This window comes from Trachemys scripta, chromosome 7 (assembly GCF_013100865.1).
Source record: "Trachemys scripta elegans isolate TJP31775 chromosome 7, CAS_Tse_1.0, whole genome shotgun sequence".
NCBI classification, from domain to species: domain Eukaryota; kingdom Metazoa; phylum Chordata; order Testudines; family Emydidae; genus Trachemys; species Trachemys scripta.
This window is the reverse complement of record NC_048304.1, coordinates 124198287-124268294: the sequence shown is the minus strand read 5'-3', so window position 1 is coordinate 124268294 and position 70008 is coordinate 124198287. Positions and strand designations below refer to the sequence as shown.

Below are 70008 nucleotides of genomic sequence, written 5' to 3'. Positions count from 1 at the left end.
GGGCTCCCCCTGCGGGTCAGATCCTCAGGACGGGGGTCTGGCTCTCTGGCCCAGCCCCGCCGGTCCTGCCCTGCGGGCGCAAGTGCCTTCTCCTTGGCTGGCTGTCGCAGACCCTCCGAGGCTGGAGCCCCCAGGAGTCACTGAGCGTGGTGGGAGCGAGTGGATATCCTCAGAGCCGCCCCCCCCCCCCCCGACCAGTGCTGCTCCCGGCTCTGGGGGGGTCGTGCGGCAGGAACTGGCGAGCCGTAGAAATGCCCGCGGGGAACTTGGTTAAATGAATGACCCATTGAAAAGCTGCGCATCCCACTTCCTGCAGCCTACGGCCAAGCTGGGGCCCGGGCTGGCTCCGGAGGGCAGAAAGGCGAGCACGGGGGCTGTTTGGAACTGGCCGGAGAGTTTTCTGTTCGTTGCGGTCGTGCCAGCAGAGATGAGGCGAGGCTCAGCTTAGCAGCGCTGGGGTTGCCCGGGTGCTCGGCGGCAGGGGATGGATCACACCCACCTGCGACTCATCAGTTGAATAATGAAGGACACAGAGTTGTGTGGGGAGCCCAGGGCTGGGCTAGCAGGGGGCTGCGGGTCGGGAGTGAGGGGCACCGGCAGAGCTGGGGGGGGGGAGCCCAGGGCTGGGCTAGCAGGGGGCTGTGGGTCGGGAGTGAGGGGCACCGGCAGAGCTGGAGGGAGCCCAGGGCTGGGCTAGCAGGGGCTGTGGGTCGGGAGTGAGGGGCACCGGCAGAGCTGGAGGGAGCCCTGGGCTGGGCTAGCAGGGGGCTGCGGGTCGGGATTGAGGGGCACCGGGTCAAGGGGGCAGATGGAGCAGCCAGGGAGAGCAAAGCAGGGGACCCCTTTCCCTGCCCTCGCACTCTAGGGTGGGGCTTGTCAGCGAGCAGCACGTCCCATGGGACTGCAGCCTCCCCATGCCAATGTGAAGCCAAGGGTCACCGCTCGGGGGAATGACGGGGGGAGAACAGGCCCCTGCCCTGCGGAGCGTCCCAGGGCCCTGATCCCAGGGCATTCGCTGAGCCGCCCACTAGGGTCTGCAGCAGAGACTTCCCAGCAGCTGCGTGCATCACGCAGGCTCCTGCCAGCCCCCTCCGCTGCCCTCCCACACCAGGCTGGAGCTGGCTCGTGGCCCTTAGACTTGCGCTCAGGCGTTGTAACTAATGGCAGGTCACTAGTGCTCCAGGGAACGTGAACTGGCTGGGGAGGGGAGGGGGCACTGCCCTCCCTGCTCACGTGCCCGGCTCTGGGGCCTGGCAGGTCTCGGAGACGCTGGATCAGGCGCCCTCGGGCTAGGAGACAAAAGTGTCTCTGGGCAGTTGTTCCTGGGGCTCCAGTGCTGGGTTCCAGGGGTCCCCCCACTTCCGTTCCCTCCCCGCTGCTGTCAGTGTCACACGCCCTGTTGGGGAGCTGGGTCAGTATCAGCCCCCTTAAGAGGGGGAAACTGAGTCACGGGGTGAGTTAGTGATTTGTGCAGGTCACAAAAGAAGTCTGGAATGGGACCCAGGAGTCCTGCCCCCCCCCCCCCCCCCCCGGCCCCCGCACCCTGACCAGTAGCACCTAGTGTGTGATTTGATTTATTGTTCTGCAGTATTCATAGCTGGGCGAGCCGGGTACCCCAGCTGAGGTGGGCGCCCCAGCCAGCTCCTGCCCCAAAGAGCTCACAGGCTGTCTAGACACGGGAGACGACGGGCGCAAAGCAGGACCATCCACCCCTGTCTACAGCTGGGCGGTCGGGGGGGTTAAAGTGACTGGCCCAAGGGCCCGCGGCGGGAGTGGCAGGGCAGGGGAATGAGCCCAGGAACTCTACCCGCGGGCACCTGGTGGGCCCGCGGACGGGAACCGCTGGGAGGCCGTTCAGTCTGGCCAGGCCAAGCACCTGCTGCTGTCCGTGCTGGGCCTGACGGCAGCTCAGCCTGCGTGCTGGGCAGTCTTGCTTCCAGTGCCCCGAGAGGGAGGCTGCTTCCCCGGGTCCTGCCCTCACTCTCACCATCCGGGGGTCTCCCCTGGTGTTCAGGCTGCAGCTCCCCTCCCTTAACTCCAGGCCGTTCCTCCAGGTCCCACGCCCGAGACCCGCAGGAGGCCGTCAGCCCAGCCACCCTGCGCCGTGACTCCCTCGGGCTCTTCTGACCATGCCCGGGAGTTCAAGGGGCAGCCACCGCAATGACTGGTGGATGTGAGACCCAACCCCCCAGCTAGTCCAGCCCTGCCCTGCCCCCCCCCAGGCTTGTCCCTCTGTGATTTCCGGTGGAGAACTCACTGTCTGGACAGAACACTATGGGCTAATTCCAATGGGGACCAGGCCTGCGTGGCCCGGATACGGCCCGCGTGAGCCTCATTTGGCCTTTCCCTCCCCTAACTTCCAAGCTTCCCTCTGCCCCATGTCGGGGGGGATCTGACCAAGTGGGAATTAAAGTCCAGCCCATGCGTTCTCCAGAAGCCCAAAGCCCTAGCCAGGAATTGCTTTGCTGAAATGCACCCAGCTCTGGGGTGGTACAGAGCAGCTCTCCTCCCAAAGCTCCATTCAGGAGACGTGGTTACACGCAGCCAGGTCAGGAAATGAGCCCATGGGAACGACTATGGACTCTGATAATGCCCGTGTTACGCCTCTGAGCGCGCTCTGTGCAACTTACCTGCCTCCCGGCGCCCGGGGGCACTCAGGCAGAGTCGCGCACCCGAATACTGGAACGTCCTTTGCCATCTCTCTAATGCGCCAGCCCCCCGAGCGCTTACGAACCGTTCGGAGGTGCGAGACATTCTATTCATCCAAAGATGGCACAGTTACCCCCAAGGAGGTCTGCTAGATTTGCAAGGGGAGCCCGTGGGAAATAAGTCGCTGCTTGCCCCCCAATTCCGTGATCCGGCCCTGGGGTACCCGCCTGACGTTAAGCAGCTGCCTAGATCTCCCTGAGGTCGCTGTAACGGGCGGCAGGGGGTGCCGTGCTTTGCTGGAGGGCTGGATATAAGCATGCACGTAATGGCTTGTTGGGATGGAGGCTGGAGGAACAGTTCGAGTATTGGCATTGCACGACGGGCTGCAGCGAAACCACTTTGCCAGGCAGCTGGCCCAGCACCACTGCACCCGTAAGAGCCTTTGACGTGGGAACTGGGCGAAGAGGATTCGGCCCAGGGTGTGGATCCATCCGAGCGGGGCTGTTACCCCAGACAAAGCTGTTATTTATAAGAGACGTCGGCACTGCCAGACTGGATCGGCCCGGATCCATCGAGTTGGTACCAACAGGTGCAGAGAAGGGGACGTGATGCCCTCTGTGATAAGCTAATCTGCACCTATGGGTAAGTTTCCTCCTGACCCCACGAGCCAGTGGTTGGTTCATGCCCTGAAGCAGGAGATTTTCTAGGCCTTCCAGTTTTGAGGGAGGGCTATTTGTGGCCGGTTGATCACAGTTTCCCAAGCCTGTCCCTCTAGAGCCCCTTGAAGACAGATCGGAAACGACACCCCGTACACAACAGAGCAGGCGTCCGATGTGCTGCGGTAGAAGATTCTGACGCTTGTGTTGGAAGCCAGAGCTGGAATCGCTTGCTTGAACGTCGGCTTCAACCTTCCCTGGCTAACCATCAGTGGCAGGGAGCGAGGAGCTGATGTGGCGTCTCTTGTCCCGTTTCTTCCGACAAGCCGTTGAAACTTCCGATGGGAGCTGAGTCCCGTTGTCACTTGTAATCTGCTCAGGAACTGCGGGCCTTGAAAACAGTCGTTTTGACACTTCAGCTTGTGTCTTTATCAGCTTCTTAATGAACCAATTGTAGGGATGCTGTAACCGTCTCGGGGTTGTCACCTGGAAAGAGATGAATCTGAAATTCTCCGGTATTGCCCTTGTGGGCAGGGAGCCGTTGTGCATTTTCTGGCCGTTTCTACAGAGTTTGTCCTTGAACCAACACTCATTTGCATTGAGAGGCAGTTTCCCACCATGGAAGCTCCCAGGCTTGGAGCGCTGGCCTGTCCGCATGACCCCGGGTTAGTCATTACACAGATGCCAGGATGCCGTTGCATTTCCCTGGCCTCTTTTTTAGCTGTCTACGTTGATACAGCAATTTACACGCCACATTCGAGGGCAAACTCCAGCGCGGGCGATAGCTGGTTTCCGGATTGCTTCGTTGCACCTACCATGTGCGAACCGGTCCCTTAATGCACCCATTAAGTGCGATCTTTCCGAATTGGCAACTCGCTGTTCATTGCCACAATCCAGCCACGTATTCGGAAATGGTTTCCTTTGGATTCCGTTTATGGAAGCGGACGCTGTCGGCACGCCCCAGTCTACAGTTTTTGCAGACATTCCACAGTCTCCGCAAAGATTTAGTTTAATAAGCAGCGTCAGGGCACGCAGCAGGTTGGAAGTTTTAGCCCCTATTACCGTGAGCAAAACCACCACCTTTTTCTCATCAGTGATGCCAGTAGCTATTCCGTAGCTTCCAGTCTTGCAACCGAGGTGGGCCAGTCCTCTACTGAGCTGTCAAACAAGTCCATTTGCCCCCAAACTGCCAGACCTTTAAAGCCCTTCCCCCAGCCCCGTGATGAGGTGTCCACCTCACCCAGGAGTGGAAGGGCTGGACCAATTAACCTAGCAGCTTGAAGGCTGGGAGGAAAGCCCTGACTAGGGAATGGGCTCACCTGCGCTGGAACAGGGGGGGCTGTATAAAGCCAGCTAGCTGGCTCCAGAGAGCGGGGCGGCTTAAGTCACTCCCTGAGCGGGGGGAGTTGGGGGCTGGCAAACCCAGACAGCAGGGAAGTCAGATAGGTAGGAAGAAGCCCAGGGATAGAGCAGCCGGGGTAGGACCTTGCAGAGACTTTGGCTGTTTGTTATAGGGTCCCTAGGCTGGAACCCCGTGTAGAGGGCAGGCCTGCGTTCCCCTGCCAGCCGCTGGGGAGTGGCACAAGGCGCTGGAGATGCCAGCGGGTCTGGAAAGGCTGTGAATTCCCCGGAAGAGGAGGATCTTAGCGACCTGGCCGGCGGGCCAAGCCACGAAGAGGAGGCTGCAGATCTGCGAGTGAGCGGGGCCACGGAGGGAGAGCGCCAGCTGGCAGAGCTGATTCCCAAGATGGCCAGCAGGAGGTGCCGCAAGCAGTGAGCGAACCCAGGAACACCCCCTGAAATGAGCCAGTCACTCGGTCTCGGCGGCTGCAGGGTCATTTTGAGGCCTGCGCGGTCCCTCTCCCTGGATTAGGATCCCACCCGTGTCACCGATTGCCACGTCTTCGGATCTTTACAGAATAATACCTAATGCACAGTGGGATCCTAAAGGCCCACAGTTATGTGCCAGGCCCAGTGACAGATACACACCGCTCCCCTGGCAGGGTTCTGGTGGCCTCTGACACATAGAGGCCAGCGAGAACATGAGAGGTCTCAGAAACTGTTTAAAGGGCTGTAATCTATTTCCGCTACGCTATATGCCCTTAACCCAAGCCATGGATAGTTGTTAGAGGTCATGTGGGTTCTAGAATCTCATTCTGCACTTACTCGATGTTGTATCACGTCAGCGACATAGAGCTAGAAAAGAAGGGAGTCACAACTGGAACAACAGGGTTGTTGATAGGCAAAACTCCTCTGCACTCGGGGTGGGAGAGACCTCCCAAGTCAGGACATCGCCCTGATTTGGTCCAAAATGCCACTTATGGAAGTGAGAAAAAATGGTTTTGTCACAGGTCCGCTGCACAATGTTCTTCGGAGTGGGGAAAGCAGTCACGCTGACCGCTTAGGTAGGTACAGAGAGTGCAAATCAACGTGCCCCATTTGGACAAATAGAGCTAAGCGATAGTGGCAGAGTCGTAGCCTTTAAACTGGATATGGGAGCACAACTCAGTGTTTTTCCCAGGCAAATCTACACTACGGGCAGTAGGCAGCCCGTGGAGAAATCAAACGCAAAGCTCGCGTCATGTTCAGGATGTAAACTAGCAATGAACTGGCTCGGAGGAAGGCTGGTTCAGTGGTTGGGGCCCTTGTGTAGGATGTGGGAGACCTGGGCTGAATTCCCAGAGTGACAGTCTATACCTTGGGGGAGCGTTCTGTACTCCCCGCATGCCTCATTTTCATATCATCGTGATCTTACGTATAAAGGGTGCCTTGTAAAGTATCAGGGGAAAGGTTCTGATCTGCTGAAAGTCATTTCTCTCTCCATAGATGTGTATCGTTCATGCATACGACGTTATGAGAATTGTGTGGTATGGTTGTCACTAAAACATGCTGTGAGCTGGGGAATCGGCCAGATATTCGCTCCCCAGAGGCAACAGCAAGGAAAGTAACTAACGCCCGGGCGGGGAGTCGAACAACCCATCAGCAGCCATTGTCCAGCAAGGGAGCTACAATGCCATGACTCCCCTGCACGAGGCCCCACCAGGGGAATTGCTCAGCCTCGCTTGGAGAGACTCAGCAATGCCCCCAGACATGCCTGGACTTGTGCTCCCCAAGCACATGGACTGAGGGTATAAAACAGGCAGTGTGGACACATACTGGGCCCTGCTCCTGCCCCCACCTCTGCTGCAAGCAACCAGGACACTGAGAAGAAGACAAGACTCCAACACAGGAGACTGGCCCAGGTTCAGGGGACAAACCTGTGTACTAAGGACTGCAACATCCAGTGGGGTGAGAAACTGCTACATCTACACCTCTACTCTGATCTAACACTGTCCTCAGGAGCCAAAAAATCTTACCGCATTATAGGTGAAACTGTGTTCTATCGAACTTGCTTTGATCCGCCGGAGTGCGCAGCCCCACCCCCCCGGAGCGCTGCTTTACCGCGTTATATCCGAATTCGTGTTATATCGAGTCGTATTATATCGGGGTAGAGGTGTACTTGCTGCCCAGTCTAATAGGATTGAGAGTTTAGGCTGCGTACTTATGTTTTATTTTCTTTTGGTACCACTCTGACTTGTTGTGTTTTGACTTGTAATCACTTAAAATCTATCTTTACAGTTAATAAATCTGTTGGTTTATTCTACTGAAGCAGTGCGTTTGGTTTGAAGCGTGTCAGACTCCCCTTGGGAGAACAAGCCTGGTACATATCAGTTTCTTTGTTAAATTGACGAACTCATACAAGCTTGCAGCATCCATGGGAATAACTGGACACTGCAAGACAGAGGTTCCTAGGGTTGTGTCCGGGACTGGAGATATCGGCTAGTGTCATTCGGTTGCAAGTAGCTGGGAGCAGCTTACACGCCAGAGGCTGTGTGAACAGCCCAGGGGTGGGGGTTCTCACAGCAGAGCAGGGTAAGGCTGGCTCCCAGAGTCAAGGGTCGGAGTGACCTAGCAGATCACCGGTCCAGATAACACCAGAGGGGAACGTCACACCCAGCTCTACCATGCAGTTCCTGTGTGAATCACTTAGCCTCTCTGTGACTCAGTTCCTCATCTGTAAAATGGGGATAATAATGCTTTGCTGCCTCTCAGCGGTGTTGTTAGGCTAAATACATTAAAGATTGTTGATCACTTTGAGATCTACTGAGGAAAAGTGCTACAGGCATTTTTTTTATTGATTCACTCATTGTTTATTGTTGCTACAAGGGCAAATAACTGTTTCAGTTTGCTTGAAAGAAACACAATCCATTAATAACTAAATGCATATATTGCATTTCCTCCTGCAGTAGGGATGAAAACCTGCCTCGCTATGGGCAGGTTAGTTGCAAAGATTGGTGTAAATGCCACAGAAAGTCAGGCATGGAGCATGGATGACACACTGAGAGAATTCTTGTCGTATGCCTGGAAGGTGAATGCTATAGATGGAGTAATAACGTCAGTGCTCCGTCCAGCAAGAAAAATGGCATTTGGCCTCACAGATAAAAATAAAAACTGGACTTGACATGCTGAGACTTACTGAAGAGGTAAAACAATCTACAGACTGGGCCAATTCTGTGATTATAGTCAAAAAGTCAAATAAAGTCAGGCTAACTTTCAATCAATGTCACTTAAATATAGTCATATGATGCAACCATTATCCAATGGAAACAATTGAAGGAGGTTCAGCTAAGCTCTCAGAAGCATAAGTAATCACTGTATTAGATGCAGGAGATGCAATTTGACAAATAAAGTTAGGTCAGTTAGGCTCCAAACTAATAACTTTTAATACACAATTTAAGTATTTTGAATGTCAATGACTGCCATTTGGGATTAATTCTGCTCCTGCGGTATTTCAAAGGGTTGTCAAATACATCTCTGCAAGGTTACACGGTGCAGAAGATAGACTGAATAAAAAGCTGAACTTTAAAAAAGACTTAGACAAGCTTTGTAGCATGAGAAAGAAAGACACAAACATAAGAACGGCCAGACTGGGTCAGACCAAAGGTCCATCTAGCCCAGTATCCTGTCTGCCGACAGTGGCCAATGCCAGGTGCCCCAGAGGGAATGAACAGGGAATTATCAAGTAGTAATGCTGAGCTTTAAAACATAAAGAACTGGTCTAGCAGCTAGTATCAGCATTGCACATAATTTGCAAAGAGATGGCTCAGTCACTGATCCAGATAAAGTCATTGCAATAACTCTGCAAAGCAGAATTACAGAGATTCTGGAGGATGATAATTTGGCAAAATTCATTCCAATCTAACTATGCCAAGCGAACCATTCAGAACAGGGCTGGTTTGATTGGCAGGTATTTTCCATGAAAAATATCAAATGAAACAATTTGTGGGGAATTTGAAGAAGCTTGGAAAATTTTATGGAATTTTTCTACAAACTGAACAGAAGCAAAAATGTTTCCTTCTTGTAAAAAGTGTTTCTTTAGTTTCAAATTTAAAATTCTCATTTCATTGCAACTGCTAGGAAAGGGCCTTGTGGGGCTTGGGGCGAGGGCGATAAGTGATGATCTTAAATCATGACGTTCTATCTCAGCCAGATGTATTGTTAGATGCCTGAGCAGACTCGGCCTGAGCCGAATACTCACGTGTTTAATAGAAGTGCGGGGCTGTGTCTCATGCCAGCTGACTCCTGGCTGCTTCTTGCACACTTGTGTGGGTGTGTTTGGGGAGGTGCAGGGTAGGCTCCTGCATGAAGTGAGTTGGTCCTTGTGTGAAGGTGATGGGCTGGGGGAGCAGCCATGCAGGAGCGCTGGGGCAATCGTCATTGCTATTTTCAGAGTGATTTTATTATCAGTGATTATTTATTTCTCTCCAGTGGGCTCATGTCCCTTGACACCTCTTGCAAGCCCTCATCCTAAGCCAGAAGGACTGGGGCAGCTGAAATGGGAATATGTAACCCTTTACACACAAGGTCTTTCCAGAGCCCACTCCCATGTACCGGCTTCACCACTCAGGAATGACAAGCTATTCCTGAAACTGGGGAACCGTCTCATGCTCCAGCGAGTGACCAGCTCCTAGCCAATACAGTCACAGGCAGAGCCAAAATGGATGGATGCAGAATTACCTTGATCCAGACCCCCCCATCTCTGGTTCTCACTAAAAGTGGCACTGATGGGCACCTATCTGCCTAGAGCACCCCAGCTGGTACAGGCACAGGGTGGGATGTAGGAGGCGCTGACACTTCAGAAAAGGCCAGACTCATTCAAAGACCAGAGGGGACCATTCATCAAGTGTGACGTCCTGCAGAGCACAGGCCAGAGACTGTCACCCGCCCAGCGCCGCCGGGAGGGAGCGAATCGTCCCTGCTACGGGAAAGGACATAAGGGAATGAAAAGAGCATGGACCAGCCGCTCCAATGCTCAGGCCACGGCTAGACCTAGTCTAAGCCTTCCCTCAGGCAGCCCCTGCTCTGCTGCGTCTCAGCCTTCTCCTCCTCCCACCCGCTCCCGTAGAGCGCACACCTTCCAGGGGCAACCCGAATCGTCCGCTCAGCGATGTGTCGATCTGCCCCTGACGTCCTGCTTGCCAAGAGCAGTGGGCTGCCGCTCCGCGGTCTCAGCTGGGAGAAAATGATGTTTTGAGCCCCTATGGTTGGGGTGAAAGCCCCTGTGTAATTCAACGCCCGATCCATAGCGGTTACAAGCCTCTTTCAGCCCCTGCTGGGGAGCTTTGGCACAAGCTGCAAAACGTGCTTCTGGCTCTGCCGGTCTCGCATTTAGTCCCTGGAGTGTTGGCCAATATGGCGGCCATCCGTGACCCACGTGCTTGGGTGAGCGTGTGTGTGTGTGTGTTTCTGTTGATGCCCCCTCAGCCCCCGCTGTTCCCTCGGCTCATGGCTCTCCCTGGGAGCGCGTTCCTGCCAGCTAATGCAAACAGGCCTGCTTTTCGTTGATGACTATTGCTCCTCTCACGACATCCTTAGTCAGCCTCCCCGGAGATGTCCCTTCCTTATTTGCTCGGCTTGGGCACCAAGACCTTGGGTTCTGCACGGCATGGCGGCAGGCTGAATGCCTGCCCATGCAGGGGCTTGTCCGTGGGCTTCTTTAAAAAGAAAACCTGGCTAAGTTCCTGGAAGTCAGGTCCATCAGTGGCTATTAGCCATGATGGTCTGGGTCCAATCCATGCTCCGGGTGTCTCTACACCTCTGACTGTCTCATTGCCCTAGGCTGTGTAATGCCCCTCAAGCTAGATGGCCCATGGGCTGCCCCAGCTATTACGTGGCTATTCTGGGGCGAGCATTATGCGCATCCCTGAGCCGTTCCATGCTGCCTTGGCGTCTCTGGGATGGGGCCTCCTGTGGGTTAACGTGAGTTACACACCCACCTGTTCGCCTGGTGCAGAGACGGCCCAGCCAGCCATTGTGTTTGTAATGCCTGGTGGCCCAGCGGTGCCCGGGCAGCTCGAGTGCCCGCGGTGGGAGTGGTAGAGGGATCACATACGACGTGCCTCAGGCAGGGCGGGGTGTGTGTGAGACACAGGCGGTCGGTGGACTATAAAGTTGTGATGGTGGGAAACTGATGTTGTAACCCACCCCCGCCCCCGTGCCATGGCCTCACCCACCCACCATGCCCTCAGGCAGGCCCCTGGCAGAGTCACTACCCAACTGGGCAGGGTCTGGGTGTCCTGTGATGTGTGTTCGCACCTGCCCCCTCCCCTCCGGGGCTGATACAGTGCAGGCATTGGCAGGGCTGACTTCAGTGTGACACTTAATGCAAATTAGCTAATGGGATAATTTGCATATGCAGTTATTAGTAATCGTCTTGCTTCAGTCAGGACCCTGGCATGTAGCGTGGGTAGGTATTGGGGGGGAGGGGACAGCTATAAATGGCTTCTGCAAACACACGGGGGATGAGTTCGGTGCTTGGGGCGGGGGGGGAGGGGAGCCAGGGCTGCTGCAGATGGGGCTGGTGCGGGACCCTGGGGCAGAGGGAAGGGTATCAGCCGCTGCTGGCTCCCATAGCAACGCATGGGCCTGAGCACCTTGCCCCAGCCCAACCCAGCTGGCCTGTGCCCCGCCGAAGCCTGGACCCCCCCCCCACCCTATCACTGCTGCCCCACGGGGCACTGACACACCCTAACCAATGGTCCCAGCCCAGGGGCCACTGATTGCCCCCCCATCATCTCCACCCGTAGGGCACTGCCCCGCCACTGGCTCCGCCCATGAGGCACTAATTCACCCCAATGCCTGGTCCAGATGGCGCTGACACCCTGGAGTACTGACCCCGCCCAACACACCCTCCTGCCTGTGGGGCACTGCCCCCCCCCCACAGGCCACATGGCCCTGACCCCACCATCAGTCCTCTACATGGGGCACTCCTCCCATCCACCTCACCCCATGGGGCAATGCCCCCCGATTCCCCCCTTGCTTTGCTACACCACAGGCAGCAGGGGCAGGCCAGCGGGGAGGGGTAGCACTCCCTGGTGCCAGCCAGGATTAATTTCACACCCATGCCTGCTGCACACGAATCAAGCGGCCGGTAGAGGTGACATTTGTCTGGGCGTGATGGCTCGTCATGCGGGTCATTCCCCCGCCCCCCCGCTCATCCCCCCCCCCCCCCGAGTGGTGCAGCTGTGAAGTCGTTTAAGCAGTTCACCTGGAAGAGCTGGAGCTGGGAGCAGCTGCGCAGGGGATTTTTTCCCCCCCTCTACTTTAAGGGTGCATGTGTTGCGGGGGTTTGGGGGAACCACACACAACATCCTTTGCCTTGGCCCAGCCCCATCTGTGCAGCGCATCTGGCCACACTGCACTCTCCCCCCCCTCCCAAGCCATGGCTCGGCTCCCACCCAGCACTGGAGCGGGGGCCTGGGGGCGCCGAGCAGGTCATCAGGCTTTTCAGACTCCATTAGGGCAGCTGGTGGACGGGGCCGGGGGGGGGGGGGGGGGGGGGGGTGTGCTGGGGGCGCCGGGCTGGGCCTTCGGATCTCCTGGTCGCTCTCTGTTCTCTGCCTTAATTGGAACCCGGCGAGACCAGGCGAAATCGCATTAGCGCCGGGCCCCGGCGCGGGGAGCCATCCATCTTTTTTTATTACAGCGTAATGGGGCTGCTCGGGAGGCGCCGTTCGATTTGTCACAGGCCTCGTTCCCTGATAACGGGCATTTGTCATCACTTTCTGCCCGCGTTAATGTCATCAGCGGCGCGCTGACAGCTGGGCCCGGCGAGGGAGCCCCCACGACAGAGCACATCCGTCAACCTAATATTTCCATGGCTGTGGGGCCCGACGGGCCGCACACATGCAGGCAAGAGCTTAGGAGGGGGAGAGGCGGGGAAAAAAAAAAAAAAACCCGCCGGTGTCATTAATTAAAACGTTTGCGCGGGCGGGTCTGTCGGGCCCCACGGAGGGTCTCCCCCTTGCCTGGGCGCGTCTGGCCTTTTAACAGGGACCGGAGCCGTTCCTGAAACCCATTTAAAAGCAATGTGGGGCCGGGGACTCCGCGGCAAAGGCAGTCGACAGGTCGCTGGTAATAAGGGAGAGCGGGCGTGTGGCAGCCACAAGGCCAGGAGGAGGATCTGGCCTGGCCCCATGGCGCCCGGGGGGGCGTTTGCTCCTCCTCAGACCCACGTGGAGCTGGAAATCGTGGTCTTTGCCTGAGGGCCCCACTTTTGCCAACCTCAGCTCCAGGCACCATTGCTAATGGAAACCCCCCCCAGCCCCGGCACAGTGGGTGACGCGCGTGGTGTGTCTGCCCCCGCAGGGTCAGGGGCAGGCTCGGGCTAAATCGCCAGTGAAACGATTGTGTAGTCGTGTCAGCAGCTTGCAGCTGGTGGCAGGCTCGGCTCAGCAGGGTCCTGTGCTAAAACCGGAACAGTGGGGGGCTGTGGGTTGGGCTTGAGGGGCAGAGCTGGGGGTATGGGGAATGCAGGGCTGGGATAGCAGGGGGCACCAGCATTGCTGGGGGGGCGAGGAGGGCACCCCTGGAGGTTGTGACTGAAGCCCACTGGCAGAGCTGGGTGTATAAGTGAGCAGGGATGGTGGGGCGCACACGGCTGGGTTAGGAGGGGGCTGCGAGTCGGGAGTGAGGGGCACCGGCAGAGCTCTGAGAGGGGAAGCCAAGGCTGGGATAGTGGAGATGGGGATGGGGGTGGCCTGTAGGATGTGATTGAGGGCCATTGGCAGGAGGTGAGGGGGAGCCAGCCCAGGGTTGGACGAGCAGGGGGCTGCAGGACAGGCAGACCTATCCTGTTTTGGGGTGCTGGTGATCCCCCTTTGCGCACTGAGAGGGCAGCGCTGGGGATACGGCCTTGTGGGGGAGCAGAACTGTGATGCCCCTTCCACCCGCTTCGGCCCCACCCCTGCTTCCACAGGGCCCTTCCCGCTGCTGGGCCCCTCACCCACCAGGAAAACACCGTAACGGCCCATGCCAGCCTGCCCCCCGTTCCTCCGTTGCTGGCTCTTCTGCCAACCAGCGGGGAGGGCGGCGTGACGGAGAGCAGTGAGAGGGGATGCCTGTTGCCCATGCCAACCCCAATCCCTATCCCCCCACCCCAAGCTGCCTCACCCCCCCCCCCCCCCCCCGGGACCTGCAGGGGACACCATGGGGCTAGGGGAGCACAGGGCTGCTCTCGCCCCTTTTCCGGCGGGGATCCAGGCACACACAAGACTGGCCTAAGACAGCACAGGCCCCCTGCCTGCCCCGTTTCAGGGACACCCTTCGCTGCGGAGGGTGGAGCAGGACCAGGGGCCGCTGGGTACCACACCGGCAGGTTTCCCTGCCCTGGTGTGTGTTTCATTTAAATGAAAACAAGTTGGTTGGTTTTTCGCCTGGAGCCCCCCGAGCTGGGCGCTTTGCCCCCTGCCTGAGAAACACCCACAGAAACTGACCGTAGGCAGAGAACGAAACTCCGCCCCTGGCCTAAGGGCTCCTCGTGCAACACGTGAACAAGCTGCCTTCAGTGCCAGCAGGGCCGGCTCCAGGCACCAGCTTCTCAAGCCGGTGCTTGGGGCGGCCGCTCCGGAGAGGGGCGGCACGGCCAGGTATTCGGCGGCTATTCGGCGACAGTCCCTCACTCCCATTTTTTTGGCTGCTTGGGGCGGCCAAAACCCTGGAGCCGGCCCTGAGTGGCAGGGGGCGGCGGGGTCTTGGAATCGGCCCCTGAGCCTCGCAGGCAAAGCCTGTTTTTCAAATGCCTGGCGGGCCTGCTCTCTGCCCAGGGCCGGCCCCCAACAGGGCCTGCTCTCTGCCCAGGGCCTGCTCTCTGCCCAGGGCCGGCTCTCTGCCCAGGGCCAGCCCCCAACAGGGCCTGCTCTCTGCCCAGGGCCGGCCCTAACTTTTTAGCTGCCCCCAAGCAAAACAAAACAAACAAACAAACAAAAAGCGCCACTCCGCCAAAACAACCCCCCCAAAGCGCCGCCCAGCCCCACTGAAACAACCGCCCCCTCGCGCTGCCCTGCCCCGCTGAAACAACCCCCCCCCCCAGCGCCCCCCCCCCCCCCCGAAACAACCCCCCCCTCGAGTGCCGCCCTGTCCCGCCAAAGCAACCCCCCCGCCCCGAGCGCCGCCCTGCCCCGCCAAAACAACCCCCCCCGCCCCAAGCACCGCCCCGCCATGCTGAAACACACAAAAAAGTGTCTGGTTTTCGACTGGACTTGCTGGTCGAAAAGGGAACCTGGTAATGTCCGGTCAGATCTACTGACCGCACACTAAAAAGCCGGTTACCGCGGGCTGGCGGGGGGAGGCTCCCATGGGAGCCTGTGCACCAGCTCGGGCCATGGGCCACCCCTTTGAGGAGCAGGGTTTGCAGGGCTGCAGCGGAGGGGAGAGCGCAGGGGTAAGGGGCTCCCAGCGGGCATGGAACGTGCCCCAGGAGGGAAGGAAGACAAGCGGGCAGGGAAGGGGGCTGCCGGGCTGGAGGGCTGCAGCCTAGCTCGCCAGTGGGGCTGCCTGGCTGCTCCCCTGCGGCCGCAGCGCTCTTCTGACCTGCACTGCCAGGGGGCTGCTGGAGCTGGGGTTTGCAAGTCCCGTGGGGCTGCTCACACTGGAGTTGAGGGGGGAGAGCAGAGAGCAACGGAGGAGAGAGGAGTGAGTGGGGAGCAAGACCTGGGGAGAAGGGGGGGGGTCAAGGGCGGGGCCTCAGAGAAGAGGCGGGGCCTCAGGAGAAGAGGTGGGTCAAGGGCGGGGCTTTGGGAAAAGAGGCGGAGCATGGGGCAGGGCTTCAGGGGAAGAGGCGGGGCCTCAGGAGAAGAGGTGGGTCAAGGGCGGGGCTTTGGGAAAAGAGGCGGAGCAGGGGCAGGACCGCAGGGGGACGAGGTGGGATGGGCTGGGTGGGTCCGATTTTCAGACATTAGAAAGTTGGCCTCCTTAGCCGGGCCTGACACCCCAGTCGGAAGTGCTGAGAACCGTGAGCAGCCCTGTTGCTGACAGCAGAACTGCTCTGCTCCCCCCTCGGCTCAGGCCGCACTCAGGCCCCCCACCTGCTTGCCGGGTTATAAAGGACAAAACTCGCTAGCAGCTGCCTCCTGCCCAACCCGGTGCCCAGGGCTGAGGCTCCTGCTGGCGTGAGCCGTATGGCGCCGGGTTAGGGACAGAGGCAGCCAGCGCCCCCCGTGTGGGTGTTGGAGGGGGTATTGGGAACTGGCTAGCGGGGCATGGACGCCGCTAGCGGGGCTGGAGGCTGCAGCCCTGGGTACCCTGGGGCGGCTGATCACGCAATCGTCAGGGCCTGGGGTAAAGTCAAAGGGCCAGAGAACAAGCGAGAGCTCCCGGCGCCCCTTCCCCTGCCCCAAATCCCTTTCCTTAGCAGCTGCCTCCGTGGGGCAGGGCTTGCCACCCCCCCAGTTTGATTACAGACCCGCATGCTGCCTGGGGAACCCATTCTGCCAGTTTGTGCTAGGGCAGCAATTCGCCAGGTGCCCAGCACCCCTGGACCCGGCCTAGGCTGGGGTAGCCGGGCGGGCCAGGCCAGAGGGCGCAGACTCAGCCCGTAACTCGGATCCCTCCGCTGGGAGCCACTGGTAGTGGGAGAAAGGGGCACAGCCCGAGAGCAGGACGGAGCTGAGCAGCCCTGCCTGGCCAAAGTGTTTGTTCCCACAAGGCCCAGCCGTTTCCTGTGCAACACACACGCAGCCTGACGCCACCGCGCTGCCGCCCTCAGCATGCAGCAGCCACACAGCGCGGGGAGCGGGCGAAGGCAAACCGCCGTGGGGCAGAACGTGGAGCAGCAGGTTTCCCCAGCGGCCGTCCGTCCCCACGGGAGACGAAGGTGCAGCGAGGGACCCCAGGCCCTGAAAGCAGCAGAGCACAGACCCCCCCCATCTCCTCCCTGGCAGGGGTAAGCAGCTCTCCCCTGCCCAGCAAGTGGGAGGTGAGACCTTCCTCTGCTGTAAGCCTTGGGGCTGGGTGGGGACGCGCAAGCACTGAAGAGATCAAAGTGGTCTGATCAGCTCTCGTTCTCACCCGAGGAAATCGGGAGCCAAGCTAATGGTGTGAAAGCTCTGCCAGCGAGCCCAGAATTAGGCCTGTTCCCTGCTGCCCATCTCTTCCCGCCACACGCCCACTCACGGCCAAAAGGGCCCCTGCTCTGTCACATGGCCCGGACCAAGGAACTCAGCCCGCAGCGCTCCAGCCCCAGAAATTAGTGATTTAAAAAAATAATAGGATTGTACAACATTCTCTAAGGCCAAATTCTCCCCTCCACCCCTGCAGGGAACTCCAGTGAATCCAGGTTATTAGGGTCATTTAACATGCATGATATGCAGAACCTGAAGGCCAAATAAGGTCAGAGCCCCGGGGCACCGGGTTATGCAGTACAAACATACAGGGCAACCCTTGCAAAAGCGCCTAAGGGCCATGGAGGCACCTAGTTCCCAACCGAAATACCTTTCGAAATCCGGCCCCATGTCACGCCCCATTGAATGTCAGTGAGATTTGGACTCCTAAGTCACTTTTGAAAATATCACACATAGTAAGTTATTATTATTATTTATCGTTACCTGGGAGCCCCAGATGTGACCCAGAACCTCCCTGCGCTAGGCGCTGTACGAACAGAACAAACCGATGGTCCCTGCCCCAAACTGCTCACAACCTAAATATAAGCCAAGAGACAACAGTTGTCTACAGACAGCTGTGGGGGGGAGGGGTGTTAACAATGGAACAATGAGGCAATAAAACAGTTTGCAGGGTGCCCCCAAGGGATGGGTTTGGCCTGATATGAAATACACCTCTTTAAAACCATGAAGTGGAAGGTTGAAACAAAACAGACAAACTCCCACCTTTGGGGAAAGTGTCTGGGATGCATCTGGATTTTTAACCAGAAGAGACTGGTTCCAAACCAGGGTACCCCTGGGGAGAATTCTGCGCCACTGTGCAGGTGCAGAATTCACATCTGGCACAGAAAAAAATGTTCTGCAGAAAATACATTTTGCCTGAGAAATGCTGTAGTTCCACTTTCACCCACCAGAGGCCGCCGTGGGGCCAGCATAGCCAGCAGCCAGTTCTGTGCATCACCGCACCCTGCCTGCGGAGCCAGATTAGGCCAGAGTGGGGTACACAGGGCTGCTGGGGGGTCCCAGACTTGGGTTCAGAAGGGCTAGTGGTGGGGGGATAGACTGGGGTATGGGCTCAGGAGCTAGTGGGGTGACAGCACTGAGCCAGGGGCTGAAGTGGAGGGGGGGGGGCTATAGGACCACAGAGGGTGGGAGTGTGCAGGGACACATGGGGATGGGGCAGTGCAGGGACACATGGGGACAGGGAAAGATGCACCTGACTGAACGGGAGAGGCTGGGGTCAGCCAGTATCTGCATGGGGGGGGCTCCCCAACTCCCTAACAATCCCTCCCCTCCACCCCCCAAAAAACCTCTTCCATACTTTTCCCACCCACACCCAACCACCCTCCAGGTTCACTCCCAGGCTCCTTCCCTCTCCCGCAGTCCTCTATTACCGCAGGCTTCCCCAAGCCTTTTCACTGCTTCTGAGGGGTGCAGGAAATACGTTTCTGTATTGTAGTTTAAATGAATTATTATTCAAAGGTCTGTATTAATATGCCTAGTAAGGAATCTATTTGTCAAAACACATTTCCTGAATTTTTTTTGTTTGTTTGTTTGTTTGTTTGGTCTGTATTGTCACAGATGTACTTGCTGACAGATATTTTTAAATAAATTACCAAAATAATTGAAACCGGCATGATTATATTGTATTATTTTGACAAATAAAATAAGCAGAATTTTGCAGAATGTTAAAATATTGTGCGCAGAATTTTTAACGTTTTGGCGCAGAATTCGCCCAGGAGTAACAGGGGAGCAGAGCTGTGAAACTGAAGCAACAAACTCAAACAGTTCAGACTAGCATCCCAGGTCAAGGGCAGCTGGGGCGTTTTTTAAGTTTAAAATATACAGAGCCAAGCTGCGCTCTCTGGCTGTCCCACAACCCGCTGGCCTTCAGGGCGAGCCTTGATCCGTGGTGTTTCTGATGGAAAAGCCCGGATAGAGACCCTTGTGCAGTTCGTCTGTGGAAAGCCACAGCACACGTTTCCATCATCAGTGGTGTCTGGCAGTCCCGTTCGGGAAGCTCGCCCCATGTCCAAACTGGGCACTGCCATTAAAACACAGGAATTCCCTGGCAACATCCCCCCTCCCAAGAAGGCATTTCTTCCCAGTGGCTGAGCACTTTTCAAATGATTTATAAGGGGCCCTCGAAGCCAGAGCAATACCGATATTCATAAATCGAAAGGCAATCGCGCTTGGCGTTATCAGGAAAGTCAGTTCGTTATGGGGTGGGGGCAGGGAGCGATTGCCATTTGCAGCCCCCCTGCCCTGCTTTCTGAGTGGCGTGCTAACGAGCCGCACCACACACACACGCGCACACACACACACACACACACACGCCGGTTTCTGCCTCTCCCCTCTCTGCCGAGTCTGTGGAGACAGCAAGTGCGGAAAATCCCCAGACAGGGAGTGTAAATGCTTGTTCTTTGTAAATGAAGAACATAATTAACATTAAATTAAGGTAATACAAATGAAGACAACACAGTGCCTGACAGGATGAGTGTTTGGGGAGGCAATAGGGAGAAGTGATTCATATTTTTAATTTACTGTACAAATAGACTATCAGGGCTGGGGGGAAAAGGGCCATCTAAGCAGAGAAGGGATTTTTTTCCCCCACTGTTGTTTTGCTGTGCTTTAAGCACACAATGACTATTAAAGTCAACTGCCCATATAATAGGACATCTCCTACATGACTGAGCTCGAAGAGGCAGCTTGCTGTAGCAATAAATTCTTTTAGTGCCGTCTGCTGGTACACAACCTTGGGCGGGCAGCTAGACTCCACCATGTAAACACCCTCTGCCACGCAAGGAATTCAGAGAGTCCAAGGCCAGAAGGGACCGTTGTGATCATCTCATCTGACCTCCTGTAGAACACAGGCCAGAGAACTTGCCCAAAATAATTCCTAGAGCATATCTATTTCATGTCTATTTCAGGGCAGCCGAGCCCCTTCTCGGAGTTGACCCGTGGCCTGTGTCGGGCGAGTGTCCACGCTAGAGCTGGACAGGAAAAGGCAATTATTTCTCAGAGGGAATTAAAAATGGTTTCCTTAAAAAATGTTCAGATTTTTATCGAAAAGCCAAAATAAATAACTAGTCAGTTTTCAAAAACCATTGTTGGGAAAAAATAGTTGGTTTTCAAAGACCAAAATGTGTTTTATTTTGTTTTTAACTGAAAATAGGAGATTTCGGGCTTTTTGCCCATGAACCAAAAATTTTAACCAAAATGAATATTTTGCACAAAAGATTTCATTTTGGTCAAAAAAAGCCTTTTTTTGTTTTGTTTTTTTAAAAAAAAATGTCTTGCAAAATATGTCAACCTATCCTAGTCATCGCAGCTAGGGAACAAGGAGAAGATGCCCCCTCCCATAGGGTCATCGCAGAGGAGACAGTTTAGCTGTCATATATATTAGAGAGATTGGGATTGATATTGCAGGACACAGACAGACCCTAGGACATATGGAATCACAGACCTTCTTAAAAATCAGGTGTGTTTGAATCTGTAACTATTTTCTTGAATAAACAGGCTTCCACCCTGCTTCAGTCCCAGCTTTGTCCCACTTGTTTACCACCTCCTGCCTGGAACTGCATACAGCACACAGAGATGCCTAGTGGCAGTTACTGTGCAATGGCCAGTACGCTGCGTTGTGCAAAGTAACGAGAGTCCAGCTGCGTCTGTCACATCAAGCCGTTTATAAGAGTCAGTCTAAGTTAAAAGAACGGGGCGAAGGGGTCTGAAAAGCCTGCGACAAGCACTGGTTGGCATGACAACAAGCGGAAAGAGTCTAGCAACAGGAGGAAATTTTTATAGCTGAAATCACCTAAATGTGATTCGATTGATTAATGGTACTGGGATGAGGTTGTCGTCCCTTCCTGACCATTGCTTACCAGGGGTCACTAAGGGGACTGCCAGACGCGAGCTCCCCAGGCCTGGCTGCCAATCCTCTCCATCTCCTGAGATGCTGGGACCCATCATGACACCGCTGGGCCTTCATCATCCTGATCCCGACCAGACAGGGCCAGAGAGGGTGACCCAGGAGCCATCACCACCTCCACCGGCATTGGCTAAACCCTGAACTCCACCCAGGCTGTGAGCTCTGGGTTCTGCTGTCACCCCCTCCCTGGCATGGCATTTTCCTTCCCCAGCTCATTTCTCCTCTTTCCTCGCTCTCCCCTTTTGCTTCCTGCCTGTTGAGAGTCTGGTTGAGCCAGCCAAGCCCACTCCATCTTTTGCAACACTGCCGTGAGCCCGGGACCAGAAAGGCAGCCAAAAGCTACGTCCTAAACAGCCCCATGCGGCCACAAATTTGCCAGGTGATCAGACAACGTGCTGGGCCATGTTGCTCCAGCACTGAGGCTCCAAGCGAGCGTCAGCACGAGAGCCGGAAGCTGCATTTTCTCCCTGTGCTGTTCGTTTCGCTCCCCCTTTGTCCTGGTTTTGTCTGAAAGAAAACAGGATCCGACTCCTCCGGCAGCAGCTCCGGCCTAGCACAACTGATTTCTCTTCTTCCGCTCCACAAAGGAAGAAGCTTTAATATGAGCTTTAATGCCACCTGATGGACCGAGAAGAGGTGGGTGAGGCGATATCTTCTATTGGACCAACATCTGTTGGGGAAAGAGACAAGGGTTTTGAAGGAGAACTCTCCGCAGACTCTTTTGCCAGCAGCAGCTGGCCCAGTAAACGATGTTACCTCACCCACCCTGCCTCTCTCATATCCTGGGACCAACACGGCTACAACACCTAAAAGACTGTCAAACAAGCTCTCTACAGCTACAGAGAAAGGTTGTATATTACCACCAATGCCACGTCAATCTCCAGTGCGCACACACACTTACTGGCCTCTCCTGGTTTAGCCGGCCAAGCCCTTCACTCCATGGTGCAAATCGGTGGCGAACCAGCTTCCTTCAAGAGAAGCAGGGCATGGCAAGTAGCCAGGTGCTTAGATAGTGGTTTGTTCGCCATCTAGTGGTGTGTCTAATTCCAGTACTACTTAGCTCAGGGACTCACCTGTCTAACAAGACCCTGCAGAATTCCTAAGAGGAAATATTGACAGAGAGCGAAAAATAAAACCGGGGCCGTGTTAGCAGTTTACCAGGTTTCCTCTCTGTCCTTGCAACAAACAATTCTCATGTGTTAACTATATCAGTGGAAACCTCAGGACATGGGAATTTTAAAGCAAGACAGACAGCAGGGAACAATCTTGCACTGGCTACCAAGGTGGATGGAATAATTTTTTTCCGGTGCCTGCTTCTATGCACCTCCTGATTTTCAAGGGTGCTCCGCACCCCCTGCTCCTCTTGAATTCAACAGGAGCATCAGAAAGTCACCCCCCAAGTTCTTGGTGCTCTGGCATATTGTGCAGTATCCTGGCCTGTACATACACACAGCAGAGGCTGTGCTCTTTAGTATTGTACACGGAATTGACCCCAAAGCTGGTGTCATAGTTCAGGGACAGATAATAGGGTAGATGGAAATATGTATAAAGAAGAGGAATTTAGATGCTCGTCAACCTGGGCCATTCTCGCATAGGACCGGATAACTCAGTGGGCATCATCAGGCTTAATTCCATTGAAGTCAACGAGCAGAGGGTCTAACCAAGACATCTTAGCCACTCTGCATTAAACAACCGACCCCCCTTGGAGCACTGGGCGTGAGATGCCCACTTAGAACAGAGACGTTCCCGTAATGAGAAGACATACGTATATCAGCCGTCCCACCTGCGACGTTTCCATAGCCAGCATGCGAATACCGAGTTGCGTATCTCATACCAGGACTGGCGACACTTCACAATGAATGGTGCAGAACATTAAGTTATTTGACGTACGATTAATCGATGTAAAGGCCAGAAGGGACCACACGGTGACCTCATCTGACTGCCTGTGTAGCACTAGCCGGAGAATTTCATCATGACCGAAGCAAATCTTCCAGAGAAGCATCCAATCCACCCCTTCCCTTGGGACTTACCCTCACCATTCAACATTTCTGCCTTATTTCCAAGTTGAATTAACCTTGCTTTAACTTCCGGCTGTTGGTTCATGTTCTATCTTTCACCACTAAGTTAAAGAATCCTTTAGTACCTGGTATTTTCACCTCATCAAGATACTAATACACTGTAACCAAGTCACCTCTTGATCTTCTTTTTGATAAAAAGATTGAACTCTTTAAGTCTCCCCTGCAAGGAATTCTTCTAGCCTTCGAATAATTTTTGTGGCTCTTCTCTGCACTGTCTCCAATTTCTCCACATCCTTCTAACGTTGCGGACACCAGAACTGGACACAGGATTCCAGTTTCCGGCTCTAAAGAAAATGTTGCGTTTTCTTCTAATTGTCGACGTGCGTCTCAGATATATTCCCGATCAAAATGAAAAATGTTCAGCCTGGAGTTGGATTGTGCATAGCTGTCATCTGCACTATGTTTGGTTAGTTAAATGCATCACGGGGCATGATTTCTGTTCCCTGATTGGCTGGTTTATATCAGAAGTCATCACAAGGTGAATTGCAAAATAGTGACTGCACATTTTACAGTTGATTGTGCAATGGGAAATTAGCATCTGATGAATACTTGATCATTGGAGCTTGAAATCGGCGGTTTGTTTGTGATACCCAAGAGGCTGAATGCTCATGAGAAGCAAACAGCAACTGAATCCAATTCACTTTTCAATTCAATGACTAGTTGGAAATAATTTGTCTACCATTTCCTCACTTCTCAGAGCACTCCAGTTCCTCCTCCTCTTCCGCTGCTCCTCAGCCAGAAAGCAGACGCAACATGATGTGTTTCATTGACCCTAAATGCTGGAGAAGTGGCTCACCCGGTCTGGGTAAACAGCCTGCCCGGTGGATTCCCAGGCCTTTACAGGTGAGAGCGATGCCATTCCATGGGCCCTGTACCCTGGTCTTCTGCTCCGGCATGGCGGCTGAATGAGTCGCTCGCCCCTCAATGATGTTTTAACGGCGTGCGGTGCCCTGCTCGTGTGTGAAGATGTCAAGGTTTTCCAACACGAGTAGTGATTTGGGGGAGGCTCAACTTAAGACCTCTCAAGGGGCCTGATTTTCACAGGGCAAAGGCTCGGCATCTTCTGGGAATCAGGGCCTAGTGTCAGGAGTCACTTGACAAAGCCTTGCCCGCGTTCTGCACAACTCCGAGCCTCATTGTCAGGCGCATCCCTGCCAGGCCTGCTTCTGAGCTTGCCAGGGACTCTCCTGGCAAAGAGGGACCAATTCTCCAGTCCAATCCCCCATTGCACCCAGGGGAGGGGGAAACTGGGAAACCCCGTGGGTCGCCCCCTAACCAGTTTTCCTCTCAAGAGGCAGGGTTTGGAGTGGACACGGATCCTGAGCGCCACTGGGGAAAGAAGTCCCCAGAAGAACAGGTCCTATCCCCTTGCAGGGCAGGGACAGCTCAGGGCTTGGTGAGGGAGGAGAAAGAGCCACATTGTAGAACCATTGCTCGTCCCCCCCGGCGTCACCAACCCTCAAAGCTCAAAAATCCTGAGCCAAACCCCTCAAAATCACAAGCTTGGCCCCAAAAATCATGAGCCTTTTTTGCCGCTATTTTGCTTTGAGTCATACAAGAAGCACCCTGGGATTTTTCATGACCCGAAGTGACTTTCCATCTCGTCCGAGAGCCAACACTGCAGTAGCTCCCCATGGCACCCTCTCCGCTGAGTCACCACTGCAAGGATCTCCCATCCACAGCGGGAGCAGGCCTTATGCTGCTTAGCTGGGAAAACATAGATCAGACACATAGATGGCAGCTAGCTTGCATCTACCACCCCTTGCCCGGGACCTTCCCAGGGGGTTAATTCCAGCCTGCAGAGGCCCCGCCGCTGCCCTAAACTGCAGCGCGTCAGACACGCGCCGGCAAAAATAAATAAAAGAATAAATAAATACAAGCGGCAAAGAGGCCTGAAATGATACTGTCGTTTGCCGGGAATGAGAGACGCAAGTGTAATTTAGGTTTTGATATTATGAAAGTCTCGCTGCTCTAAAACAGCAGGGCACTCGGTGGCTCATTAATAAAGGATAAACTTGGAGTCTATTTACAATGCACTTTTTTGGGTTATTTACACGCCATTATACATATGTAATGCTGCACATATTTACCGCTCTGGTCTGCGGTGGAGCGGAGCTGAGGCGGAGGGAGACGCCGCTGGTACGGCTCTGGTTTGCCCCCCTTCCCCTGCACGCCCCCTCTTTGACTGAGGGCGTTTACAGACGGAAGTTGGCATGCTTTGAGCTGCAGGGAAATCAGTGGCAAGGGCTCCTGACCTGACTTCTGACACGGGATGTGACGGGAGAGTCGCCACATGGGATGCGGGAGCAGGATGCAACCGTCTACGCTAATCAACAGATCCCAGCACACCTCTTCTGCGGCCCATCACCCTGATCCCGATCCCCATGACACTAGCATCAATCCCAAAGTCACTCTTGACCTTAATGGAGTTATTCTGGATTCACACCAGTGTGACCGAGGGCTGATTCCGGGCCCTTGGGACCCCAGCATTCACATCCAGTGCAATAACAACAGTGTGAGAAAGCACTGGCCAGTAGGTGTCGCTGTGCCACACACGCAGGCGCTGGGCAGACTCCGATCCCGGGATGGTGTGGTGCTCCTGCCAGCTGGAGCGCAAGAGGATTCACTCCTAGAGCTGAGCACACGCAGAACCAAGTACGTGCAAATATTCTAGCTAGTCAAACCCACCGATTCACTTCTCAGTACGCTCTGTGACCTACTCTCGCACGGTGCAGCAGGTGATCGGATTTGAACGCACATGGAAAGTGACCACTTGTGCAAAGATTTCCAATTGTTTGCACCACAGATTCACTGGACAATTACAAAGCTCCCAGCTCGTGAGCAACGTCCTGTTTTGAAAACTTTAGGCTGTGTCTGCACTACAGCGCCTCTGACAGCGTAAGTCCTTGTGCAGACACAGCGTACGCCGACAGAAGGGGGTTTTCTAGTGGTGTAGGAACTGCACCTCCCCGAACTACGTTAGCTCGGCTGATGGCGTAGCTGCTTCCACGCCGGGGCTGTCACCAGCAGGACATGTGTTTTTCACACCTCTGACCCACATAGCTATGCCAGTATATGCTTTAAGACAGTGGTCCCCAAACTTTTTCATTCTTTTCCCCTGCTTACCTGGTCCGTGCCCCCCAGAAAGCTGCAGTCGGAAGCAGGAGCTGGGAGTGGGGTCAGAGGCATCGTCAGGAGCTGGGGCTGGGAACTGTGGCTGGGGCCAGAGCAGAGCAGGGGGCAGAGCAGGGTGGAGTAGTGCTCCCTCCCTGCCCTCCGTGGGGGCTGGCCTGGGCCACATTGCACCCTGTGAACATTCCTCCGCACCCCTCTAGGGGGACACACCCCACAGTTTCGGGACCACACTCTAAAAATAGGGCTAATTAGTTGCAAAAAATAATTCAGCTGGTTTCTGTCTTGGCAGTATAGGGCCTATGACACACAGCAGATCAGTGAACCATTTGCTGTGCTGCCCTTCACACTTTTCACAAGCAGGAAAAAAACCCACCCAACTACTGCAGACAAAATGCTGCAATTTCACTACAAACCTCATAACTCTCCCCGTTTCGTTAGCACAAAGCGGCGCTAGCTGCGGGTTAAACTGAACAAGTGGAACTTCATTCCACCCTGTGCACGGCTTGGCCCGTGTGGCTCTGTTGCTTCCAGCCCAAGTCCCCCCGAACCCAGATTTTCTGGCATCCCGCCAATACCAGCCCCTCCAGGGACCATGGGCCCTCTGGCCGCCTCGCATGATGCTACACCCTACTAGACCTCTTTAGTCCCCTCCTGCTGGGGGCTCTCTAATGGCTGGAGCCTCATGGGCTGCCCGGTTGTCTCCAGGGCCTGCTTTCTCTGATTGTCGGCCGTCTCCTTTCAGTCGTATCTCCGTCCTTCTGGCAGCAACAGGTCTCCCCTCAGAGGTAGCAGGGTCTCGGTTCTTCGTCCCCTCAGGGCCTGTGCCTCATCGTTCGGCACCCCTGCCATGGGGGATCCCCGTGTGCCAGAAATGAGCCACAAGACCCAGCCTCACGTCCCAGTCTCTTAGACGCTGTCACAGCTGGTTCCACCTTCCCCTTACTCTGGGGGTTTGCTGGGTGGAGGTGTGGTGGTCAAACCCCCATTTGGGCGGAATCAAATTCCTTGAATTCTTTCAAGGCAAACTGGGATCCGTCGTGGGCAAATCCGGCGTCGGCAATGCCGTGACTCGCAGCGTGGGCCTTGGGTTGGCTAGCCGTTGACTTGCTCCTTGTCTCAGGCACCGCGGCGACCGCCACAGAGTTTGCAAGTCCTGCTTTTCCTTGGAGGTCAGGAAGTCCACTCCTGCCTTTTCCCACCACCAGGTGGGCAGCTTATGTGGTAATAGAGTCTCCTTCTTCTGGTGGTTATCACACGGCCGGCAGGTGTCAAACACGGGGAGCCAGGGGGCCATGGCCCTATCACTTTGAAAAGCGGGAGGGGAACGTCCTTTTTACCAGCCGTAAGGGCAAGCGATGGGGGTGGGGGAGGGGGCAGAGAGGAGTGAGCAGGGGATGGGGTCTTGTGAGAAAGAGGCAGGGGGCAGGGCCTCGGGGAAGAGGCAGTGTGAGGGCAGGGCCTTAGGGAAAGGGGCGGGGCCACAGTTTGGATGCTGGTGACCCCCGCACTTTTAGGGAGCTTTTGCCACTCCTGCGTCAAGCCCTTCTATCAAGGTGCATTCGTTCCTGTTCTTGCGCCCGGCTAGGACAGCTGTCAATACCCAGGAGTGAGGCAGGTATTTTTTGGCCTGAGATCCCTCCGGAACGCGGTGAGGACGCCGGCTCTCTGGCCTCCAAGCATCATTCCATCCCACACACGCAGCTCCTCCGTCATTTGAAAATCTGGTTCTGCTCCTCCTCATACTGGGCTGTTGTCTTCTGCCCTCCCTGCTACTAGCACTCACAGGACAGCCTGACGCTGGATGGCCTTTTCCGTAGCTGCTTTGATTGCCAGCAGCCTCGCTGTTGAAACAGGGGGATTGAATCTGTGTCCTGGTCCCCTGCCTGCAGCTCGCTGAGGCTGGGTCAGGGCCGGCTCTAGGTTTTCTGCTGCCCCAAGCAAAAAAATTTTGGTTGCCCCCCCCCCCACCCCTCCCGCCACTGCACCCTCCTGCCGCCCCAGGCCTGGGTCACTGGTAACTCACTCCCAGGGTGGGTCATTCAGCAGGAATTTTGGATGTGCACAGAACACAGACAGGATTGGTTCCCATATGGTTACAGAACTGCAGTAAAGTGGAACAATTTTCAGCTTGTGTGATTGAAGGATATCTGGATGCAGATTATAAGACTGTCCTACATAAATGAGGAAAAGTTGAGGTGCCTTTATTATTCTTTTGTTCCACTCTTTGTTTCTATGGGGAATTTGCCAATGCACTATCACTGTCTTCCTTTTAAACAAATAAAACTAAAACTTAATAATAATAATAATAATAATAATTAAAAAAAATGGCAATGGCTGTTGAAAATAGCAATTCCAGTCCTAATAACCACTGGGAAGCATTTCTTGCTCAATTTATTCTACTTTTCCTACAGCAAGTTCCAGTGGATCAGTAGATTTGATTTGGGGGAAATGAAGTAACAGCTGCCCAAACTGAGCTTGAGCACTCCTGAATGTTGAGGTGTTCAAATCTGGAAGGCAGGTGCTGGATTCCCTTTCTGAATATTAGCTAAATCTGGAAAGGAAAAGTCAATTTCTGCTTCCATGGCTCAGAAGTGTAAATCCTCCTACGTGCCTGGTACTGTATCTAAAGCTGCCCAGTCTAGTAGAGCCTCCCCTCCCTTACTTTTCATTTTAAATTCTAGTGGGATCCACGTACCTCCCTTGCTAGGCTTCAGATAGAGAGGTGCACTGTCCATTTAGTCCCCCCAATTCTTTCTTTGGGGGAGAGCCCAGGTCTGGGGCGGCAGGAGGTGCGGGTACGGGGGGCAGGGGGAGAAGAGCCCAGGGGTGGGGCGGCAGGAGGTGCGGGTGGATGGAGAGCCCAGGACTGGGGCAGCAGGGGAGTGCAGGTGGGGGCCAGAGCTGGGGTGCCAGGGGGTGTGGGTGCAGGAGTGGGAGAGCCCAGGGGTGGGGCAACACAGGGGTGCGGGGGGAGCCCAGGGCTGGGGCGGGGGGGGGGCGCAAGAACTCGAGCTGGCTCTGTCCCTACCATTCACAGCAAGCTGCAGCATGAGGTTTCAGTTCCCCACTCCTTCCCCCTCCCTTTCCTGTTAATTGCAGCCGAGGGAATGCTGGGAAATGTAGTTCTTTCCCTGCTCCACGGCTGGCTCTATAGGCAGGGAGCTAACCAAGGAACTACAGCTCCCAGCGTCCCCTGTTGGTTCTCAGCTCTCATGCTGGATTCTTGCGCCCCTGCAAATTTGCCGCCCCAAGCACCTGCTTGGTTTGCTGGTGCCTAGAGCCGGCCCTGGGCTGGGTATATGCGCCCTGCTCGGGGCATCATCCAGCACCAGTGATCAGCTTCGCCAGCCTCTGATCTCTGGTGCTGGAGTCGCCTCGCCATGCGCTGCGATGTCTTTGGAGCACCAGGAGGGGTTTTGCCGTGATGGTCTCTAGGGCAGCAGAGGGCACAATGGGAGCACGGCAGATGCCGGGGGGACCTCCAGCCGCTGAGTGCCAGCCTGGCTCCCCGTGTCCCCCCGTGACTCAGCCAGCCAGGGCATCGGTGCGTTTCCCAGCCTGAGGTTGCCAGAAATACCTTTCAAAAGGAAAAAACCAACAGCCCTAAATAGAAGTGATCTGGGTGCTACTAGACAAGGCCCCGGGGCCCCCTCCGTGCCCAGAACAAGGGCAGCAGCAGGGCTTGCCCCATATCCTACCCGGCTTGGCCCAGACCCCACTGGGGGCAGAGAGCAGCTTCTCCAGCCCATTCGGTCCTTGGCATCTCTGTGAGGCCAAGCTAATTCACCAGCTGGGCTGCTCCCGAGGAACCTAACGGGTGTCCTGGCTGCTGTGAGGTGTGGCTGGGCCGGGAGGCAGAGCATGGGGGTGGAGGGGCTGGAAGAGAGGCTGCACCATCCTGACCCCCCTCCACCAGGGGAGAGGGCTGAAACATCCAGGGCCACTCACTCATCAGACTGCCCACTGAGGGCGGGGGGGGGGGAGGGGGGGAGTGAGTGAGTTCATAAAATCATAGAAGATCAGGGTTGGAAGGGACCTCAGGAGGTATCTAGTCCAACCCCAACTAGGGAACCCATTCCAGTGCTTCACCACCCTCCTAGTGAAATAGTGTTTCCTAATATCCAACCTAGACCTCCCCAACTGCAACTTGAGACCATTGCTGCTTGTTCTGTCATCTGCCACCACTGAGAACAGCCGAGCTCCGTCCTCTTTGGAACCCCCCCTTCAGGTAGTTGACAGCAGCTATCAAATCCCCCCTCATTCTTCTCTTCTGTAGACTAAACAATCCCAGTTCCCTCAGCCTCTCCTCATAAGACGATATCCCTTTGGGTCTGCGCTCCAAGGGAGGTGGGCACCGGAGTGCTGGGGCAAGTCCCTTAAGTTGAGTCTTCTCAGAGCTGATCTCAGTTTCTGTGTCTTTCTGCAGCTGGGGGTGGCCCTGCATGTGGGTGTGTTAGAGGAGGCTTAAGAGCCTGGCTCAGCAAGACAGGATAAAGGGGGCCCAGGCTGGCAGAACAGGCAAGCTCAGTGGTATCTCAACACCTCAGGTGGCATCTTGAAGGGGGGCAAGCCATCGCAGGTCCCCACCAGCAAACCCCCTACCTTAGCAAAGCCACTCTAACGGCGCTAGAGGGGCTGGGCCGAGGGCAGACAGCTGTGTCTGGCTGGGCTGCCCCAAGCCAGGACGAGAGGGACCAGAGGGCGACTCGCTCGTATCACACTCACCGGCTCCAGACTCCCGTATCGCAGGAGAGAAGATGCACCCTCGACTCTCATTTTCCTAGCACCGATAACGGCGCTGGGCTCAGCGGGGCACGGGCGACGTGGAGCTGGGATAAAAGTGGTGAGTCTGTGTGTTAATACGAACAGCCGCCTGCAGGGTCCTGATGCCTCACCGTATTAGCTGGGTCCCGGCGCTAGCTGCTGGGAGCTTTGAAGCCAGCCAGTCAGCCAGCTGCGCTCTTCCACCTCAGGCTGGCCAGGAGATTGCAAGCCAACTCGAGCGCCCGCCAGCCGCGGCTCTCCAAGTGCCTTGCGGGTGCTAACAAAGCCCCGGGGAGTGGGTCACTCACCAGTCCCATTTCCCAGGCAGGGAATAGCGGCACGCAGTGGGGACGCACCGCCTCGCCCTTTTCCAAGTAAAGCGAGTGAGGGGCCTGGAAATAGAACCCAGGAATCCTGACGCTCCGTCCCCAATGAACGCTTGTCCCAGTGGACGCAGGACAGGCAGTGGGATGTTTGCAAAACCCTGGCACTGACAGGACTGTGCACTAGGGTTGCCAGGGCGCCCAGCTTATCTCCGGGCTCCCCACAGCGCCTCCAAGGGGCAGGATGTGGGGAAGAAACAGCAGGATATCCGATGCTCCCAGCTCTGTCTGCTGCCATGCACCGACCCTGACCCTGAGCCAGTGGGCTGGGGCCCCCTCCCCCTTATGACCCGGCCTCTCGTGCCCTGAGCCCCTACCCTCCTGCGGGCCACTTACCCCTAGTGCTGATGGATGGGGACACCTTGGGGTCATCGCAGGTACCTGCGGTCTGCAAAACCAATGACGACAAGGCGACCGAGGTTGTAAACCCAGCTCTGGCTGAGCGGGGTAACTACGTGGGAGAACAGGGCCATCAGGGTGAGAACGGGCCCGACCTGGCCCCAGAATGCCAATCAGAACTTGGTGTGAGGTTTGAAAAAAGCTTGGTGACCTTTGACCTTTGGGTTTCCAGGGGGCCAGGCTCAGATCAGGAGTTGGGAGTCTGGGTTTACCTCTGCCCCGGGGTCCAGCTCTCCCTTTGCCCATCCCCAGCCCGCAGGGGACCAGGCTGAAGATCTGGGTTTGGGCTGGGAGTGGAGCCCAGAGACAGGGCTGGGAATCCCGCTCCGCCCGCTGAGATCCCCAGCGAGGCCGGGACCCGCAGCTGAATGTGCGGCTGCTTCGCTGCAGTGACGCCCGGGGGCTCTGGGAGGTTCCCCCTGCGCTAGATCGAGCTGCCATTTTCCTCCCATCTCCCAGGCAGGTAACAGGCGCTGGGACGCGGAGCTTGTGCCATCCCAGCAACCAGACAAACCGCCATGTGGCACATCCCCCCGTGGCCTGGAGCACAGGGACCCCCGACCCATGGCCCCCACTGCTCCGCTCCGATCCCATCCAACCCCTGCAGGAGTTGGCTCAGCGAGGGGCCCATAGGGGCGGGTGGGGGGAATCTGTCATTCACCTGGGTGGCACCGCCAGGCAGCTCCCATTGACCACGCCTCGGCCTCTCCTCGCCCAGGACAGATGCCGCCGCATCAGATCTGAGCAAGGGGCGAATCCATGAAACTGATCTGCAGCCTCACAACCTCCCTGGTCCCTTAGTCTTGCCAAAGTGCCCCCTGCTATCCCAGCCCTGCCGGTGCCCCTCAGTCCTGACCCGCACCCCATCTGCCATCCCAGCCCTGGCCTCCTTCCCCCCTCCCCAGCCCTGCCGGTGCCCCTCAGTCCCGACCCGCAGCCCCGCCCACCTCCATAGATCTGCTGATGGATCTCAGTGTTTAATGAGACAACCGCTCTGGGGCCCAAATCAGAAACAGGGAATGACCTGCCCCCAGCACCACACACGACTGCAGCCTGAACAGGCAATTTCCTTTATTAAATACCCCCCGACCTCCCTCCCCCTGGGCGTCGTACCCGAACCTGGGCAGGAGCCGCCTCCCTCCGCCCCAGGGCCTTCCAAGAACTCCCGCCTCTTCAAGGGCGGTCCTTCCAGGAATGACACCGTCAGCCAATCAGCACCTCCCAACCGCTGTGATGTCACTGCTTCCAGAGGTGCTGGCTCACGGTGCTAAGGGGCAAACCCCGAGGGCTCCTGGTGGGGAGAGGAAAGAATCTCACGTCCAGCCTAGAGACCAGGGATGAGCCCCGACTCGGCTCCCAGCCATGGCCCCGGGGGGAGCAGGGGTTCTTCCCTGACCACAGGGACAGCGGGCAACAGCTGAGCCCACTGGCTCTTCGCCCTAGGCTGGCACCGCCTCCGCCATGCAGGGAAGGTGCAGGGTGATCCAGGCCCAATGCCCTGCAGAGCTGGAGAGCAGCAACCTGGAGAGGCTGCCCTGGGACTCCTGGAGGAGAAGACAACTGGTGGGATGGGGAGAGACAGAGCCTGGGCATGAGGTGCCGGCCTTGGCCCAGCGACCCTCACACCTGTGATGCCTCCCACCGCTCATGGCCTTTCTAGGCCGCGGGACCGAGCCAGACGCCAGGCGGGAAGAGGTTAAAGGAAGGGAATTAATCCACAGCCCCAGCAACTGCCCCCCACCCCCATCTGAGCCCAGCCCCACTCCCGGCCTGACCCGCCAGGGCTGGGGTGCCACAACAGAGCGAAGAGGCAGTAGTCCAGCGGCTGCTGGGGTGGGTCACGCCCGGCTGGACCCCGAGAGCTCCAGGGAGCCGTTCTCCAAGGCCCCGTAACCGCCGAGCGGGACCATCTTCACGGCGCTGGCCGGGGCAGTTAGGAAGGGGCGGCGGGCGGCGAAGATCTGGCTGATCTCCACGAACGTTTTGTTCTTGGTCTCGGGGATGACGAGGTAGACGTAGAGCGCCACCAGCACGCAGACCCCGCAGAACACCAGGTAGCAGAAGGCGCCGGCTGACATCTGGGGCAACGAGAGAACACGGCCTGGGGGCTTAGCAGGGATTCCCAGCCGGCCACGGGGCCACCGAGCACGGCTCTGGCCTCCTGTCACAGCCGCACCGGCCCCGGGGCCACCTAGCACCCATCCCACCTCGGAGTGGCCCAGCGCACTCGCGCCCTTAGCCATGTTCCCTGCCTCCCACCCCACTGGGCTATACCACTGCCCCACTGAGCCGCGGGCACCACCCCTTCAGCAGGGACTGGTGCCTTCCCATTCCAGGGGGAGGCTGGGCTTGTGGGTACGATGCTGGGCCAGGATTCAGGAGACCAGGGCCCTGCTGCACCACAGACTCTATGCGTGACCATGGGCTAGTCACTTCGCCTCTCTGTACCTCCATTCCCCATGTGCGCAATGGGGCACAGACACAGACTGGCTGCCAGGAGAAATCCATTCCCAGGGGGGAGGCCATCGCCCCAAGGTGATGAGGGCTAGGTAGGGCAAACCCACTAGAGAGGAAGGTGGAACCTCCCCCATGATGTCCCTGACCAGTGGTTTAATCCTGCCCCTCAGAGGGACCCCATAGCATGAGACCACTGCCCCAGAGGATATTTTTCTTCACTCAGAAGATTAATGGTGACCAGCTGCTTAACACAATTATTATTAACAACACGGGAAGGCCCTCAGGCCAGAACTGGGAAGGAACAGATTAGAGAGTATTTAGCTAAGTTAGAGGTATTCAAGTCAGCAGGGCCTGATGACATTCACCTCAGGGTACTTAAGGAGCTAGCTGAAGCAATCTTTGCCCCATTAGCTGCTATTTTTGAGAGAACTGAGGGAGGACGGGGGACGTCCCAGAGGACTGAAGAAGGGCAAACATAGAACCTATCTTCAAAAGGAGGAACACAAAGGACCTGGGCAATTATAGACCAGTCAGCCTAACTTCAAGACCTAGAACGATACTGAACAAATTATTAAACAATCAATGTTAAGCCCCTGGAGCATAGCAGGGTTATAAGGAATTGCCAGCACGGACTTTGTGACCGTCTGCACCCCTGTGATAAATCTTGTACAAAGTATGGCCTGCAAGGTATCATTTGAAAACTCATAATTTGCTGATCATTATTGTGCTGGTAAAATGTGTGTGGCAACATGTATGTATAGTTATAAGATTCTACCGTATGGTATCGCTAAGACATGCTCTAAGTCTGGGGAACAGCCACAAACCAGTTCTTCAGACACAAAAGGCTGGCCAATGCCTCAGCCAGGTGTCCACAAGATTAAATGGGCCATCACCTGGTTAAATGGCCATTCATTGGCAGGAAAGAGGGTGTGGGTGAAAAAAAAATCTACATCTTGACAAAGGAACAGCTTGCTTTTCCCATCCAGACAGATTTTCTGTCTCCTGAATCTCGGCTGGAGATGACTCCCAAAGAAGGGAAGGATCTATAAGAAAGGAGTAGAAGTGTACTAAGTTGCCTCTACCTTTCTCTCTACCCATGGTATCAGCAATAGCTGAAGAAGAAGAAAGCAGCATTGGACGGGAGGCGACATCCTGTCTGGAAGGAGTTCCGCCAGTAGGACTGATGAGACATGTGAGAGTGACCTTTGCTTTGAATTCATTTAGTTTTGTTAAATTTGGCATTAGCTGCATTTTACTTTTATTTTCTTGTAACCAATTCTGACTTTTATGCCTCATTACTTGTGATCGCTTAGAATCCAGCTTTCTGCAGTTAATACATTTGTTTTACTGTTTTCTCTAAACCAACGTGTTTGAATTGCAGTATTTGGAAAACTCTATTTGAGGTAGCAAGAATGGTGCATGTGATTTTCTATTAATAAATGACAGACTTTCTATGAGCTTGTATTGTGCCGGAGGATATGAGTCCGCAGTGAGCCCTTGTTGCCAAGAAGGCTAACAGCATATTGGGCTGTATTAGTAGGAGCATTGCCAGCAGATCAAGGGACGTGATTATTCCCCTCTATTCAGCACTGGTGAGGCCACACCTGGAGTATTGCGTCCAGTTTTGGGGCCCACACTACAGAAGGGATGTGGACAAATTGGAGAGAGTCCAGGGGAGGGCAACGGAAATGATTAGGGGTCTGGGGCACATGAGTTACGAGGAGAGGCTGAGGGAACTGGGCTTGTTTAGTCTGAAGAAGAGGATTTGATAGCAGCCTTCAACTATCTGAAGGAGGGTTCCAAAGAGGATGGAGCTCAACTGTTCTCAGTGGTAGCAGATGACAGAACAAGGAGCAATGGTCTCAAGTTGCAGTGGGGGCGGTTTAGGTTGGATATTAGGAAACACTATTTCACTAGGAGGGTGGTGAAGCACTGGAATAGGTTACCTAGGGAGGTGGTGGAATCTCCATCCTTAGAGGTTTTTAAGGCCCGGCTTGACAAAGCCCTGGCTGGGGTGATTTAGTTGGGGTTGGTCCTCCTTTGAGCAGGGGGTTGGACTAGATACCTCCTGAGGTCCCTTCCAACCCCGAGATTCTGTGATGCTGGGCAGTACCAAAGAGACATTTCTGGGGAAAGTCTGGGCCTGGGAATTTGCTGTGCTGCTCTGCAGTGTAATTCATGAGTGGCTGGCAACAACACTCACACAGTAGACCTGGGACTCGGGAATGATTTACATGCTGGAGGCTGCGTGCGAGCAGACCAGGAGCAGTAGCTCTCAGAGCAAAGCAGTGTAAAGGGCCCCCCAGGTTGGGGAACTGAAGGGACACAGCTATTCACTGGTCCAGATTGTACTCTGGGGAATGTCGCACTTTATAGTCAAGGAAAAATCATGCCCAACCAACCTAGTTTCCTTCTGTGAAGGGTAACAGGCCTAGTGTATGGGGCAATGGGGTGTGGCAGAAGTGATATATATGGACTTCATCTCCTGCTGCAGTGAGTTCCTCAGGTTAACAACATGCTGCATGAGACAGTGTTTCGTTGGGCTTGTTAAAAACTTGCTGCCCTCTGATTTCGTCCTATTATTCCCTCATGCTCCTCCATCGGTCTGTATCCATCTCTCATCTATGCATGGGCTGTTAGCTATCTGGGCCAGGGACCATCTTCTCATGTGCGTGGGGAACCCTGGCACCCTGATCTCTGACTGGGGCTGCTGGCTGCTACCCCAGGCCACATCCATGGCTGGTCCTTACCTGTAGAAAGGGGAAGACGAAGCCCACGGTGAAATTGGAGAGCCAGTTCAGGGACCCCCCCACGATGTAGGCAGCGGGGCGGTGTGACTGCTTGAAGAGCTCCGCAGTCATCAGGAAGGGCACACCAGCTGGACGGGTGAGAGGGGGGTTAAACTTCTGGTATGCTGGCATGGGATCACAATCCAGCAACTAGAGGGTTAATGGTCTCTGCGGCGGGTGCCCATGAGGAGACCCCGTGCCAAGGGGCTCGAGTCCCACAGACGCCTCTGGGCTGCATCCGGTGGAGGAAGAGGGCAAAGAGCCTCCGTAGCCAGGTGCCAGCCTGGAGCCTCCCAGGAAAAGGTCAAAGGGAAACTCGGGGTCTGGGGCGTGAACCAGGAGTGACTCCAGACTGAAAGGTGTATGAGTGATCTCCGGATCGGGACCCGTTCTATTCCTCCCTGCCCCCAGGGCCTGGCCCTCCCAGAACCAGACACGTCTCAGGCATCACACAGCCATTGCCCCTTCCTGCCAGCCAGCGCCAGGCCAGTCCCTGGCGAAGGTGCCCTGGAGATTAACGGGCTCCAGCGATAGAGCAGATACAGCCTGGGCTGCTGCAGGCCAAGCTTCCCCAACCCCCACCAATGCTCCGCACCTCAACCCCGGGGCTGGGCCTCTCTGCTGAGGCTGATTGGGCTGGGGGGGGGGCGCTGGTCCAGAGAACCGGTCACAACCGATTTGTTCTTCTGCAGAAAAATTTGACAAAAACGAAAAATCCTTTTTATCAAAATTTTCCACTTAAAATTTTGATTTTTGGCCAAAATTTGAAAACGGAAATAATTCAATTTGCAAATTCCATCGCGTTGCCTTATGGGAGTTGTGGTACAGGTCTCTCATGCGCCCATTCTCCTCTATAAGCCAGGTTCCTTTGTCGGACTCCATCTCCCATAATGCACCATGGTCTCACCTTTTGGAGGGCAGGTGGTGCATCTTGGGAGTCCCTGGCCATAGTGCACCATGGGAGATGTAGTCCAGCTGAGGAGTTGAGCCCATAGAGGAGAAAGTGGACATGGGACAACTGAACTGTAACTCCCATGAGACACCTGGGCAGGATTTCACAGCTGAAATAGTTTGGGTATCAGGTTTTCCATTTGCTGATGGAAAATATAAGTTTTGTGCAGAAAGCAGACGCTTTTCATGAAGTTTTGTTGTAGAAAATGCAATTTTTAGAGCTGGTAGAAATTTTCTTTTTGATGGCTCAGTTTGTTGTTGATAAAGTTTAGAAACTATTCAAAATCCAAAGGAATGTGTCCTTTCGACTCTGTTTCATTCCAACTTTTGTTTCATTTTGTTTAGACTTACACATATATATATGTGTGTATGTTATATTACATTTCAACATTATTGAAGTGAAACATTTTGATTAGATGTTTTCGGTGTTTTCAAATACAGCATTTTGGAATGGTTCAGAACCATTCCAACTTTTTAGCCCAATTCAGGACAAAAACAAATGTTATCAGAGGTTGAAATTTCCCGTGGGACGAAAATACTAATTTCTGAGCAGCTCTATGAATTGCTGTTGACAAACAGTTTTGATGGGAAATTTTTCATTGGCCCAATTTGTCCACCAAGAACTGGACTGAGACCACTTGTTCATTCCAGGGGAGGGTGGCTGGGCCCTGCTTGCCTGTGGCTGGATTTGAACTGGCTACTTAAAGGTGAAAGACTGCATCCTATTACTGACCGTGTATCCAACCCCGTGGGGAAAGCAATTTGAGACATCTAGATACCACAAGAGAGTAATTCAAACAATATTTCAAAAGAATTTAAAAATACCGTAGAGAAAAGATGGGGCTTTATGCACCACTGCCATCTAGTGGGTGAACTCATAACTGTTCCACTGTGTGTCATCAGCCCAATACTGATGATAATTGAGGGAGATTCTCCTTTTGCTCAAGTGTTGGGGTCTGTGCTTTTGGAGCATGAGAGGCCGAGTTCTATACCCAGGGTTGCCCTGACGCTCTGAGTAGCTAGGGGACCTTGGGTTTGTTGCAATATATACAGTTATGATATTAACCATGATGGTTTGACCAGGACCTCCCAGAGTAGGAAAGCAGACATATGCGCCTCTTTAATAAAGATACTTAATGTAAAAAAATCTCATATGGGGAGAAGCGGCCCCTGATGGACCGTTACTCACAACTCGCCTGGAATAAATATATATATATTTTAAATCCGATTCATCATTGTTTGTGAACAATGAGCCATTAAAATCCTAATTAAAGATGTAATTACAGCAAATAAATTCTGGGCTGCGAATGAATTATAGATCTGTTGGCAGGCCCACTCATACATCAGTTGGGTAAACCATTCCAGGCCTCGTTCATCATTTGTAGGGAGCTCTCACTTCCACGCTTATTTAAAGGCAGAAAACCACTCGCCTACTAAGTAAGAGAAGTTTATTAGCGTGTGCAGAAGGGTCTTGAGGAGTTTGCTAAATGTAGGGGGGATATGGAGGGGAGCAATCTCATCGCAGCCCTCCCTGGATCTGGGTGTGTGAGAGTCTCATCCCAGGACCCTGCCTCCTTGGCCCCACCATTGGCCCAGCCACGTCTGCCATCTCCTACCCTACCAGATCAAACCACTGGGCTACCAAGTCCAGCACGGTGCCCCCGAGCGCGCTGTATCCAGTGCTGGTGGGTCGGTTCAATGGCCCGGTCCCCTCAGCGATGACACCTGATGTTTCAGAGGAAGGAAAATCCCGACACTTCATGTATTGGGCCATTGTTGAACCTGGGAAGCTCCTTCCCCCCAGTTCTGCCAATTCACTGGATTCCTGCAGCCCCCCAGCCTGCTAGTCCAGACTAAGGCTCCCTCCGTCCATACAGGGGCCCCTCAGTCTCGACCCGCAGCCCCCGGCTATTCCAGTCAAGGGCTCTCCTCCGGCTCTGCCAGTGCCCCTCAGTCCCGACCCGCAGCCCCCGGCCAGTCCGTTGTTTGTTTTAGAGAAGGGAGAGCCCCTGGCACCCACCTGGTCCCATACAGAAGCCAGCGATGATCCCGATGACGCAGGCTACACTGAGGTAGCGCATCCAGGGCACCGTAGCCTGGGGAGGGAAAGTGCAGAAGCTGGGGGTGGCTGGACGCTGCTAGACTAACCGCCCAGTTACTGCCTCCTTGCAAAGCAAATTTGGGGAGCTGCTCTTTGGGAAACCGAAGGGCTGAGAGAGAGAAAACCGGCTGCAACGTGCCATGCAAAGTGCTCACACAGCTCGGCCGGTGCCCCTCAGTCTTGACCCGCAGCCCCCTTCTATCCCAGCCCTGCCCGCCCAGCTGTGCCGGTGCCCCTCAGTCCCGACCCGCAGCCCCCTGCTAGCCCAGCCCTGCCTGCCACCCCTCAGTCCCGACCCGCAGCCCCCTTTCACACCCAGCTCTTTCCTGGCCTGCACCAGACACAAAGCGTCTTTGGCTAAAGGAGCGTCTCTCTCGGTTCGAGCCCCGGAGCAGGATCCGGCCCCCAGCTGCCCTGCAATGATGCCTGTGGGTTGCCCTGGCCTCACGCCAATGTAACTCATCCCGAAACAGCCAGGGACAGGAGCCCAGCCGATGGGGGCTGAGTGGGAGCCCAGCAGCGCTCACAGGGGCAGGGGCGGTGCCCGGGATTAGCGCGCTGGCCCCGGCTGGTCTCAGAGGGAGGTGCCAGGGCGAGACACCCCCCCAGCTCCTACCTGCAGCACCAGGGCCAAGGTGATGCCAGCGCAGCAGAAGCCCATGAAGGAGAAGCCGATGATGATGAGCGGCCGCCGGCCCAGCTTCTCGATGGTGAAGCACTGCAGGGAAAGGCCAGCGGCACGGCGGGCATTAGCAGGAGAGGGCATCAGACCCCAAACCCTCTCTCCCACAGGGCACAGAGCGACAACCTGTACAGCCAATAACGCGCAGCACAGGTGTATGACATCACCAGACCCAGTTCTCATTGGCTGACTCAAGAGCTTGAGGGTGAGGGTGGGACACTTACCTGGTAACCTCTAGGACTCCTGGGTTCTTTTCCCAGCCCTGGGAGAGAGGGCAGGCTAGTGGTTAAAGCAGGGGGCACCGGCAGGCTAGGACCTTGCACATTGAAAGGGGATGGAGAAGCAGCCGCCCGTCCCCTTGATTCCTGGGCTGGAATCCCAGGGCCCAGGGCCGAAGTGACCCGGAGCAGCGGGGCCAAGCTTGTCCCAGCCAGGCGTGAGCTGCCCCGCGTGCCCAGCAGAGTCAGGCAGCAGCTCTGGGGCGCGGGGCGGGCGCGGGGAGCCCGTGCAGGACCAGAACCAGGAGCAGGGGGGATATTGACAGCAGAACAAATGCTTGTCATTTTAGACCCAATCTCGGCGCGTCCGTCGGGGGCCGTTTGTGTCTGTGTCGCGGAGCAATTGGCCCGACGGCGCCACCAGCCCTGCTGAGCTCCTGCCCGCCGGCTGGGCTGCCGGGGCGCCAGAGGGGCCCGCTTGCGGCTGGGAGGCCGGGGGCTGGGGTCCCTGCTCACCCAGGCCAGGCCATGTGGGGGCCGCCCGCCTGTCGAATCGAGCGCCCAGGGGCCGAGGGCTGCAAATGCGCCCAGCGTGAGGCCGGGGTGGGGCCGGGGGCGGGGAGCTGCTAGCTCCGGCTGGGCACTGAGGGGAAAAGCCGTAAACCAGCCCCCGTACCCCGCCCAGCGACGGGCTCGGCTCACAGGGGTTATTATGGGCTGTTCCACTGAAGTCAGGATAGCCAGAATGAGCCCTTGGGACCCCTTTCCCCAGCACCCCCACCCACCCCCACCTCACCCACTGTGACCCCTCCCCCCACTGGCACTCCCCATCTCACCCACTATGACACCTCCCACCTGCACCCCCTGCCACCCCATCTCCCCCACTACCACCTCCTGTCTCCCAACTCACCTACTGTGACCCCTCCCCCATGCCCCAGCCCAGCCAGCATGACCCCTCCCCAACCCCGGTTAGCACTGCTCAGTGGGGTCATGCCCGCCCCCCCACGTCGCTGGGGCTGTGGCAGCACTTACGCCAAGCAGGCCGGCCAGCACCTCGATGGCGCCCGTGCCCACGGTGGTGTAGGGGATCTCGGGTCCCGGGATGCCGGCGTGCTGGAAGATGGTGTTGGTGTAGAACCAGATCTGCCAAGGGCGGGGGAGAGCAGGGGGTGAGCAGCAGGGCTGGGGGGGGAGAGAGGCCCCCACGAGAACCTGGAACCACAAGCAGGGGGGGACACCCTTGGGGGATCTGGCCACGGCACTGCGGGAGCCCCCTGGTCGCCGGTTCAAAGCCTGCCCCGGGATGGGACTGAAGGCTGTTCCGGCCCAGGGGCGCTCGCTGGTTCTGGAGTGAGACGAGCTGGGGGGGCTCAGCCTAGCTCCTTCTGGGCCAGGGTCCCCCTTGCAGGGACTTGCTGCATGGTCAGCACGGCTATTTCCCTGCGAGGCCAAGAGGCCAACGGGCCAGGAGGCTCTTGGAAGACAGGAGCCCCTCGATGGCACAGGGTGAGCTCCCCTCCGGTGTAGGAGGGGCGGGGGGCTGAGGGGAGCTCCCCTCTGGTGCAGGAGGGGCGGGGGGCTGAGGGGAGCTCCCCTCCGGGGCAAAGGAGTGGGGGGCTGAGGGGAGCTCCCCTCCGGGGCAGGAGGGGCGGGGGGGGAGGGGGGGGGGGGGGGGACTGGGGGAGCTCCCCTCTGGGGCAGGGGAGTGGGGGGCTGAGGGAGCTCCCCTCCGCGGCGTGGGCCTGGCAGCACTCACCGCATCGATCCCGGATAGCTGCATGCCCATGTTGATCACCACCACGGAGAGGGTCTGCCAGCGCACGGAGCCGTCCCGCAGGAGCTGCCAGACGGAGATGGTCTCCAGGGAGGAGAGCGAGCGCTGCTCCTCCCGCATCTCCTCCAGCACGTCCCGCACGTCGTCCTTCCCCAGGAACCAGCGCAGCGCTGGGGAGAGTGGAGCAAAGCTCGGGCACGGGGCTGGGACTCCGGAGATCTGGGCTCAATTCCCAGCTGTGCGCCCCTGGCCCTCAGCTCCCCTCTGTACTGGCCTTGCCCTGCCCCATCGGGGGCCGAGGATAGAGCCAGGAGGGTGGAAGGCGCCCAGACGCTACGGTGATGGGCCCTTGGAAAACCTGGAGCGGTCAGCCGGCAGGACCCTTCCCGGGCGGGGCCAGGCAGCGCTCCGGGCGGAGTCAGCAGAGCTGCCGCTGATTTGCACCAGCACAGAATCTGGCCCAGGGGGCTCTTGGGCCTGCAGTCGGAGGATCGTGTCTCTCTTCGGGATTCGGGACAGGGTAGGACACAGTAAGACCTAATCCCCCCTCCCCTGGGTCCGGGAGCAGCCTGGCCCTATGGGAGACATCAGCCACCCCCCTGCCAGGGGGCTCCGCTCACCATCCGTGGCCCCCCGGACGTTGTTCTTCTCAATCAGCAGGTAGCGGGGGCTCTCGGGGAACCAGTGCAGCAGAAGGAGCTGCAGGGAGGCTGGAATGACCACCAGGGACAGGAAGAGAGGCCAGTATCCGTCCTGCAACGAGCCAGGCAGGGCGATGGGTCTGGGGGGGTGGCCAGGGGGTAGCCCTAGCACCAGCGGGATAAGCAAAGCCAGGGAGACGCAGGCTGAAAATCGGGAGCCAGCTGCCGGCTGGGCAATGGCATGGGGATGGGGAGCCCAAGGGCAGGAAGGGACCTCGAGTGGTCGTCTAGGCCGACGCCCTGCGCTCAGGCAGGAGCAAGTCAACCCAGACCACCCCTGAGGGGCGTTTGTCCAATCTCCTTCCTAGACCCCTCCAGGGATGGGACTTCACAACCTCCCTCGGGCGCCTATTCCAGAGCTTAACTACCTGAGAGTTGGACAGGTTTCCCTCTGGTCTCCAGACTACACATGCCCAGTTTTTTAACCTTTCCTCATTAATGATCTGGATGATGGGATGGATTGCACCCTCAGCAAGTTCACGGATGACACTAAGCTGGGGGGAGAGGTAGATACGCTGGAGGGTAGGGATCAGATACAGATAAATTAGAGGATTGGGCCAAAAGAAACCTGATGAGGTTCAACAAGGACAAGTGCAGAGTCCTGCACTTAGGATGGAAGAATCCCATGCACTGCTACAGACTAGGGACCGACTGGCCAAGCAGCAGTTCTGCAGAAAAGTACCTGGGGATTACAGTGGATAAGAAGCTGGATATGAGTCAGCAGTGTGCCCTTGTTGCCAAGAAGGTTAACGGCATATTGGGCTGTATTAGTAGGAGCATTGCCAGCAGATGGAGGAAAGTGATTATTCCCCTCTATTCGGCACTGGTGAGGCCACACCTGGAGTATTGCATCCAGTTGTGAGCCCCCCACTACAGAAGGGATGTGGACAAATTGAAGAGAGTCCAGTGGAGGGCAATGCAAATGATTAGGGGGCTGGGACATATGACTTATGAGGAGAGGCTGAGGGAACTGGGATTGTTTAGTCTGCAGAAGAGAAGAGTGAGGTGGATTTGATAGCTGCTTTCAACTACCTGAAGGGGGGTTCCAAAGAGGATGGAGCTCGGCTGTTCTCAGTGGTGGCAGATGACAGAACAAGGAGCAATGGTCTCAAGTTGCAGTGGGGGAGGTTTAGGTTGGATATTTGGAAACACTATTTCACTAGGAGGGTGGTGAAGCACTGGAATGGGTTACCTAGGGAGGTGGTGGAGTCTCCATCCTTAGAGATTTTTAAGGTCAGGCTTGACAAAGCCCTGGCTGGGATGATTTAGTTGGGGTTGGTCCTGCTTTGAGCAGGGGGTTGGACTAGATACCTCCTGAGGTCCCTTCCAACCCTGAGATTCTATGATTCTAATCTCTAACCTAAATCTCCCCTGCTGCGGATTAAGTCCATTGCTTCTTGTCCTGCATTCAGTGGACATGAAGAACAATTGATCCCCGTCCTCTTGGTACCAGCCCTTCACAGATGTGCAGGCTGTTCTCACGTCCCCCTCAGCCCTCTTGTCTCCAGACTACACATGCCCCGTGTTTTAACCTTTCCTCAGAGGTCAGCGTGTCCAAACCTCTGATCCTTTCTGCTGCTCTCCGCTGGACTCCCCGTCTTTCTTAAAGTGCGGCACCCAGAACCGGACACCAGACTCCAGCTGGGTCGGGGTTCGGCCCTCCGGTTAATACTCCCGGCCTGATATTAGCCACTGTAACCCTGAGATCTTTGCCACAGCAGCCCGGCCGCCGAGCCAGGCGGTCCACGTTCGTAGCTGTGCATTTGATTTTTCCTCCCCAAGAGTAGCGCTTTGCACCGCGGACACGGGACCCTGGAGAACCCCCAGGAGATGCCCCCAGCCCTCGCCCCCCTCCCACGGGGTCGGAGCAGGCTAGGGGCTGGGAGGAAGCAGCAATGTTTCAGGGGTGTTTCAGCAGCACCCACCTCCCCCAGCAGCTCCGGCAGGCCCAGGACTTGCGCCGAGAAGACCCCCAGGCAGATGAAGATGCTGGGCACCAGGCCCAGGAAGCCGCGCAGGTTCTTGGGGGCGATTTCGCCCAGGTACATGGGCACCACGCTGAGACAGATGCCTGGGGCGGAGGAGGAGACGCGCAGGATGGGGGGGAGGCGGGAGAGAGAACTGGAGTCACATTGGGCAATAGGCAGGATCCCCCCCAGACTGGGCCGGAGGGGGAGCTCCCAGGGCAGGTCCAGCCAAGCTCCCCTCCTCCCAGAATGCCCTGGGGCTGGCTGCTCAATCCCGGGACACCCCTCTTGGTCACGAGCCACTTTGATTCCCAGGAAGGCCCCAGCGATGGGCTCGGCCCCAGCGCGTCTGTCCTCCCCCCCCGTCCTGCCCGTGCTGCAGCAGCCCAACCCCACGCGGGACAGAGCCGCGGCCCCATGCACGTCTGTGGTTCCCGTTCCTGCCGCAGAGGGAGATGCAAACCCGCCCTGCGAGGGGTACGGCAGGGCCAGCGCCCAGGTGAGTATGGCCGGGTGCCGGAGCCAGGCAGAGCCCCGGGGCAGGCGGTGGGGCAGCCCACGCAGGGCACTACCTGAATGCAGCCCCGTGACGAAGCGGCCGACAATGACCATCTCGGGCGACGCCAGGTAGCGGCTGAAGCCCATCAGGGCGCCGGCCAGGAAGACGAGCAGCGTGCTCCGCACAAGGGTGCCGTTCCTAGCAGGGGGGACAGGCAGGACATCAGCCCTCCGCCTGGCACGGGCCCCTCCCTTCTGCAGGGCGTGACGCCCCCCGCAGGACACTTCGTGCTCTCTCTTCCTCCATCCACCCAGCTGTTCCCCTCTCTTCTCCATCCCAGCCCCATGGGGAGCTTGGAGGGGTGGGGCATTCCTGGCAGCTCTCCCTGCCCCCTAAGAGTGGGGCATGTGTCAGGCTGGCTTCTCCTCTCCCCCCCTGCTGGCTTCGTTTGCTGGGTGTCCCCCTGCTCCATCTGGTCTAGAGGCAGGCAGCCCATGACTGGCACCGGGGCAGACAAAGCACCATCCTCCCCCTGCCTCCTCTAGCCAGGCTACGGGTTCACCCCCATCCTGCCCCCCTCCCGCACCCGTCTTACCTCCCATATCGAGTCACGAGCATCCCCACCGGAAACGAGCCCACCAGCCCGCCCAGGGCAAAGACCGAGACGGTCAGCGAGTACATGACGGTGAGCAGGTCCTGGCTCGGGCTCTGCCCGTAGCGCTGGGACCAGGTGGCGTTGTAGAAGGCCTTGATGTGCTGCAAGGCAGAGAGACAGGGGCTAGCAGAGCGGGGTGCCCACGGCCCACCAGACCCACCAGCTGCTTGGATTCCCGGCCCTCCGGGGTCTTTGTATGTGTCTGTAACACACCCAGCTCCTGATCGTTTCAGCGCTTCCTCTCCCAACACCTCAGAGAGCCGGTCCCGCTTCCCCTCACCCAGGAGTGGCTTGAAATGCTGGACTTCGTGGAGCGGGAAGTCCCAACATCTCAAACTTCGCTTCCGTTCCGAACCAGGAACGAAAACGGCCACTTTCAAAATGTCCCGCGCCAGGGAATTGTGGGAAATACGGCGTTTCGGGTCCGTCGAAACCTCCCATTTCAGCAACGCCGCAAACTTCCCTTCCGAGTTCTTTTATATTATCCACAGCCACGTGGGATTTCAAACAGAAGTGCTGTTTCCAGATGACCAATGAAACGGGCCGTTCCGGCGAGGTCAAAGTGAACAGTCCGACACATTTTTTTCCCCAATGAAACGTCGTCAAAAAGGACACGTTTCCCCGGGGAAGTTTAGATTTAGACAAAACGGCAAAAACGTTCTCCTGGGAAATCTTCAACCCGCTCTGCCTCTCCCTGTGCCGGGGGTCCGGGTTACCAGGCCCCCCGATCGGACGCCACAAAGCTTTGTGATCCGACCCATTAGCACCAGCACGAGAACTTCCCAAAGGTCATTTGTATGGGCTGGTTCTGAGCCATGGTGCTAGGGGCGCTGTGGGGGTGGGTCAGACGTTGGTCAGTAACAATCCCATGGGGCGTTTTGTCAGAGTCGGGGTGTGAGCAGGACATCCTCCCGGTTCAAGTGATCCCATCCTGATCCCGTCATTCCCCCCCGCAGCGTCACCCGGATGCTGCCTCTCTTTTCCCGCTCCTAGGCCTGCTGCTCAACACCCCAGAGGTGGCCGCACTCTGGTCAGTAAAATTCATTTGCCTGCCAGAGACCCGCTGGGTCAAGGTATCTGCCTAGCCTAGGATTTCCCAGTCCGGGGAGGGAGCGACTTTCCCCCGCAAAGACAGACAGATGGACGGACACAGCTCTTACCACAGCCGGCGAGTTCACCACTGCCAGGTTGTAGCCATAAAGCAGGGAGGAGCCGAAGGAAGCCAGCAGGGTGGCTGCGAGCAGTGGAAAGGTGAGGTGCTGGGAGAGAGGAGACACACGAGCAGAACGGTGTCAGTGCAGCCCCGGCAGGAGGGGGAAGACGGTGGAGCCACGAGCCGCTCCCTCCGCCCCGGGGAGCTGCGCCCAGCCTCTCAAGTGAGATGAGCCGCAGGGGTCTCATCTCTCCACCCGTGTGTGCCCAGCACAGGAGCTCCTGCCTGCAGGATGGGGGGCACCCGGCTCCCACTCGGCCCAGGGGAAGGGCAGCGAGGAGGAGAGGGGAGCGGCTGGAGCTTCAACTCCACCACCAGTCGAGCGTCTCTGGCCACAGGTCACCCAGGTGGGACACGCAGCTGGCCCCAGCGGTGAAAACCGGATGCTCCCATGCACCCAACGCGGCTCCAGCCTCCACTGCGACGCCCGTCAGCCCGGCTGGAGTGCCCCCGCTACCCAGGCAGACCCATGGCACCCAGCCCAGCAAGCTCCCCTGCCCCATAAGCTCACTCCCGGGTCCCATGAGAGGCTCTGGGCTTGGTCTAGCAGGCCCGTCTTGGGCTGGGCTATCTCAGGGACTCTAGTAACGGAGTTCTCAGCGGCGCTACAATGTTCAGCCACGGGCTGGCGCCATGTGTGACGTACGTGGTGGCGGAGCCAGGGCAGGCCCAGGCTATTAGAGAGACAAACGCGTCTCCCTCACCCACTGCCAGGGAAAGGCCTGGCCATTGATGTGTTTGATGTAATAGAAAAGGGGGATCCCTGTGGAGAGACACCAGACGAGGGGTGACCCGGTCAAAGCACCGTGCTGGGAGCGTGATCTTTGCAGCAGTGGTTTGAACGACTCCAAGGGGGCAAGAGGGCACTGGGCCAGGCCAGAGAGACGGCTGGGGCAAGAATCGAGCCCCGAGAGGAGGAGAACCCGGCCAAGCGTTTCGCTGTGTGGACGGCTGGGCAGGGCCGTATCTTGGAGCTATTCTGCAGAAAGAATCAGCAAGGCCTAGCCAAAGCCTGGGTCTGAGGACATAGGGACTGGTCCAGTCTGAATGTGTCTAAGCTTCAACTTCCAGCCACTGGATCGTGTTAGCACCGTCACCCTCACCTAGTCCCTCACCCATTCAGCGCCATCCCACCGCTGCCACCACGCTGGCCCTTCCATGCCCCCCAGCCAGGGGAGAGCCGCTGCAGCCCACCCCCCACATGCCACCTAGCACAAGCCGTTTCTGTTCTGCGATGGGAGCCAGGCAGCTTCCAAACCGTGGTGCTTACGCACTCAGAGCCACCGGCTCTTCTAAGAGGGGCTGTTTCTGCAGATGCCCCATTTGCCTTCGGAGGGGCTTTGCAGACAAATCTCCCCAGCAAGCGCACTGGCCGGCCTAGCCATGGAAAACTGGCACCGAGGGGCTTTGTTTGGATGTGCGGCTGGATAATCGCAGCGCGTGCCCTATGGCCTCTGCCCGTCTCTCAGCTTCTCCACCTAGACCGGGGGCTCTCAACCTATTTACCATTGTGGGCCACATCCAGTACCAGCCGTACGGCCCTGAGGATGTCATACGGGCCGCAAACAGCCCACGGGCCACAGGTTGAGAACCACTGACCGGGCAGCGCCCACTGGCCTTTCTGCCCGAAAACGCCGCCTCTCTCCCAGTCTCTCTCTCGCTGGGCATTTTCCAGACCCCCCGTTCCCCACCGTCAGGGCCGGCTCCAGCATTTCTGCCGCCCCAAGCAAAAAAAAAAAAAAAGCCGCGATCGGCGGTGGCAGTTCAGTGGCAGGTCCTTCGCTCCTAGAGGGAGTGAGGGACCTGCCGCCCCCGAATTGCCGCAGGTGCCGCCCCTCTCCCTTGGCCGCCCCAAGCACCTGCTTGTTAAACTGGTGCCCGGCCCTGCCGCCCGTGTTTCTCCTGCCCCGTTTCCATCTCTCTGCATTGGTTATAAAACTCCACCGCTCTGCAGCCTTCCCGCCAGGGGTGGGGGGAGGGGAGAACTGGGCCTGAATCAGCAGCGCCTCCCTCTGGCCCTTTGTGGAGAAGCCCAAAAGTTGGGGCTGGGGGGGGGGTCCCTTGTCTAACTCGGCCTGGCTGAAGGGTGGGAGATGCCAATGGGGCTGGGGGAGGGGGAAAATGCAGAGAGGGGGAGGGGTGGGGAAGGGGGAGCAAGTTCCTTTAGCCGTCACTTTTAACCCCGTCGCCCCAGTTCTAGCCAGGCCCGTCCCCAAGTCCCAGGAGCTAGGGGGTGTGACCGGGGACCGGGCTGACCCTGGGCAGCGCTCCGCTTCAGACGGCGAGATGGGGGCTTTGCTCGCTGCTCCCCAATGAGGCCATGCAGAACCGGGGAGCGGGGGTGTGACGTTATTGATATAATCTGGGACCATATAGATCATTGTTGCAACCAAGGTCCTGTAGTGGCACCAAATCTTGTATAAAGGGGGTCAAATGGGGTGTCTAAGACAAGGTTATGGTTTACTGGTTATGATTATGCTGTCTATATGTGTGTATCAATTTTGTAGTTGAAGTTATGAATATTGGCTCTATACTGTCTGTATTTCAAACTTATGCTCTGCTGCTGGGTGACATCCCAGACAAACTGAGATTAGCTCTGCCTAGCCTGCTTGATGGCCCATTAAGGACCATCAGCTATACAATGGACCCATTGAGAGAAGGCAGATACGCCTTGTAACTCAGCAAAGTATGCAGGGACTGGCCCATGTGACTCCAGACTCCATGTTGCTGTAATTTTCCACAGTAAGAACAAAGAGGTGTTCTTACACCTGGAAAAGACTATATAAGGCTAATGCCTCATCTCCATCTTGTCTTCAATCCTGCTTCATACCTCTGGAGGGACTTTGCTACAAACTGAAGCTTTGAACAAAGGACTGAGGACCCATCCCAGCGGGGGATGTATTCCAGAGACTTGATTTGAACCTGCAGTTTATTCCATCGCTGCTGCAAGCCTGAACCAAGAACTTTGCCATTACTGTATGTAATTGATTCCATTTAACCAATTCTAGCTCTCATCTCTATCTTTTTCCTTTTATGAATAAACCTTTAGATTTTAGATTCTAAAGGATTGGCAGCAGCGTGATTTGTGGGTAAGATCTGATTTGTATATTGACCTGGGTCTGGGGCTTGGTCCTTTGGGATCAGGAGAACCTTTTTCTTTTAATTGGTTTTCATAACCATTTGTCCCCATAACGAGTGGCACTGGTGGTAATACTGGGAAACTGGAGTGTCTAAGGAGATTGCTTGTGAGACTTGCGGTTAGCCAGTGGGGTGAGACCGAAGTCCTCTTAGTCTGGCTGGTTTGGTTTGCCTTAGAGGTGGAAAAAACCCCAGCCTTGGCTGCATCTGCCCTGTTTGAGCAATTTGTCCTGAGTTGGCACTCTCAGTTGGGTTCCGCCAGAACCGCATTGTCACAGGGGGGCAGTAATACAGGGTTTGTTCCTGAGTTGGGTGAGATTGGGGGTCCCCACTGGCTGCACCTCGTTTTCTGGGGACCCTCCTGGCATGGGCCTGCAGCACCCCCAGCCCAGCCCATGCCGGGCCTGACACAGCCCTCGACTGCCTAGGAGGCTCCTACGCAAAGCTGTCTATTAATCCCCGGCCAGCAGCTTCTCCTTAGTGCAACTGCTTCCTGAGCGCGAGCGAACCCCCCCCGGGAGACAGCTCAGTGTCGGCCCTGGCTCCTAGCCAGGGACATCACAGGACAGAGTGCTGGGTCTGCCCCAGCATTGCACAGAGAGTCCACCGCAAAGACGGGACTGGAACACCACTCCCTTCCCAGAGCTGGGAGAGAACCCAGGAGTCCTGGCTCCCAGCACCCCCGCTCTAACCACTAGGCCCTACACCCCTCCCAGAGCTGGGATAGAACCNCTTGGACCCATACCCCCCCCAACCCTCAAAGCAGCCGGCCGGGGGGTTATGCCAGCAAAGCAGCCGACGCCCCTGCGCTGCCCCGGCCCCGGGAACGGTGGCTTGTCCCAGTCGCGTGCAGGTCTAATCTCCCTAATCCCGCCCGGAATGCCAGCCGGGGCAGCGAGCCTGGCGGGGAGGCAGCGGGCAGGCTGGGGCGAGGGAGGGAAGCCGGGGGCACAGGATCCCCTGAGTCACTCACCCCGGTGATCCGTTGGTGGCCGTGCAGGCCGGGTTTCCCCTCCATCGGGGCGATGTGGGCCCTAGAGAGGCAGAGGATGGGGAGGCAGTGGGGAGGAAGGCTGCCTGACTCCAGCACTCTCGCTCATTTCAGCACTTACTTTATTTGGGTTTTTTTTTTTTTTTTTAAAGCAGGAAGGAAAAATTGGGGGGGTGGGGCTGGGGATTGCGCGATGCCCGCGAGGCCATTGGAGGATTCCTGGCCAGGGAGAGGTGGGCCCTGGGGCCTCCCTGCTTGATTGATGGGCAGAAGAGGCCGGAGGCCTTGTGGGGCGAGGCGGGGCACGGTGCCCTCAGTTCAGCCCTGCGGGGCAGGAGGGAATCACATGACGGCTAACGCGATTTGCTTTGCCTTTCGAGTGGAGGGAGATTCTGCAGCCCGTTAGTCGGAGGGGCCGGACCCTTCCACGTTTAACCCCCCGGGCACCGGGGCAGCCCGGGGAGATCTGCCCTGGCAAACGTCACTGGCCCCCACCGGCTCCTTCAGCAGCTCGTTGGGTGCTCCCGGCTGAGGCCCCGTAAAAGGCCCCGGGCTAAAGTAGCTGCCTGTGGATCGTGCCCTGGATTGCAAGCAGTGGGAGGAGGAGTGGGAGCAGGGTCACAGGCGACCATGGGCCCGGTTCGATTGGGGAGGAGCCAGCAGAGCCACGGCGGGAGGCGGGAGGCGGGAGGCGGGAGGCGGCTGGGTCCGGACTCAGCGGTGCCATGGGTCAAGCGAGACCCGCCTGTCCCCTTGGCCTGCGCCCAAACCCGACGGCCTCCTTTGCCACGCTGGGCGCGGGCTTGGGCTGACAGCTCACCCGCTGGGCTAGGACGAGCCAAACCTGGCACTCCCTCAGCACTCAGCAACACCCCACCTGCCATCGGGTCACGGCCAGCTTTTCCTCCACCGCTCAGCGAGGGGGTGCGTGGCTGCCAGGCAGCCGTATCCAGGCCACGAATGGTGGCATCAAACTGTTGACAAGTATCGCCAGCATCCTGATCAGGAGACAGGTTTCCTGTTGGGGCATCTGCACGTGTCCATTGCTCGTCAAGCCAAGCTCCCGCGGGACCGCCGTGGAATGGGAGCGGTCCTTATAGGGCACGTCTACACTGGAGTCACATTGGGAGTCACACCTCCCAGCTCGTGTAGACGTCCCCACACCTGTTGTGCTCAAACTAGCTGCTCCGTTGACTTCCTGCCTCCCAAACCAACCTACCGCAGCCCCTTGCAGGACGAAGGCAATCTGGGGCACTCCCGCAAACGCCCCCCCCCCCCCCCCAGCTTCATCACTGCAGCTGGGGGGTGGCCGCCGTATGCTCCTGGTGGCTTCGCCATTTGTCCCGAGAGCCACACACGATTGTGACATGGTCAATGTGCTGGGCACCTGGGTGTTGTGTTACAATTGCCTCCGTGCTTGTTACTAACGAATCTCTCCCAGGTGCTACTCTGGCCCCCCTCCCTGCAGGATCCAAGCACCCCCCACCTCTCGTCTATCTATCTCCTGCCGCCAAGCAGGGCTGATACCCCCGCGGCACAGCTGGGGGATTGAGGCACAGAGATTCAGAGGGCTGGGCTTAGGGTGAAGCAAAGTTCGTTATTCGCTCGGCCAGTCTCTTCGCAGGTCCAGGCCTCGCCCTAGCCCTGGTTCTCTGTTCTGCCCCAAGCAATGCCCGTTCCACGGTGCCCGAATCCCCTCAACTCGGCTTCACATCTTGGGGCTGCAAGTGACACGCTGCTCAACGCTCTCCCCCGGCAGCTGGCACCTTTCGCTGCAGGGCTGCGGTGGGGAGGGGGCAGGTTCTCCACTGAAACCACGCAAGGAGGGTGGGTTAAACCACAGCTTCACCCCGTCACGAGGGGCTCATGACCGGGGGTGCCAACCTCAGGGGAGCCTGTCAAGAAGCAGGGCAGACACCCCAAACTGGCGGTATGGTCTGTAATTAAATTTCCCCAACCCAGTAGCGAAGGTGAACTCCAGCAGCGCTCGGAGTCTCACCATGGAGTCCCAGACAGTCCCCTCGGGCACTCCAGTCTATCTTGCCACCCAGCGAGCTGGACTAAGTGATACATGGTCACTTACACCAAAGATTCAGGTTGCTTCCAGTCCCACGAGAGCAGTCACGTACCCCAGGGCAGCTTGTACATCCGATCTCACACCAAAGACAGAGCTTGCAGCCAGCCCGATAGTAAACGAACTAAGGGTTTATTAACTAGGAAAAGGAAATGTGAGCGTTATTGACAGGTTAAAGCGGGCAACATAGACACACAAATGAGTTATGGTCTATGGTTTCAAAAGACGACAATCTGCCAGCACCCAACGTCTTTCAGGGCTAACCCAGGCTGTCCTGGAGATCTCTGCTTCTATGTCCTAGCTCCAGCCCCGGGAGAGTCCGAACAGCAATAGATGGACAATTTTCTTGTCCACTTCCTTCCTTCTTTCCAGAATTCAAGCTGATGGGATGAGCCCTTTTGCACGTAGCCTCTTCATGGGTGTGGCAGGACAATCAACAAAGTGGCCATATTGCAATGGCCCACCACGGCCTGTTGAGTTGTGATCGGCCTGCTTGACGGGCAGGAGACAATCCCTCCGGGTGGGGTTCGCAGTTTCAGAGCAACCATTTTTTTCCAGTCACAAAGCGAACACTGTGGAGCAGGTGATGAAGATAGTAGCAGTGGGATTCATGCAGGCAGCAATTCACAAGCATTTCACAAAGTCTGAACACCCAACACGGAGCTATAAATCCAACACCCGCCTTAGCCAGACTGACACCCAGGTGAGCTGCTCTGGTTTCCAGCAATGAGTTGGTCCGTGCTCAGCCTACAGCCTTGGTAAGAGCTGGCACCTGGTCTGCCAGCGTCATGGCCCCTAATTACCGTCATCCCCCGGCTCATTCCTGCCCCCTCCTTACTGTCCTGGGCGCTCTGTTCCCAGCGCCACACAGAAACTGCCCACCCCCAGCAGCACCCAGTTACCCACCTGCCCCCTCCTCCACGGCCAGGAGAGCCCTGGATCTCCCGGGAGCCCTGCCCGCCGGCATCTCTCCTTGGTGCAGGCGGGATACACAGCTCTCAACTGGCTCCAGGGGCACAGCTGGCAGCAGCTCTGCCAAGCGGTAAGTACGGCAAGCGGGTGAAGGTAGGAGGTGCAGGAGGCCCTCGGCCCTCGTCTGTGCTCCCCACCCCAGCTCCCGGGCAGCTGCAGGGCTGGGCCCGGCTCCCGGGCAATCCTGCTGCAGGACGGGGGGGCGGCAATGGAACCGTGGGGGAAATGTGGTTCCAGCATCTCTGGCCCCCCCAGCACCTCCATCGCCAACCAAGGAGCAACAGGAACTACAGAAGAGGAGTGGGGCCCCCTGCTTGGGTCTGGCGGGGGCCAGAAGCAGCAGTAGCCAGGCCAGGGTCAGGGTGCGGGGGGGAGGCAGGACTGTGTGTCCTTGTGACTCGGGCCTTCCCTTGGGGGCATTTTGTCCTGGCCGGTGGGGACGGCAGCCCGAGGAGATGCCCCCAGGACGTGGCCCGGGGCCGGGACCAACAGGAACCGAGCTCAGAAGGGCCCCAGGCAGAGGCAGGCCCGGGCCTGCTCCGGCTGGGGTTCGGCACGGCCGCTCCCCACCGCCCAGGGAGGGGAGAGGGGGCGCGTGGGGCTCAGAGGAATCCAATTTCCTGGTGACAGCAGCAGCCGCAGCCAGGAGCCGCCTCCCCCGCTGCTAATGAAGTGTCTTTAATTAGCAGCCTCATCAAAATCGCTTCATTTGCAAACAGCCCCTCCAAAGGACGGGGACCCCACTAAGCCGGTGGCAGCCGCAGCTCCGCCGGCTTAAAAGGGACAGGCCCAGCTGGGCTGGCCCCACCGCCTGCGCTCCCTGGGAGTGAGAGGGCAAAAACCCTGCTGGGCCCAGGCAGGGGGCAGGGGGCTGCGGGTCGGGATTGAGGGGCACCGGCAGAGAGGGGACAGGAGACGGGAGGCGGGGGGCTGCGGGTCGGGATTGAGAGGCACCGGCAGAGAGGGGACGGGGGTCAGGGGGTCAGGATTGAAGGGTTCAGGCCCTATCCAATTCCAAAGTGGCCGATTCCCGTGTAAACAAGGTGCTGCACGTGGCGCCGCTGGACTCGCCCGCTGCTGGGCAGTGCGGGGTCGTTCCTGAGCCCAGCTGGCCATCAGCAGGATTATTGCCTAAAGCCAGCGGACGGGGAGGCCGGACGCCTGGGTTCCACGCCCAGTCCTGCAGCGCCCAGGCCTGGCTTTTCTTGTCTTCTCGCTCCAGAGCTGCAGCGACCGACCCCGAGCCCTGCACTACACTCTGCTCATACGCCCTGGCGGCCCCTCCTGAGGACAGGGGGCCAGCTCTGATGTGCACGAACACCAGTTCACCATGTCATCCTCAGTTTCCCCATCTGTTAAATGGGGACAGTCCCCGCTCCTCCTGCGCCAGGCCCTCAGTAATCCTGGCCAAGGGTTTTGAGCTCCTCAGCTGAAGGAGCCAACCTAGGTGCGAAATCTAATTAACCCCTTCTCTCCTGGACAGGGCAGGGCCCAGAGAGAGCAGGACTCAGGCCGTGCCCTTAGGGAGGGGTGAGGAATACACAGCGCGGAGCTGCAGGCTGGAAGCTGGACTCTGGGTAATGCTTCGTTACCGAGCACAGCAGGACAAAGACCCGATTAGCCACCCTCTTCCCCGGCCCCGGACGGCTTAGAGCACCGGCAGGAGGAACGTGCGAACAGGACACGGCCGGTCAGGTCACGATCCCGCTGCTCAGGGCCAGCGGCTCCGCAAGGCACCAGAAACCGCCTCTCTCTGCCCAGCTCCGCTGGGAAACGGGGCGTTGCATGCTGGGCCCCTCCCTGCCAGGGACCGACAAACTGACCGGAGCTCGGAGCGGAGCAGCGAGCAGGATCTGGGCCCGGAGGCAGCGGCCTGGGGCAGAGGCGGAGGGCGTGAATCGAATCCAAGACGGTTTGAGCGACGGGTGATGCGAAGAGCTGAGGGGTGCGAATACCGGCGGTGGGGTTATTAGCAGAGAGAACGGGGCAGGGTTGGGAGGAATGGGGTGAAATTAGGCAAGGGAAAGGGATGGGCCGATGCGCTCGGCTATGGGACAGCCCCCCTGGGGGAAGCGACGGTGTCCCAGCGCTCGCCCCCCTGGGCCGCGCGGCCCAGCAGCCGGCGAACGGGACGTGAAGACAAGTATCGGTGCCCTATAAAAGTGCTGGAAGATGTTAGCGAGGCAGAAGGAGCTGGAATTTAGCTACCCCCCCTCCCCCCGGGGGGGCTGGCTGCGACTGGGAGGACAAAGGGATTGGGGGGCCAGCTGGCTGGGAAGGGGGGAAGGAAACACTGAGAAGGGGAGGAGACTGGGACTGGCTGGACAAGGAGACCGGGACTAGGAAGCAGTGGGGGGAGGGTTATGGGGGAGAAGTGGGAGTGGCGGGAGGGAGAGAGCCCGGGGCGAGCAGGGGGAGAGCGGGACTTGGAGAGAGAGCCGGGGCGGGGGGGCTGCAAGGAGAGAGAAGCCTGATAGGGCGACCAGACAGCAAATGTGAAAAATCAGGACGGGAGTGGGGGGTAATAGGAGCCTATATAAGAAAAAGACCCTAAAATCGGGACATCTGGTCACCCTAAGGCCTGAGGAGTGGAGAACGGGACTGGGCAGGCCAGGAGACTGGGACAGGGAGCCAGGTATGGGGCAGAGACAGGACAGGGCAGAAGCGTCAGGCCTGGGGGGGAACGGGCAGGAGTCCTGGAACGGAGTTCCTGAGTCGCACCCTGCCTCGCCTGGCAGCAAATATCCAAGAAACCCCCTGGCAAAGCGTCCCATCCCCCTCGGGCGCAGCTCCACACCGAGGATGACAACTCCCTACTGCTGTCTGTCAGTCACTCCGTTCGCCCAAGCGGCAGCGGTCGATCTAAGGGTCCCCATGCTGCGGCCGACCCCTGGAGCAGGGAACGCGGCATCTCAGGGCGGACTTGCTGTTTTCTCTGTCTGCTTTTTTAAAAACATCACATAAAATCTCACGAAAATACATCGTCCAAGGGGCCCTCCGGTCCGGTGCTGAGGAGCCCCACGGGAAAGCAGGGGCAGGGATACTGTCTACAGAGCGGGGTGGGACTAGCGCACCGTGAATCAGGCCGGGGGCCCCACGCTGAAGAACGAGGAGAAACCGAATCACTGACCGGCTCATGGAGTGAGCACCAGCCACCCTGGGCCCGTGGAGAACTCGCCGGCGCTCGGGGCCCCGCAGCACCCGCACACGGGGGCCAGATTTCGGGGGCAAAGCCCGCCAGCTCCGGGGGTTCCTCACTGCGGAGGGCTTGTCTTTCCAGCGGTCTCCCGCTGTTGCGGTGGGGCAGCAGGTGGAGGAGAACGGGGCCCCCCGGTTTTCTCTGCACGGCCGCTGCCTCTGGGCTCAGGCCCGGAGAAGGGCTCGTGTCCTGACAGTGTTGCGTGTGGCGTGGGCTCCCCCGGGTGCCCGCGGGAGGGGGGAGTGTTTCCACGCGGGCCAGGCGGACACGGAGGAGAACCGGACCCGGGGGCTGCATCACCGCAGAGCCACTCCTCCGTGCTCCTCGCTCGTCTCGGAACTGCTGCCGGCCAGGTGAGGGGTCCCTGGCGGGGCAGGGGCCGAGGGCCAGAAAGCACACCCAGATCATCCCCGCCAGGCAGCACCGGAGAGGAGCGGGCCGCCGGGCCGTGCCAGGCAGCCGCTTGCCAGCTCGCAGAGGCGGAAAGGAAAGTGGGTTATGAGTGTCAGGGCCCAGCAGGAGCCGGGAGGAGCAGATGTTCAGGTGCGGGACGCGGAGCGCGGAAGGGCCCGGGGTGACAATTCGGGGCCATGGGGGAGCGTGGATAATTGGGGACCCTCCTGCGCCCTGACCCTCCGACACCAGCGCCCGGCGCGAGGCTGACGAGCCCCCGTGGCAAGCGCCTGGCGTTTCCTGCGGGGCGGCGGCTCGTCTGGGTAATGTACAGGTGGCTCGGCCGGGCTCCGGGCAGAAGCACATCCCGCCTGAGCCGGTCCCCGCCGCGGCCCGGGAAGGGGGCACCGCAGAAGAAAACAGGGCAAAGCCACAGAGACCGCAGAGCGGGGCTGCTCGGTGGCACCAGCTTCTCCGCCTTGCCTCGGAGGGGGCCGTGTCCTCAGCCTGCCTGCCCCGCTGGAATCCCTCTCCCCTCCCCGTGCGCCGGTTTCACACCCCGGGCTGTGGCGTTTTCCAGGCCCCGTGACTAGGTGGGGCACTGCCCGGGCCCAGGCCGCGGCTGGGTCTGAACCCAGTCCCGCTTCCCCGGCCTACGATGCTGGGCACTGTCAATCGTGTAACAGGTTTGTATTATAGGGGCCCCAGCGGAGCTCAGGGGTGCGGCGTGAGCGCTGCCCAGCCAGCAGGACTGACACGGGGCGCGAGTGGGTGCGGAAGCAGAGGGAGCAGCCCACGGACACGGACCCGATCAGCACAGCTGGGAACAGAACCCAGGTCCCGGCTCCCAGCCCGGGCTGCCCCTCCAAGACTGGCGTGGCCAGACCATGAACCCGAGGAAGAGCTGAAACAGCCGCCAAGAAATGGAAAGGGCCGGGTCAGGAGGGCTTCCTGCGAAGATCAGTGGCATTGGGGGGAAGAGACGCAGTAGAGACCGAGTCCAGCGCCCTGCTAGGATGGGGCACAGGCCCCGACGGAGGACACCCGGACCTTAGCGGAGAGGTGGTGTTTGGCAGGTTCAAACACGCTGAGAAGTGTGGGCTGGGGCTTGGAGACCCCACTCGGCCAATTTCTCCCCTGGGAAACCTAGGCCCTTTGGGAAGAGAAAGGGTCTTCTGCTTTAGCGGAGCACGTGCTGAGCAACGGATGCCTCTGATTGTCAAGCAGAGCTAACGCCGGACACGTCCGAGCAGCCTGGAGTTTGCCAAAGCGGCCCCCTTTCTGAGTAGAGACCCAAGCAGCGGCCGCACCGCGCTGAATGCAAGTAGGAGGCCTTGGATTGTTCTTTGCAAGGCAGGACAGGACGCCCTGAGAATGACACAGGGAGTCTTGGACCACACCAGCTGCATGAACTATCTAGGGCCCGTGGCTTGCCTCAGAAATGTTGGGCTCTAGCGAGAACTCCGCTGCGCTCCCCGCAAATGTTATTCCCCCTTCTCACAGCACCGTGCACCTGGAAGGCTCCCAAGCCCCCTGTGCAAACTATCCAGGAAACTTGTCCTTCAGCTGAATGCAGCCACCTCTAGGGTGGGACGAGATGGCTGTTAACAGCATCCAGCAATGGTTTGGAACAGCAGTAACTGGCTGTCCCCCAGCACCCTCCCCTCATCTCCACTTCCTGGCCCTGAAGGAGTGCCACTTACCTGCACAGGTGAGTCCTTTTCACCCCCGACCTTTGCTCAGCACCTCCCGGCTCTGTGTCCCTTACCCAGCCCACCCGAGACAGGCGCCACAACCAGCCAACTTCTTTGTCAGCCGAGAGAGCTGACGTTATTTCCTGCCTCGCCAGCATGGCGCACATCTGCACGGCCCAGCCACAGGGGAGCTGGTGGACTGAGATGGACATTGTTTACTTGAGGTCCCACAGAACAGATAATGGTGGGTGAGATCATAGAATCTCAGGGTTGGAAGGGACCTCAGGAGGTATCTAGTCCAGCCCCCTGCTCAAAGCACGACCAACACCAACTAAATCATCCCAGCCAGGGCTTTGTCAAGCCCGGCCTTAAAACTGTGCTTCTGTAAGAGCCTGACGAAGCCTAGCGTGTGTTGAGCTAGTCCACTAGAGAATCATAGCCTACTAGTGCCACCAGCTAACGGAGCTACCCCGTTAGCTCAAGAAGTAGGTGGGTCTGTGGTATGGCTCCAAAGGTCTCAGGTTCAAACCCTACTGAGGGGTGTTACAGACCCTGCTGCTTGGGAAGGGAATGCAATTTCCATCTTTTATTCAGAGATGCCGAGGCCAGAAGGACCCATTGCGATCATCTCGTCTGACTTCCTGTAGGACACAGGCCAGAGACCTGCCCCCACCTACTCCCTACCGCAGCGCTTTGAGAAAAAACATCCCAGCTGGCTTTAAAAACTGCCAGTGATGGAGAATCCACCACGAGCCTTGGGAAGTTGTTCCAGTGGAGAATTACAATTCTAGGCCTTATTTCCAGGCTGAATTTGTCTGGCTTCAACTTCCAGCCTTGGATCATGTGAGACCTTTCTCTGCTAGACCGAAGAGGCCAGTATTAAATAGTTGTTCCCAGGCAGGTACTCACAGACTGTCACCCCTTCACCTGCCCTGTGCTAAGCTAAATACACTGAGCTCAAGTCTCATTGTGAGGCATGAATCATTCCCGGGGCTCTTCTCTGACCCCTCTCCAATTTATCAACATCCATCTTGAACGGTGACTATCAGACCTGAACCCGGATTCCAGCCGCAGTCGCACCAACATCAAATGCAGAGATAAAATCGCCTCTCTGCTCCTACTTGAGATCCACGTTTCTCCATGCAAGTGCCCTTTGGCCACAGTGTTGCACGGGGAAGCTCATGTTCTGCTGATTATCCACCATGACTCCCAAATCTTTCAGAGTCACTGCTTCCCCCGTCCTGTATGGATGGCCGACATTCTTTGGTCCTAGATCCATACATTTACATTTAACCATATTAAAGCACACATTGCTTGTTTACACGTAGTTTACTAAGCGATCCAGATCGATGGATCAGTGACCTGTCCACTCCACTATTTACCACTCCCCCAATTTTTGTGTGATATGCAAATTTTGTCATTGATAGATTTTTGTTTTATTCTAGGTCATTAATAAAAATGTTAAATAGCGTAGGGCTAAGAACCGATCCGTGCGGGACCCTACTAGAAATACACCCGTTTACAATTAATCTATTTAATGTGTGCTATGTTAATTGTATATCTTTCTATTTTTTAATCAACATGTTGTGCGGTACCAAGTCAAATGGCTTACAGAAGGGTGAGTGTATTACATCAACATGATCACCTTTATCAACCAAATTTCTAATCTCATAAAAAAAAAGATATCAAGTTAGTTTCACAGGATCTAGTCTCTATAAGCCCATGTTGATTGGCATAATTTTATTACCTTCCTTTATTCTTTATTAAAGGAGTCCTGCTCCACTATCTTGCCCAGGATCAATGTCAGACTGACAGACCTGTAATTACGTGGATCATCCTGTTTACCCTTTTAAAATATTCACAGAACATTAGCTTTCTTCCAGTTTTCTGGAATTTCCCTGGTGTTCCAAGACTTATTGAAAATCAACATTAATGGTCCAGAGAGCTCCTGCACCAGCTCTTCTAAAACCCTTGGATGCAAGTTATCTGGACACACAGATTTTAAAATGTCTAATTTTAATATTGTTGTTTAACATCCTCCTGAGAGATCAGTAGAATGTGAAGAACGTTATCATACAATGACTACATTTTTTGTTCCCCCCCAAACACTGAACAAATATTTATTGAACACTTCTGCCTTTTCTGCATTATTATTGATAATCCTACCATTTTCATCTAGTAATGGACCAGCACCATGGTTAGGATACCTTTTGTTCCTAATATACTTTAAAAACTTCTCATTGTCCTTAACTCTGCTGGCCATAGACTTCTCCTTGTGGTCTTTTGCTTCCCTTATCAGTTTTCTACAGTTCCTAGCTTCTGTTTTATGTTCATTACTATCAGCTTCCCCTTTCTTCCATTTGTTATACATAATTTCTTTTTCTTTTTATAGCTGCCTTCACTTCCCTCTAAAACCAGGTAAGTTTTTTAAACCAGTACAACTTTCCTCCTGGATTATGGCTTTTTGGGCAACTAGCGAAGTGTTCTTAAGCAATTCCAAATTATCATTCCCATTTTTCTGATTACATTCTCCTTCCAAGCCAGACTGGTAATTGTTCCCAACCTTGTGAAACTGGCCCTTTTAAAAGCACCAAACGTTTATTGGCTCTTCTCCTAGAACGGCCTTAAATTCTCTGGATTGCTAAGAAGTCAAAGCGTTTCCATTCTCCTTACAGGGAGTCAGGTATTGTAGGGGCAGAAAAACACTCATCTGCCGCCGGTATTTGTTTCAACACAATCCCTGCTCGCATGCTTGGAACGCCAGCTGCATATTAGATTACACCGTCCCTGGAGCGTGTCCTTCACTGATTTGTCAGGGAGCCTCATGATTGCAGACACGCGGCTGGTGCTCTCTCTCACTGTAGGATCTCTGCTCCAAAGCCCCACAGCTGCTCTTGCCAAGCACAGAGGGGAGGGGAGCAGCCTGCTAGTTGGTTACTTTGATGTGCAGAGAAAAGTTACACAAGCAGAGGGCTATTTTCTTCAAACCATCTAACCCTTCCACCAACTCAGGGACTCTCCTAGGCCATGCAGTGTTGCTGGTGTGACAGGGTGGCCAGGAACACTTGGATTTGTGGTTCTGGAAGCAAGAAATGCTGTTTGAGTCTTTGTATTAGAAAAACACTTCCCCAGGAATCGGCTCCTGGCGATGTTTTGCAGTTATTCCTGTCTGGTAACCCATAAAGGCAGCATTCCCGCGAAACTCCTCTGCATCTTCCATCCATCCAGAAGGACCCTGAAGCACTTAAGTTCTCTCTACATAGGGATTGTTTCATCCAAAACTCCACTGTAGAGACCTCTAGGGTGGAATAAGGAACCTGGTTCAACAGTGGACCCAAACACTGCACAACCGGTTAGGGAAGAAATGGGGAACACCGTACCCAACCGAGACGGCAATGGGATTCTGCCACAGGTACCTAAGCTGCAATCGGATGGTTTTGCAAAAAGGGCTATGAAAACCGTGCTGACTGTGCAGGCGGGACCTTGCTTTTCCATTCCATCACAAACCCAGCACCTCCCGCAGCCCAGGACCATGCTGGGCCGTAGGCTCGGCCCTGCCTCACAGCAAGAGTCACATGTGGCTCCAGGGGAAGAGGGCAAGAATTCCACAAGCCCGGAGGTGACCGCCATGGAGAAATACACAGATTCCTCCCCTTTCAGTAACCCAGAGCCCAGGCTGTCAGATGACGAGTATTCGGGGCTGGCTGAAGGCCCTCACCTTACTGCCGAGGTGAGAAATCCAGGCTCAGGAGGAAAAAACCCCCTTGGACAGGACTAGCAGAACTAAGAGTCACACCTCAGAGCCCACACGGGGACAGCCAGAATCATGCTCGGCCTTTCGTGCTGAATCCTCCTCCGTGGGGAAAAAGAGACGTGCGTTCTCTTCCCCAGTGGAACCAGTGCGTTTGGAACCACTTGTTTGGGACACCGGCGCAGAATTGCAGAGATCCGTATCTGACTGGCCCTATGTGGCAGAAAATGAATGTGTCACAAGAGCCCTGGAAGCCACTTGTGTTCATCTGAGCTTTTGTACTTATCTGCTGGGCCGATTCTTTCCTCCTGCTAAGGAGCGAGTTGAAGGCATTACCCCACCAACCTCACTGACATTTCCCGTGGACACACCTCCAGGCCTTGCGCTACTTAAATCCTTTACCCAGGGTTGTAATTTCACAACCCTGACAGCCAAGTCAACACAAGTCTCACCACTTTGCCACTGAAGTATTTATTGTTGCATATATTATTTGTGTGATGGTAGCGGTTAGAAGCCCCAACCAAGATCGGGGGCCCATTGCTCTGGGCATTGAAATAACCATAGTATGAACTTAGAAGCTAAATACACAAGACAGCCAAAGGGTGAGAGGGGAAACCGAGGCACGGGAGGGCACGCAGGACTAGCCCATGGTCACAAAGCAGAGCAGAGAACAGAACCCAGGGTTCCTAGACCCACACTGCTTTTTCAACAAACAGCTGTTTTCCTAACTCACTTCAAACGGATGTAAATTACAGCACCATTCACATCACTGATCAATTTATTTATTACAAACTTTCTTGTGAGAGTTACACTTGTTTATATAGCAGGTCTGAATCTGCCCAATTTGCCTCCCCCAAGAACTAGCCCACGTGCTGGTTTTCAGAGACCATTAACATGCAAATTTGAAGTCAGTTTTAGTGATAAGGACATCAAATTATGTTAATTTGAAGCCAGGGTAAAGTTTACTTTATTCTTATTCTTTTGAACTGCAAATAAGACACACATTTTTAGCAGCGAGGGTCATTAACCACTGGAACGTACCACAGGTTGTGGTAGACTCTACATCACTAGAAATCCTTAAAATTGAGATTGGTTTTCTTTCTAGAAGACATGATTTAGCACAAGTTTCCAGGCTTGATGCAGGAATTTCTAGTGAAATTTTCTGCCCTGTGTTATGTAGGTGGTCAGACCAGATAACAACAATGGGGTTTGCTGGCCTTAAAAAAAAAAAAAGAAAAAAAAAATGAAAACCAGTTTGATAATTTTCCTCCAAGACGGAACAAAACTACTCCGGTCTACCCATTTTCAAACCAAAAAGATTTATTAAAATGATACAGATGAGAAGAGGGGATGAAAACACAGCTTGCGATATAGGATCTTAACTCTAGAATTGCTAGGAGTGGCTGCAGAGTGAGTCCTTGTTGCAATTTGGCCTGGCTTGATATTTGGCGGCTGGTGCAGGTATGCACACAGATGTGAAAGATGCAGGGCTGGCAATCGGTGGAAAAATGTGCTGGGCCCCAACAGAACCTTTGAAAGAAAGCAGGGGGTTGTGTAGTAACTAGAAGAGGTTTGATTCTTTGCATGCCAGGGCGGCAGGTACACTGCCAACCCGCAAAGTGATTGGAAGTCGTTTAAACAGATGACAATAGTTTCCTCTTCCAAATCTGATATTGTAAGTGAAAGATTTGAAGGGTTAAAATGGTGTATATCTAACCCCCACTCCCCCAAATAAAGAACCACTGGGAATTGTGTCCCCAAAACAGAAGGGGATTGAAATCGACAGGATTCCTGCTCCCAGCACTTCAGAAAGCAGGAATCTTAGCACTTTCAAATCCCCTGCTGGCTCCCAAGAATGGAGGCGGGAGGGAGATGGATAGCAAGGAGTGCAGTGTGTGTTTCTTTTCTCACCACCCCAGGAGCTGGGTTCTTAAAACCGGTGACGCCATTGTTTTAAAAGGGGCTGCTAAGTAAAACAAAGAGCTACAAGGCCACCAGCAAAGGGACATGTAAAAAGGAAAGGTATTTTCAGGGGGAGGGTGTGAAAGTCAAATTTTAGGCCAGTTATAATGACAACAGCACCCTAAGCACCGTGTGGTATGTTGGTGCTGCGATATGTCAATTACTCACTCGTTATTGAACAGCTGGATTCTGATTAGCTTATAAGAGAAATTTGTGCTTTTCCAACCAGGATCTTGCAAGATTATCTAGAAAAGCACAAATTCTTTACGGTCGTCCCCAATCTGGTTCCCTCTTTTAAACGGTAAGATGGGTTTCAGCTCTTACACACCTGCTGCATTCTCTGACTTACAGGATGGACTGGTGTGCCCAGCCAGGGGCCATCACCCAGGAATGGGCAGTATGCTGGGGTTTAACGAATATGCTGTTTTCTGACTGGCAGAGCAGTCTTTTAAGCTTCATTCATCAATGGCTGCTAAGTAACTAGCTAACCACCGGTTTTGTGTGCTACATTAAGAGGCCATATTTATCCTGACTGCAGGGCAACATGGGAAAGGACAGTTACTTACCTTACAGTAATGGTGGTTTGAGATGCTTTGTTCATAGGCAGACCATAAGAGGGACTCACATGGACAGAGACTCAAAGAAGAATTGAGACTTTTTGTATTTAGGGTTACATCCTCCACACCAGAAATAAAACAACAGATTCACAGCTTAATATCACACTTGTATTTAACTTATTTTCTGAACAGTTAAAATAATAAAAAACCCACACGGTTACCATGATCCTAGTTCAAGTGAACATTAGTACATTAACTACACGTCACTGTAACATAATCACAAAATTCAAAGCACTCGTTACTTAATCTAGAGAACAAATATAGCCGAGTAACAAACAGAAAACTCTGGAGCCCATGTTCTTTCTACCCCTTCCACTTCCACCCCCACCTCCATTGGAGCAGTTGAAAAGTGATGCAGCATGCGCTGGATGATGGGGTGCTCAGGGGGATTAAAAGGCTATGCTGTAAAAGTAATTACAAGTTACTGGATCAATTACATTTCGTGGGTTACCAGTGCCTTTTGCATCAGAACTATGGATGGCACGAGCAGCCCAGCTTCTCATGTCAGAATACCAGGGAAAGGAGCTGAAAGTGGGGTTACACTCAGAGGTGACAACATAGAGTTCCACATTGATCGTCTCAATGAGTTTCACAGCAGGAAAAATCCTTTTTACAAGCCCGCTCACTAGCACAGACATCAACTTGGGTCCTGACGATCAGAGATGGGTCACCCTCTTCCAGCAGTAATGGTTCAGCAAGTAGAACTTTACTAATAATTTAATCGGCTCTGCAGTGCTAACAGGATCAACACATTTTACCAGTGAAGTCAGCAACTAGGATTCAAAGACACGCAGGCAGCATCACGTTGAGTCAGGAGGATCAAGTTTTACCATGTCACTCTTCTGGCCATAACCATATAGGAGTCACTTGAAAAGGAATTTGAGAACTTCTCAGGGTGGTCCACTGCTCAAAAGTAACCAGTAGCTAGGGGCAGTATTGTGAGGGGCCTGTGGTGGGCAATGCATCCCTAAGGTTACGTCCACGCAGCAGCTGGGAGTTGTAATTCCCAGCTTGGGCAGACGGATACGCTGGCTCGGGCTAGCTGTGCGGGACCGGACCCGAGGGGGCCTGGTGGGACTCCGCTCAGGCCCGGCTGTAATGCGTGCATGTCTCCTCAGGCTGAGAATTACACCTGTCAGCAGGTGCGCGCGCACGCGCACACACACACACATGGCTTGTCTACACCTCAGCGGTGCAGCAGAGCAGCACTTAGTGAAGATGTTACTACGCGGCCCAGAGACCTTCTCCCACCAGCATAGGGACTCTACCCCCTAGCTAGGGTAAGGGGAGAAGCCCTCCCACCGACATAATGCTGTCTACACCGGGGGTGAGGTGGGTGTAATGTCATCGCTTGGGTGGATTTTCTGTGTTTAACAGAACTGTAACTGGGCAAGAGCTAATGGGGACTGAAATCTATTTGCGTGGAAGTTGCTGCTGGGACTGGCAGACAGAAGAGCTGGCCACCAGGCTGTTTGGAAGGGCACCTAGAAGACGATTTAACAGGTAGCGAGTGGGTAGATTCCTGATCCAGATTAGGTATCACACGTTACGACAGGGTGCCCAACCTCTGACCAACCGAGGGCTGAGCTGGGAACCTGCCAGCAGCAGCCAAAAGGCCAAACCTTATGTGAAAAAAGCCCCAGAACGCAGCTGGCAGTATCTTCAACACAGAGGTGCAGCTGTCAGAGCAGGCCATCTTCCATCTCAACCCAAGTGATGGCTGCTTGGCTCAAGACGGAGCATTGCATGCAGGGACCTGTAGTCTCCCTAGGCAGCATTCCTCCGTAGTGAGGGTAGGACAACTGCAGACCACACGGACGAAAACCAGCAGGCAGTCACGGGAGAGATTTCACATGCAGGCCCTGCCTCTGGAGGTGCAGCTGGAATCACCTGAAGTTACCCTCTCTGGAAATCTTGCTGCTTGTGGTGGGGTGGGGGGAACAACAAAGCAAAGCTCAGCAAGATAAATACATCCTGCATGCCGCACGAGGCCCCCGGTAAAGTTCCCTTTGGCAGCTGGTATTCCCAATGACTATTTCAGATTGTCCTCCCGACCCCGGAAAAACGGGGAGTCAATCAATCCGGCAATTCTAGGAAGCAGCTGTTTCTGACAAGGTTTTTTTACCCTCTCCTACACAGAAGAATCTCCTTCCTTCTAAACCAACTGCACACTGGAGAGCAATGCACAATCTAGACCAGGGCCATGACCTTTGTTCAGTGCGGTCCCCACCTTTGCAGAGGGGCCACTCTCCCCTCCCCTTTCCAATCACCTGGGCTGCCTCCCCTCCCGTCCCGTCCCCTCCCCTCCTGCAGGCAAGAGCTCATTTGCAAATGAGCCATATCCCTGCAGTATCCAGGCTGGCTCCTCCCCATTATCCGCTGCTGAGGAGGAGGGGCAGCTAGCATCATCCGACCAAATGCTCCATGGACCAGTTCAGGAATCCCAGGTCACAAAAGCAGACCTAAAGGGGAGCTGAAGGACATCAACGGACACTTGAGTGCAAGGCCCAATCCTGACAGGTGCTGAACACCCACAACTCCCAACCGGACTTCGGGGTGACGAGAGTCTCAGCATCAGGCCCAATGTTCTGTTCAGACAGTGTGGGGAGGAGAAAGAGGAAAAATATGCACCTTACTCTCCAGCTTTTGAGTGTACAAGGATTAAAATACAGAATAAAGGATCCTTTCAATGCAGGAACAGGTGGATGGGAAGGGGAAGCACGGCGGGCCACAACCTCTTCCAGTTCAGAAACAAGTTTACAGCATTTCGATGCTCACAATGATCACAGACCTCAACTCTCGCCACCTGAAACCCTCGAGGCAGAGGGACAGCTGCAAAGGTTCTCTGGGCTGCAAATTCCTTCACGCCCGTTTTCAGTTTGCGTATGTTGAGGTGAGCAGCTTTCCTCCTGCGATCAGAAACGGGCGTGTTTGCAGCAAGGCTCCCTCCTGACCTCTAGCTGCCCTGGAGTTGCGAACAGGTGGCGTCAGCGTTGTAATGGATTGTCTTGCTCTTACGTCCCACCTCCAGTTTCCAGTCCCCGGGTCCAAAAGGCAAGACTATCGTGGGAGAAGTGACAGTCTCGATGAAGCAGATGTATCTCATTTCAAAGGGATGTGCAACATCTGAGTCCATGCACACCGCTAGTCCTTGCTTCTGGCTCCTTTCTCCAGACTAATTTCATTTTTCTTTTCCTTTTAAATGCTGCATTTACTCCAGCCCTGCTGGGGATTACACAGTCAATTCACGTTGAAATCTCCACGCACAGCTCCTTAGTGGACAAGGTAGAAAGCCACCTTGACATGAAGGTCTAATAACCACATTATTCCTCCTACGCTGAACAGCAGATGACCCCAAGGCTGGGAGCGGTGGCAGATTTGAGTTTCTTAGATCAGTTTCCTTCTTAGACATCAGAAGGAACTTGGAGGCTGGGGTAGGACTTTGTACAACTTGAGGGTTGGGGCAGGATTCTTCATTGAGCCATTCTGTATTAAAGTCCCCAGACATAGTCCCTCCTGACGAGTCAAACAGCCCTCTACCACACGCCAAAAAAATAAAATAAAACTATTGCAGCAGTTGCTCACACACTGTACCTTACAAACAGATTTATACAGCAGAATTACAACTCTGGTACCACTTAAAAACCCAGCAGTGCTTAGAAGTTTCAAAATAGCAGCATGGAACAGCAGGGCTAGGACAACCAATGATGATTTGCAACAGTGTTGACTCCATGTTTGGCCAG

General features: G+C 56.1%; 2 protein-coding genes across 12 annotated transcripts in view; both read right to left on the bottom strand.

The window, feature by feature from the left end:
- Nucleotides 1–33230: 33230 nt before the first annotated feature.
- Nucleotides 33231–51630, bottom strand: LOC117880551 (solute carrier family 2, facilitated glucose transporter member 9-like). Its single transcript, XM_034776828.1, has 12 exons — nucleotides 51586–51630; nucleotides 47422–47520; nucleotides 46202–46362; nucleotides 45680–45804; nucleotides 45066–45211; nucleotides 43060–43192; nucleotides 42422–42609; nucleotides 41698–41808; nucleotides 40382–40483; nucleotides 39685–39760; nucleotides 36675–36802; nucleotides 33231–33545 (listed from the first exon to the last, which is right to left on the bottom strand). The coding sequence occupies exons 1-12, from the start codon at nucleotides 51628–51630 to the stop codon at nucleotides 33306–33308; spliced, it is 1554 nt and encodes a 517-aa protein (XP_034632719.1). The 3' UTR covers nucleotides 33231–33305.
- A 13358-nt stretch (nucleotides 51631–64988) lies between these two features.
- The window catches only part of BTRC (beta-transducin repeat containing E3 ubiquitin protein ligase), a 165477-nt gene continuing 160457 nt past the window's right edge, over nucleotides 64989–70008 (bottom strand). For all 11 annotated transcript variants that reach the window (XM_034777860.1, XM_034777863.1, XM_034777864.1 and 8 more), the window contains one exon: nucleotides 64989–70008. This exon is cut by the window's right edge and continues 2724 nt beyond it. The gene's annotated coding sequence lies outside the window, so the exon portion shown is untranslated.

Coding starts and splice junctions, on each gene's coding strand:
- LOC117880551 (XM_034776828.1), bottom strand. CDS start 51,630: ATGGAGGGGAAACCCGGCCTGCACGGCCACCAACGGATCACCGGG. Junction 45,805..46,201: donor CTCGTGACTCGATATGGGAG/GTAAGACGGGTG, acceptor CCCCCCTGCTAG/GAACGGCACCCTTGTGCGGA. Junction 42,610..43,059: donor CGTCCGGGGGGCCACGGATG/GTGAGCGGAGCC, acceptor CACTCTCCCCAG/CGCTGCGCTGGTTCCTGGGG.